Genomic DNA, 72,089 nt, shown 5'->3' with positions numbered 1-72,089 from the left:
ACATTGTGTTTGGTCTCCAATCAGGTAAGCAAAAGTTTCCTGGTTTTGGTTTGACCCATAATTAGGTAAAGCGAAGTATCTTTTGGGAGCTTCCTTATTGGAAGACCAATCTCCTCCGTCATAACCTTGATGTCATGCATATTGAAAAGAACGTGTTTGAGAACATTTTCAACACCATCATAGATGTGAAGGGGAAGACAAAGGATAACATCAAGGCTAGATTGGATTTAGCGTTGTTCTGTAACCATAAAAATATGGAGTTGATTTGTGATAGGTCATGGGTCGCAAATCGTGTTAGAGAAAAAAGCACAACTACTAATCTACAAATGGCTTAAGAGTCTGTGTTTTCCTGATGGACATGCCTTGAACATATCAAGGCTGGTTAATATGGAGGAATGCAGATTATATGGAATGAAGAGTCACGATTGCCACGTGTTTATGCAAACACTCATTCCATTAGCTTTTTATGATTTGTTGTCAAAGGAGATATGAGATGCACTCATAGAGATCAGTTATTTCTTTAGAGATATATGCTCCAGCAAGTTGAATGTTGATCACATTGAAAGGTTTGAAATGAATATCATTGAGACAATATGCAAACTTGAGATGATATTCCCTCCATCATTTTTTGACTCAATGGAGCATCAACCCGTACATTTACCGTATAAGGTAAAATTTGTAGGACCGGTCCAGTATAGATAGATGTATCCATTCAAGAGGTTAGATATTACAGTTGCAATGTAATTCATAATTAAAAGTTTTTTCATTGTTTTTTTAATTGATAATTTTTGTTTAATTCTATATATGCAATTACTTGTTCAATCTTAAAAAAAATGTTAAGAACAATGCGCATGTTGAGGCTTCAATATGTAAAGTCTATATTGTTGAGAAGATCTCAATATTTATCTCGTACTATTTTGAACCTCATTTGAGAATGAGAATCAACCGTGTTTCACGACATGATGATGATGGTGAAGTGTCTTTAAGTGGAAACTTGTCAATATTCTCCAATCATAGACGACCCACACCTAAAAATATCGTAAGAGAAAGATATTTGTCTGAAATAGAGTTCAGATAAGCACATAATTATGTTCTATTTAACTGTGATGAGTTGAGACCTTTTATTAAGTAAGTAGATGTACTACTTAAACTTTATGAAGAGTGTACTATGTATATATATTGTGATATCATAAACTCATATGATTTGGAACAATCTTGCAGGCAATATCAACGATATTTACTGTCCAATAACTCACAGCTGACCAAATCCCAAATCTTTCAATTACAAGATGAACAATTTGCCACGTGGTTTAGAACACATGTAAGTCCATCACAAACTCATTATCTCTTGCAAGGTAATTGTACGACAATATTACAAAATGTCCGTTTATTGGTTATTGTTGTATTTGATATATAAGGTTTATCAAATGAAAGGTAGTGCTGCTATTTCATTGTTTTTACTAAGCCTGGGCCCTGAAAGAAAAGTCAAGTGTTATAACGGGTATTTTATCAATGGATATGTGTTTCATATTGAAGAATATGGGCATGGAAGAAAGACATTCAACATCGGTGTTTGTATTAAGGGATCGACTTCTAGTAAGTTTGAAGTTGACTACTATGGGAAATTAGAAGAGATCGTCGAATTGCAATATCATAGCGAGCAGAATACAATGTTTTTATTCAAATGCTATTGGTATGACATAATTGACAGAGGAATCAGAGTAGATCTTCACTATAGACTCGTTGAAATCAACTCAAAAGCTAGACTCCGCAACGTAAACAATGTCTTTGTTTTCACAAAGCAATGCCAACAAGTTTATTACACATACACCCCTTCCTTTAGAAAGGACCAATCAAGAGTTGATTGGTTATCCATTTTAAAAACAAAACCCAAGGGTCGTGTTAAAGTTGTCCAGGATAAGAACGAAGACACAAGTGTGATAGATGAAGTTTTTCAAGCTAATAAGTTGGTTGAACCATATCGAGTTGCTCCTTCGATTGACTTAGAAGAAAATTTGAATTTTCATGTTTTCGATGATAGTTTTGTTGATGTTGACGCAGAGGAGTTGAATACTGTTTTGAGCTCTAGTGGAATAACAAATGTCGATGAAGATGATGATGATGATAACCACATTGAAGAGTGTGATGGAGCTGATAACAATTTAATTGACGACGAAGAGGAAAATTCTGACTAAATATGATTAGAACACGAAAATGCAAAGCCTTTTTTTATAATGTAATATTATGGATGATATTTTGGAACATAAAATATTTATTTTATAATTGTTTGTTGTTGTTATTGTGTTGTGTGGTAAGTTTGCAATTTAAGCGTTTGTGCAGGAGGATAAATAGGCAATACAAACAAAATATGCAAAAGTATGCCACAAATACCGACGTCCATACTGACGGAAACCGTTCGTCGGTATTATACCAAGAGTTGTGAAATATTTACTGCCCATGCCACAATCACCGATGTTGTTTCTGACAGAATCACCGACACTGTAAATTCCAAGGCGTGAGATTGTTAGAGTGCCAGGTTGGTCGGTGCGGATACCGAAGGACTGTAAATTCCAATACGCGTGCCCTTACAAGCCTCTTTATCGACGGACGTGCTGATGGACTTCAAAAATTCTGGAGGGATTTTTAAAATTTTAGTACAAAATTCAAAATATATCGACAGAATTTACCGACGGAAATTTAATGCCACAACCAATTAAAATATTATTCTAATTTCCGTCGATAAATCCGTCGGTAAAATTGTAGTATAAAACCCTCCCCCCCTTCATGGTTTGTTTTTTCTCCGTTCCTCATTCATCTTCTCTTCTCCTCTACGTTCCTTATTTCATTTTTATTGTTTTGATTGTAGTTTTCAACATATTAAAAGGTATGATTCTCCTTTCTTTATCTTTATATTTTTTTACTTTTTTTTTTAATTTAAGTTATGATTATTTTTGTTGTGTGTTTTTTTTTTTGTGTATTGTTTGTAGATAAAATCTTGAAATCAACACACTATTAAGGTAAACATTTTTTATACCTAAAATCTTTAGTTTTTTCTTTTTATTTGTTGAAAATGTTTTATTGTTTGTATTGCCATAATAATTGAAAATTTTGTTAAATATGAATTGTTATTGTTGAATTTACCTTTAAAATGTTAATTGAAATATAGAATTAAATTTAATTATTTTATCTTAATTTTATTATATTATTTCTTGTTATGTTTTTATTATTTCAATTAATTTTAATTGTTATTTATGAATTTGTAAAGATAGTTGAAAATATATAGATGTTAAATTTATATAGATATTAGGTTGTCTATAAGATTTTGCAATAGAGTCAATTGGCTTGTGAATATTATCAATATTTGTAGAGGTGAAAATTGTGGGTAATCTCTAATATAGAGGAGGTGCTGGCGAATGTTTTTTAAATAATTGAATTTAATTATGTAATTATTCATATAAATTTATGTATATGTGTAGACTGAAAATTTAATTTTTTTATTGTTTGTATTGTAATAATTATTTGAATATTTTGTTGAATTTTAATTGTTATTGTTGAATTTACCATGGAAATGGTAATTGGAAATGAAGAATTAAATTTAATTATTTTATCTCAATTTTATTCTATTATTGCTTGTTATGTTTTTTTTATTATTTTCATTAATTTTAATTGTCATTTATGTATTTCTATATATGTTAGGTTGTATATAAGATTTTTCAATGGAGTCAATTAGTTTGTGGTTATTGTAAATATTTGCAGGTTTGAAAACTATGGGTAATCTTCAATATAGGGGAGATGTTGCCTAAATTTTTTTAAATAATCAAATTTAATTATGTAATTATTCATATAAATTTGTGAGGATGAATAGAATGAAATCAACAACGCGTTGTCAGCAGACGGTTGCAGCTAGTTCTTCTAGCAGCGAGATGACTTATCCTTAGGTGCTGATCATGAAGAGGCACCTGCACCATCTTGTGATGCAGCTAGTTCTTCTAGCGCAGTTTTACAGCGCAGAAGCGGTGTGCCTACAGCGGGGTCAATTCACCCGCAAGTACCAGGCACAATAAAAAGATGACCTTTCAATGCCAGTTTGTTTAGGTTTTAGTTTTTTATATATACACTTATAACATAATTTATGAACAACTAATTATTATTTTATTAATTTTATTTAATTTCAGGTTCACAAATATTTAGGCTGCCTGGATAATAACATCGGCGTTTAAATCGTCGATGTAGATTCCATTATTTCAATAGAGTCAGATTCTCAAACATCCTGAGTGGAGACCTAATATCGATGCATGGTTTCGATGATTTCAGGTAGGTGTTAACTTCTAATTTCCAGCTTATTTTTAATAAATTATTTTTATAATTTTATATCTTATACTATTTTTATTTTAAATGAATTATTTATACGCAACACAAATTTGAGTGAGATAATGCGAACAACAATGTTGTGAGGAGGGTATGGAAGAATCACGCGGCAATTAGGTAACATAAAAAATAATATAATTTTTTATTTTATAATTTTATGTTCTAAATTCTAATTTGTTACTATGGAAGTAGGTTGCGTGATTTTTGGTATGGCACACAAAAAAAAGCAAAAACATATGCGAGAGATAACGGTCTAGAAGGCTGTAATGAGGTGGCTGTTTAGCGGGAATTTAAACCGCCATTCATCTCGAGGGATATATAGATGCAATATATTGAGCACGTGATGTCTAAGCGGTTCGCACAATGCTCACAGTTCGATGCCGACAACTAAAACCGACAAATTCATGGTTCGATTACCATGCATAACGGCAGCTCCGTTCCGTTCAATGCATATGTGAAGCAGATAGTAAGATTAATTTAAATGAAATACATCATTAATTAATTTGTTGTTGCTTATAAATATATTTAACTTGCAACATTTTTTTTCCTTACAGATTATGTCTCTTAGGCGTGAGCCGAGCCCAATGGAGCTGTTTTTAGAGACGTGCACGCGGAGTCAAGACCGCTAAAAGGGAGTGCAATAGTTCATGGACAACCATACTCAACACTTCATGGTATGTTCGTTCAATCATTTTATTTCGTAAGTTATTATTTTCTTGAATTGAATATGATGATTTTTTTTTTAAATTTTCAGGAGACCTATAATCGCTGGTTGAGGGAGAGATATGGGGACGATCCTTCAACCCATCCAGATTTGTGGATGGAGGTAGGATCATCTGTGGATCCGATAAAAATCAGGTCTACAGGCTCTCCAACACTACGGCTGAAAACTTGCGGGCAGCCCGTAGTGTCTTAACCGTTGGGAGCTCTCCATCAGTATCGAGCATCTAGTCTGAGGAGTTCATGGCCTTGAAACAACAATATGAACACTCTCGACGGATTATGATCAGCTCTGTCAAATGGTCATGGACATTAGATCAAGGATGGATGATGATACATGTGCAGCCTCCCTTTTTGGCCATACGGTCTCGGGAACAACCAGTCTCCTCTTCCTCCTCTAGCTCCGCCGTTATTCTAGTTTAATTTTGTTTTTGAATCACATTAAATTTGTAATGAATATTTGGATGAATATTATTTAATATTATTTTTATATTTTTAATGTTTAATACAATTTTATTTGGTTAATTAGTTTTTTTAAAATATTAATCAATATAATATTAGAAAAAAAAATTATTTATTCTAAATTATTATTTTTTAAATATTTTTAAATAAATACCAACGGCCTTACAGACAGAGCAGGTTTGTCGGTATTAGACAGAGAGTTGAAAAAAATTTATTGCCCATGCCACAATCACTGACAGATTCTATCCGTCGGTATTGTACAGAGAGTTCTGAAATATTTACTACCCATGCCACAATCACTGATGGACTGATCGTCGGTGATTTACCTGTGGAAATACAGATGGAATAAGTCCGTCGATAAAGTTCAAGTGAGAATTTTTTTTTATTGGCGAGCTCTCCCCATCTGTAAGATCATCAGTATTTGTTTTTTTTCCCGACAGAAGTAGTGATGGAAAGGGGAATTACTGACTATTAATGTTCTGATAGACGGAGTCCGTTGATGATGCTGTTGGTAAAAATATTACTGATGAATTGCATGTCTTACACTGATAGAATTAATCCGTCCGTAAAACTGTTTAATAGTGTACTGTATTAAATCGCTAATGGGAGCATTTGTTGATAGTGATTTTCGTTGCTATAGGTGTATTAGCGCGCTTCATTGCTGACAATATATATTTCCGTTTTGCTTTCTTGATCATTCATGTGTTAGGCATGCAGGCTAAGATAGGTGGAAGAGCACCGACTAAAGAGTGGATTATGCCTTAAAAAACAGATTAAAAATAAAAAAACAAGCTATTTAGAGTGGATACTTCAAATGAATGACACGAATTTAGGCATTCATGTCATGAGTAAACCCAACAAGGGAAGAAGACTTCAGGTAAAACATATCCAGTTGTAAACTGGAGGTAGTTTTCTGGATTTTGTCAGGGTTACAGAAATATTCTCAAGAGCTTTTTATCACCACGTACAGAAGGCTAAGAATAGGGAGTTATGATCATCAGACAATTATTGGATAGCTAAATTGTTCAATTCATCGAAATGATCGAATATCTTGAATGGAGGGAGGAATCAATCCAAAGAAAAAAAAACTATTATGCAGCTAATCGATCATCTAGCATGACAAACAGAAGAAAATAACATAGTTATCAATGGAAAGTCTCAACCTACCACAAAAGAAAGTTCTCATTTCTTGTGCTTTCTCAAAGAAGATTATTCCTGTCGTAATGGGTTTATTGAGAACTTCAAGGACTGCCATAACCATAAAGACTAGATCAGAATGTTCCAAGTTTTTGGTAGTTTCAAAGTTAAATAATTATTGATTTTATATCATCTACATTTAAATATTCAAATTAATATCATTTAGAATTATCAAAAATCAACAGTAGTGGAACCAGTTCAACATACATTCACTAGAATGAAGGACGAATCAAAGCATATGCTGAATTTACCAGAAATTCTCCTTTTCTTCCCATTTCTGATGGTACACGCATTGTTCTTGCGTACAAAGGCAAAAAAAATTAAAAAAGAAAGGTTGAAACTAACAATCTAATCAAAATATTCCTGCCACTTTATTGCAGCCCCCCAAGTCTTCTTTCTCGTTCGGTCTTGTAGCATATGAACATTGGGTCATATATATACATTTACTCCTTGCCTACCAAAACGTTTTCTAGCATTTTCATATTTCAGGCCATTTCTCTTTTCTAATTGGTTATCATGGTCCATGCCTTCATTGGATACTTGAATGAACGGCCTAATTAAGCAATCCAGGAGAAAATGAATTAGAACATCCTTGCACCTTTGCCACTTTTACTTTTTTGGGACAACAAAGAAAGGTAGAGGGATCTCACTTGCCCTGGAATTAACAGAATTCTCCTCTTTATGCTTGATTTCTGAATGCGTAAGTCCACCTTGGTGACCACCGTTGTTATCAACGTCATCGCTCACAACCACCACCCCACCAAAATGCACGTGGCGTATACCATCTGAAGAAGGCCTCCGGGGCTCATCATCAAACGGTGGATTCCTTGGTGACATTGCAGCACCTTCTTTGCGCGAAAATGGGGATCCTGCAGGGGATTTGCATGGTTCAGAAAGTGTATAGTCAACAGGTCTAAGGCATCGGTAAATGTAGGTCAGAAACCAAAATGCCCATGGCGCGGCGACTAGAATCATTCCTGCGATGGCATACCATGATTTTACGTTGCTTATAGGAAGGAACATGTAAAGAGCAAGAAGAGCTCCACCAGAAACAAGACATGCAGAAAATAGAGCTACGGCGACGTAAATTCTCAGATCTCCTTTCCTTTCCTCCATTGAAGACAAAATGGATGATCACCCCTTGTTTTTTCTTTCTTTCTGGTTTAGGGATGCTGTGCGGTGGATTTTGAAGGGATTGTTTTGCACTCCATCAAGGAAGAAAGGTTAAAAGCTGGGATTAATAAAGCATTGATATCAGGAAGAATTGTTCGTCTAAGATTATTATTATTATTATTTTTTGTTAATATAATGATGTATTTTTCATGACCGTTAACCAGCTATGTCTTATACTCTATAGGAGACATGTCGCTACCCAAAAGGAGGACGTGCCAACAAAAATAAAAGAAAAGGGATCAGCTTGGCAAAAGACTGGTATTATTAACAGATATAATTAATACTGTTTTTAGTTAGAAACTTGAATTTAGTGAATCAAGAAAAGCTTCAAATAAATTCATATGAACGAACAGAATGTGCTCATAACGTTCTTAAAAATCAGGTCTTTTGCTTTCTGTTCAATATTTTGTTATTACTTGTATACAACAGTACTTGAGCAGCTCTTTTACAACTAACTATGCCATATGCTATATTTTGGGATACAGTAATTGATTAGAAAACTAGACTCTGCTATACTGTACCTCGAATTAAAATTTTTCTCAAATGTAAAATAAAATTATTGAAGCATTGCTAACATATTTTCTAAAAGAATAAATTTAATTAAGAATTTGATATTTTTATTTAAAATTGAAATTCTACTGTGTGATACACACTGAATGATATTTTTATTTAAAATTAAAATGATAATATATTGGATTCACTAAGGTCATTCTAAGTTGGCATTTGAAACACACGGGGATAATTCTAAAAAAAACAAATTGAAAAGCTCAATCCCTAATAAACTCAATATTGAAGGACAAATTGATTTAATTGTGGCATCGGAATCAAGGAGTCATCACCTAGTTGTTTGGTTCAGGGTCACTAAGAGACCAGATAGATTGGTCTTAAATGAAATTTTAGGATAAAGGACTAGTTGTAGCTAAAAAAGATATTAGCACCTTTAACATACTTTACATAAAGGAAGGTGCATTGTGTAATTAATTAGATGTGGCTTAAAGGTATTGATGGGATCTTAAACGATGGTTCATCTATGGCTTAGAATAAAGATTTATTCTCATTAATCAATCTAACATTTTTGAATTCATTATGTGCTTTAATGCCCAAATAAATTCTAGTGGGAAGAATCTATGTAGGTGCTTTGACAGGATTCATCAATCATGGAAGGCAAACGAGTTTCTCACAACTTGTATGTCGTAGTAAAAAATACTTCCAAATAAAATTGGTGACCCAAAATAATTTTGGAAAATTTCAACTCAACTTCTGGTATTTAAATGTCAGCCTACTTATAGGTCCAACATTTATACTAAAATATTAACCATTAATTTTTATAAATTAAAATTTTATGAGTTATTGAAATATTGGTCAAGTTCTCATGGATTCAATAAATTGGTTATTAAATCCAAAAATACATGTGAAGATATTTTTTGAATTTTTCTATATATATATAAAATGCTAAATCATACAATATATATATATATATAAGCAAAATATGATTTCTATCTTTTGAGAGACTTAGTTAAATGCACACCAAATAAAATATATTTTTCACTACCAGAAAACCGGAGAAAAGCAACGAAATTACCGATGGAATTTTTCCATCGGTAATATATACCGACGGAAATAATTCCGTCTCACAATCGGTCGGTATATACCGACGGAATAAACCCGTCGGCAAAACTGTCGGTATATACCGACGGAATATTTCCGTCGGTATATACCGACGGTTTCGCCAACGGGTTATACAGCTCGTCTGGAAATGTGCAACGACGTGGTGACGTCAGACGATTTTATCAACAGAAATTACCGAGGGATTCAAACTAAGATAGCCGTACAGTGACGTGGCACTTTCCCTGACGGAATCACGGTGATTCCGTCAGGGATTTCGTCGGAAAAAACCATTATATGCACCCATCTGCCGACACTCTCTTCCTCTGTTTCTCCTTCTTCTTCTTTCCCATCCCACCTCTCCCCTCCCAAACTGCAGCTCCCCTCCCAAACTGTAGCCAAACACCCATCCCAATCTCTCCACTATTCTCAACACGAGCACTCAAGTTTCTTATATCTTGTACGTGGTCACAATATCCGTTTCTTGTAGATTTTATCATTTTTTTGTAAGTAAATCTATCCTTTTTAGTTTTAATATTTAATTGTGAATTTTATTGTTTTAGTATATGTATTTTGTTAGCGTTTGTACTTGTTTAATTGTTATTTGTCAAAGAAACTTGTAGTATGAATGTATAATTTTGTAGTTGTTATAATTTGTTTTAGATTTTGTCAAATTATATTTGTTTGTAAATTGTTGAAATTTTGTTTGAATTACACCGAATTAAATGTGTCGTTGTGATGAAATAAATAATTAATAGCTTGTTTAAGTGTCTTGTTTAATTGTTATCAATTATATTTCGAAGTTGTGATTTCTGTAAATTTATATATGTATAAATTTGTATGTATGAACGTTGATAGTTGATAATTGATAATGAATATTTAACATAAGTGTTGTTTTAGTTTGTTGGATAATGTCGGGGAAAACCAATATTTTTGTTATGTTTTATAGAGGTTCAATAGAAGTCATGGATGATCGTTCATGGATGTATCGGGACTCACCCCAAGGATTGCGGAGGATGGATTATTGTAACGGTGTCCAGGGTTTTATTAATTTCACAACATCTATTCCGAGGAATTTTACTGATGGCGGTATTAGGTGTCCATGCAAGAAGTGTAAAAATTTAAAGTTTCTACATCAAGATGTTGTAACAATGCATCTTCTAACCAAAGGTTTCATGGAAGATTACCTGTGTTGGTATGCTCACGGAGAACTATTTGTTCCTGATGAGAGCATGGAAGAACAGGTGGTTGGGTCAACTTCTAGTGCTAGCAACATGCATGAAGTTGGAAATGAGAACAGTAATCCTTACAGGAATATGGTTATGGATGCAATGAGAATGAGTGAAGGTAATGTCAGGGAATGTCCAATCGTAGAAGAAGAACTTAATGCAGATGTAGCAAGGTTTTTTGATCTGTTGAGAGATTCTGACGAACCATTATGGGATGGTTGCACGAACCACAGTAAATTATCAGTCGTAGCACAGGTGTTCATCATCAAGTCAAATCACGGGTTGAGTGAGGTCGGTTATGACAAGATTATTGAATGGGCGAGAAGCATTTTACCTGAAGGGAACAGGCTGAAAGAGAACTTCTATGCTGCCAAGTCCATGATGAAACCCCTCGGTTTAGGATACCAGAAAATTGATATATGCCCTAACTTCTGCATGTTATACTACCTTGAAAATGCTGAGATGACCGAGTGCATGACATGTGGGCATTCCCGTTACAAACCCAGAACTGGTAGAGGGAAGACTCTCGTGGCATATAAAAAACTTAGATACTTCCCAATCACACCTAGACTGCAGAGGTTATTCATGTCACCAAGGACTGCTGAGCACATGACATGGCACCAATCACACCATGCGGTTGATGGAGTGATGGTTCATCCTTCTAACGGTGAAGCCTGGAAACACTTTAACAGTATGCATCCTCACTTTTCAGCTGAATCAAGGAATGTGCGTCTTGGGTTGTGTACAGACGGATTCAACCCATTCGGGTCATTTGCTGCTCCTTATTCTTGTTGGCCGGTCATACTGACGGTTTATAACTTGCCATCGGGGATGTGTATGAGGCTGGAGTTCATGTTTTTATCTATGGTCATACCAGGTCCGAGCAGTCCGGGGCGGAATATAGATGTTTGTCTTCGTCCGTTGATTGATGAGTTGACGCAGTTGTGGTCCTCTGGAGCTTTGACTTATGACATCTCGAGGAAACAAAATTTTGTTATGAGAGCGGCTTTGATGTGGACTATCAATGATTTCCCAGCTTATGGAATGGTTTTTGGTTGGAGCACGCATGGAAAGTTAGCATGTCCATACTGTATGGAGAACAACAAGGCATTCACGCTAACAAACGGGGGTAAAGCTTCTTTTTTTAACTGTCACTATCGTTTCTTGCCACATAACCACAGGTACAGAAAGAACAAAAAGGATTTCTTTGTTGGCAAAGTTGAAAATGATGTTGCACCCCCGCGTCTTTCCGGTGAAGAATTGTTTGATGTTGTGTCAGAGTACGGTGAAATTGTGTTTGGTCTCCAATCAGGTAAGCAGAAGTTTCCTAGTTTTGGTTTGACCCATAATTGGGTGAAGCGAAGTATATTTTGGGAGCTTCCTTATTGGAAGACCAATCTTCTCCGTCATAACCTTGACGTCATGCACATTGAAAAGAACGTGTTTGAAAACATTTTCAACACCATCATGGATGTGAAGGGGAAGACAAAGGACAACATCAAGGCTAGATTGGATGTAGCGCTGTTCTGTAACCGTAAAAATATGGAGTTGGTTTGTGATGGGTCACGGGTCGCAAAACCAAGAGCAAGCTTCGTGCTAGAGAAAAACGCACAACTACTAGTCTACAAATGGCTTAAGAGTCTGCGTTTCCCCGATGGACATGCCTCGAACATATCAAGGCTGGTTAATACGGAGGAATGCAGATTATATGGAATGAAGAGTCATGACTGCCATGTGTTTATGCAAACACTCATCCCATTAGCTTTTCGTGATTTGTTGCCAAAGGGGATATGGGATGCACTAACGGAGATTAGTCATTTCTTCAGAGACATATGCTCCAGCAAGTTGAATGTTGATCACATTGAAAGGCTTGAAAAGAATATCGTCAAGACAATATGCAAACTTGAGATGATATTCCCTCCATCATTTTTTGACTCAATGGAGCATCTACCCGTACATTTACCGTTTTAGGTAAAATTTGGAGGACCGGTCCAGTATAGATGGATGTATCGATTCGAGAGGTTAGATATTACAGTTGCTATGACATTTATAATTAAATGTTTTTATTTTTATTTTAATGTTTTTAATTTATAATTTTTTATTAATATGCAGGTACTTGTTCAATCTTAAAAAAAAGGTTAAGAACAAGGCGCATGTTGAGGCGTCAATATGTGAGGCGTATATTGTTGAGGAGATCTCAACATTTATCTCATACTATTTCGAACCTCATTTGAGAACGAGGATAAAACGTGTTCCACGGCATGATGATGGTGGTGAAGTGCATTCAAGTGGGAACTTGTCAATATTCTCCAATCCTGGACGACCCACACCTAAAAATGCCGTGAGGGGAAGATATTTGTCTGAAATAGAGTTCAGACAAGCACACAATTATGTCCTATTTAACTGTGATGAGCTGAGATCTTTTATTAAGTAAGTATATGTTCGACTTAAACTTTGTCAAGAGTGTACTATTTATGTTTTGTGATACCATACACTCATATAATTTGGAACAACCTTGCAGGCAACATCGACGATACTTACTGTCCAATAACTCACAGCTGACTGAATCTCAGATCTTTCAATTACAAGATGAACAATTTGCCACATGGTTTAGAACACATGTAAGTCCTATCACAAACTCATTATTTAATTTTTCATTCCTTATAATATATTTAACTTTCAACCTATTTTTTCCTTACAGGCTGCGTCTCTTGGACGTGAACCGAGTCCAATAGAGCTGTTTCTAGAGACGCATATGCGGAGTCAAGACCGCCAAAAGGGGGTGCAGCAGTTCGTGGACAACCGTGCTCAGCACTTCGTGGTATGTTCGTTCATTCATTTTATTTTGTAAGTTATTATTTTCTTGAATTGCATCTTGAATTGCATTTGATGATTTTTTTACCGATGAAATTTTCAGGAGACCTATAATAGCCGGTTGAGGGAGAGATATGGGGACAATCTGTCGACCCATCCAGATTTCGATCCAGATTTGTGGGAGGCGGGATCGTCTGGTGGACCCGATAAAAATAGGTTCTACGGGCTCTCCAACACTACGGCTGATAACTTGCGTTCGACTCGTAGTGTCTCAACTGTTGGAAGCTCTCCATCAGTATCGAACACCCAGTCTGAGGAGTTCATTGCGTTGAAACAACAATATCAACAACTCCCGACGAATTATGATGAGCTCCGTCAAATAGTCATGGAGATGAGATCAAAGATGGGTGATGATACTTGTGCAGCTTCTTTTTGGCCGTATGGTCCCGGGAACAACCAGCCTCCTCCTCCTCCTCTGCCTCCTCCTCCAGCTCCGCCGCTATTCTAGTTTAATTTTGTTTTTTAAACACATTAAATTTGTAATGAATATTATTTAACATTACTTTTACATTTTTAATGTTTAATGCATTTTTATTTGTTTATTAAGGTTTTTTACAATTAATAAATTATTTTTTTATATATTTTAAATACCTACCGACGGATAATAGCCGTCGGTATTTAACAGAGAGTTGCCGAACAATTACCATCCATGCCATCATTACCGACGGCATCACCGACGGATTATATCCGTCGGTGATTAAATTCCGACGGCAATACCGACGGATAATATCCGTCGGTATTACACAGAGAGTTCCAACAAAATTACTAGCCATGCTATAATTACCGACGGAATTTCTGTCGGCAATGCCGTCGGTAATTACCGAGGGAAATTGCTGACGGAAATTCCGTCGGTAATGTTCCCGCGGGAAAAATTTTTTTGGCGCGCGCGTATCAGTCTATAAGACCGTCGGTGTTTTCGTCAGTGGGTATTTTTTTTATTTGCGACAGACTTAGCGACGGAAATGGGATTTACCGACGACTGTTATACCGACGGACGTGTTCTGTCTGCGAGTCCGTCGGAATGGTTTTCACCGACGGATTGCATTTTTTTATATATTTTAAATACCTACCGACGGATAATAGCCGTCGGTATTTAACAGAGAGTTGCCGAACAATTACCATCCATGCCATCATTACCGACGGCATCACCGACGGATTATATCCGTCGGTGATTAAATTCCGACGGCAATACCGACGGATAATATCCGTCGGTATTACACAGAGAGTTCCAACAAAATTACTAGCCATGCTATAATTACCGACGGAATTTCTGTCGGCAATGCCGTCGGTAATTACCGAGGGAAATTGCTGACGGAAATTCCGTCGGTAATGTTCCCGCGGGAAAAATTTTTTTGGCGCGCGCGTATCAGTCTATAAGACCGTCGGTGTTTTCGTCAGTGGGTATTTTTTTTATTTGCGACAGACTTAGCGACGGAAATGGGATTTACCGACGACTGTTATACCGACGGACGTGTTCTGTCTGCGAGTCCGTCGGAATGGTTTTCACCGACGGATTGCATTTCAGTCACCGACGGAATGAGTCCGTCGGTAAAACTGGATAATGTTGTAGTGTTTGTAGTTTTGAAATGAGACAATTTTTTCATAAATTTTTGAAATTTTTGAGATTTCAACGAAAAACAAGTATTTTAATATCAGATCAGCATCTTACAATGTAAATATACAGTCCCGACATTAAATAAAATTGTTGGAAAAATATGAGTAGGATCCATAAATAATTTTAAATTGGTCCTTGAATTTTTTTTAGATTTTTTAGGGATTTATTTAGGGCTTGTTTGGCAAAAAAATCATTTTTATTCAAAACAAAATTGTCAAAATAGGTTTAAGGGTGTGTTTGCCAAACAACCCCTTAAGCCAAACATTCCTCAACAAAAAAAGCAACTAACCAAACAAATTCTTAGTACTTTACCCGAAACAAAATCAATTAGGTTGCCTCAAAAACACTAGTTCAACCCTGAACTGAACTGAAAACTATGTTTTGACTTGAAACGAAAACAAAACAAACAATTAAACCAAAAACAAATCAAAACTAAAAAAAAAAACACAAAAACATATCAAACATCAAGAACATCAAGAACAAGATGAATATTCAAACCGAAACACAGTAAACACAAATCACAAACCAGAAAAATTTTCATGCAAGTTTTGTTTATAATCATGCATAGATAAAAATTCAAGCATTCATTTTCTTTGATTAACACTCAAAAGTCATGATTTAATCAAAATGTGTTTGGGTAGTCAAAAAAACCCTAGAATTTAGATGCATGAATACGGGCTATTGATGCATTATAACCCTGGATTATTTGCTAAAGATAACATGCTAACATATACGTGCCAAGACTTAACCCAAAACAACTCCAAAACAAAAGACTAAGACAAAGTTCATGCAAAGAACATAAACCTAAAATCTGGAAAATTTCTAAAAATTAAAGAACTACTGCCGAAACCTAGATTTGACTTTTTAGGCCTTTAAACACTACTTTTAGTCCTCACAAACCACATTACCAATACCAAGCATAGTTAAATACAAAGAACTAACAAATAATATCAAATCGTCAATAACATGCATGAAGTTTCAATTCCTAAAAATATCAAATCTTATCCAGCCTACGTATCTAGGCAATTTGAATTCAAAATCAATTTTCTAAACATATTTTGGTCATGAACAAGCCTTGTAAAGCTAAGATCAACAATATTGTTTCATAATGTATTAATGAAACTAAACAAAAAAAAAAAGCATTGTTTTATCAAAACTAACCTAACTAAAAAGCTTTAGTCACATTAAAAATATCAAACACACCCTAAAATAAACATCAAATCAAAGAATCAAAATCACAGCAACATAGAAAAACAAACACAACCCTTACTCTTTAAGCATTACTATATTTGCAAACATAAATGCAGATCAAATGACAACCAAAATCTCCTCAAGCATGCCACATGGACTCCATTTTTAGGTTAAAACTATACCTTTGAAGCCCTAAAACAACTATCGGTTTCTTTGCTCTCCTTTGTAAATTTTTGCTTCCACAAACTTAGTGCCCTTTCAAAACTGAATAAACCTTTATGCTAGGCTCGTAAATCCTCACAACTAGGGCGTTTTCTCAATATTCTCTCCTCCTTTTCTCTCCTTTTTTCCTTTTTCTCATTTCTGATTTTTGGGGGTTATTTATAGGTTTTGCTAGGTTTTTCATTGGATTCAATCAAAGATTGAACATGATTGATCAATCCTAACCCTCTGATTGAAATGGAAGGGTTTTGGACAAAAAACAATAGCTAGGAGCTTTGTACTAAACTAGTTTTGCAATGATGATTTTAGTTTTGGGAATTTTAGTAGTTTTACTAACCCTTGATAAAAACCTATTGAGAAATTTTTTAGTGTGACCAAATAAAAAAAATCATTGGTTTTTCCAAATGGGTGTCACAATTATGGCTAACTGGGATGACCACTTTCAAGGCCTTGTCAGAGCAACTCTGACTTCAACGTTACATTAGACCACTTAAAGTTGCTAGGGTAGAGGAGGCGCACACCTTTCATTTAGATCCAACCTTGTTCAATTGAAGGTCTGTAGCTTCATATTTATTCGTTCAAAAGTGCCAACTCGATTAGCCTCTAATTTGAGAATGCAAGGAAAGCTGATCAAAGACAAGATGTTGAAGACTTCTATAGAAGAATTGGGATGTAAACATCCAATTTCATAGGCATGAGGTTGTAGAAAGGATGTCTCACAGTTGGATGGTAGTGGTTACAGCCTCTAAGGTGGTTGAAAACGCTACATTTATTAACTTGAAGATGCCTACTCAACTAGCCAAAATTGCCAAGGAAGGAAATGAACAGTGGGTGAAGGACGCATTGTCTAAATTAAACCTTAGAAATTAATGTTTTTTAATTTGGGGTTTGGCTAATTTCAATTTGGTCCCTACTCTTCCAATTTCTTTTAATTGCACTTGCAATTGTCTCCCAACTTTTAATTGTATGCAATTACACCCTTGCCAAATTCAAATATCAACTCCAAAGTTCAGCATCTTTTACAAACAAGTCCTTGAAATTCAATTCATTTCAATTTGGCCCCTGATTTCACCAATTTCTACCCTCAAAATTATGCACCACTTACAAGTTGGTCCTTAGTCTTGGGAATTTGCAATTATGTCCTTAAATGGCAAATTTTTTTAATTTTATACATTTTAGTCCTCTAGCTTTTCCACTTGTCATCTTGGTTCTCCACCACCAATTTTAGGCAATCTTCTAGGCTTTCTTCATGTAGGACCCTTGTATATTTTATTTATTTTTTATATTTTTTATGTGTGGTAAAAAATGAGTAACACAGCACACATCACTGGATTTAATATTTTTTTATTCATGGGATTATTTTTATTTAATTATATGACAATAAAATAGACGCGTGGGACAAAGGTAGCAAAATCAGAACTAATTTTTTTAAGCTACATAATAAAAACATGTCTTTTTTAATTTAAATTAAATAGAAAATAAATAATTGATAGCAAAGAATGAAATTGTACTATAAAAGAAAAACATTAAGGGATAAAAATGCATTAAATAACAAAAAAGAATAAAACAACAAAGAGGCTAGAAGGTCAAATAAAAGGAAAAAAAGTCAAACACATGCCTAGGCCTACATGTCTGGCCCATTAATAAATGGCATGGCCCATGTGTCAAGTCTCTTGTTTTTTTTAAAAAAATTTAAAAGGATGGATTGATTTTTAAAAACAATTAAAAAGGCATAGGTTACACTTCATCAAAAAATGAGAGTAGGTTTTTTTTAGGCCAAAACCTAGATATTCAATGTATTTTTTACCCAAAATACCTTAGAGATCTTGATTACCCATTTGTAGCTTTAAAAAAGTTCAAAAACTCAAAATTAACATAAATCTCAAAAAACTCGAGTTTACATCTATAATATCAGGCAATATTGATAACAAAGGACACCCTAATAGAACTCTTTTCATCGAATATATTATATTGACACTATAATCGACCATTTTGATGGTTGAAATTAATGTCAAATCAGAGAAATCTAATAATTTTTTTTTAAACCAGGAACTGAAAAATAAAAAAAATAAAATTATGTACTAAAATTTAATCTTAAAAAAATTAAGGGATTGAAAAAAAAGATATCATTTAAAAAATTGAACTTTTCACACCAAGTTTTAAATCCACCATCTATTTTCATTGTATTTTCCACTTTGATCCTATTTTTTTAATTTTACCTCTAATTAATAAATAGAAAGCTATTGTCCTTCAATTTTGCAATTTAAAAACTCAATCGATGAGAAAAAAAACTTTGAAGACTAAAATAAAAATATTAAAACAAATATTACTCCAATCTACAATGAAAAGTCAACGGGTGTATATTAGAGTTTATTTTTTTCTACACGTAGGCAATTTTGACGAGGAAAATAAACCAAGAGATTTCCTAAGGCTGACACTATTACCTTATATTAGTTATGGCGTATATTAGTTAGGGCGTATCAAAGGTAACTTACAAATATTATAAGTTAGTTTGCAATATAAAAACATAAACAAAAAGACTCCGACATTTGTTTTTTAATAGTATACATTTTTAATTATGAACTAAAAAATAATGTTTTAGTTTTATAAAATAAATTGAAAAAATATATAAACTGATAAATAGTAGAAAGAGCTATTAGATTAAATTGAAAAATTAATGTTTATTGTAAGAAGCATAAGATAAATGAACATATACATATTCAAACTAATAAAGAGGGTAATTTTTTTAAAAAAATTATTAAATTATGTTGCAATAAAAATGGATATTTGTAAGAAAGGCAATGATTTAAATTTGCAGAAAAAATGTAATTTTTAGTTGAAATTCTCTTTTCTTATTATTTTTTTTGTTAAAAAAAACATATATATTTTTTTATTACTTATTGAATAAAAATGAAAGCAATTATAAAAAATATTATAAAAAATTCTATTGCTTTGAAAGAATTGAGTAAAAAATATATCTCTCTAATCAAAACTCTAATTTTTTATTCATGTGTTTTTTTGTTTTTTATTTATTTATGAAAACATGCCTTTGTTTAAGAAGTATTTTTAAAAAAAATTAGGAGTTATAATAATTTTAAAAGAAAGTTTAAATAAAAAATAACAATAACTTCTATATGAAACATCAAAAAATATAAAATATGAGAAAAGATTTACAATAAAAGAATAATTAATAAATATTTTATTTGCATTAAATGGTCATTAGGGAAATTTAAAAAATAAATAAGCATGAAGAAAATTGCAATTACTGATTGTCAAAATTTGTTCATTTGAGAACTCTATGTCTCCTTTTTTTTTCTAACTATCTCTCTTTTCTATACATTCAAAGACTGAAATGCAAATAAATAAACTTGCAAACCGAAACATAAAATTCCCAAAGAAGAGGGATCAAATATGAAGACAGTGAAACTTGAGGGATTGACTTGGGAAATCATTGTTCATAAACCTATGTCAACACAACTTGTAAGGTTGTAATTGAAAATAAATAAAGTTCAATGATCAAAATGAAAAGAAATTAAAATATCAGGGCTCTAGTTAATTTGCTAATGCTAATAATGTTAATGTTTATATTAATTAACAAAATCTCGTAGCTCCTCTGTAAAGGCCTTATTAATCACATACAAATTTTCCGTGTAGGGAAAAAAATTCCCTGAATGTGCTTCAATTGAATTGAGTAGTTCATTTTTCTATTTACACCTACAAGAAAGGGGAAAAAAAAAGAAGAAAAAAACAGGAGATAGAAATTCATTACTCCATTGGAAGTACTTCCGAAGTTTTTGGAAGACTTACCAATTATGTCCTGCTAGATGCTTCGCTGCTATGATGTCCAGAGAATTTTGAACTAAAAGATGGTCCTGCTGGATGATTCTTGGGAGACGACTATAGAACTTCTCGTGTGCTATGATGTCTCTTGAGAAGCTATATCTCATCTCCCCAGGCAGCAATGGAAGTGATTCAGCAGCAAGGTCCAATTGCAGGATGTGAGGAGCTCTTCTTTCTGAAATTACAGAAATTGGTCAAACACTTTGCATTGAGGGATTAATTAATAACCAGCACCTTCATACACCGAACTTAGATCTTCAACAGAAATGCAGTGGACATAATCATCCCGGCATCCAACAAAAATCCTGCCACCAATCATCACAGGTGAAGAGAAAATGTCTCCAGGGAGCTCCAACCTTGCAAATTCCTGAACTATATTTAAACCAGGTTGATTTTGCTTTCCGGAATCATCCAAGTTAATCTGAAGCAGATGTACGCGTCCAGAACTGGTACATACACAAACCAACCTGGAAAAGTGTTGCAAACAAATAAACTAATTGAATATATATATATATATATATATATATATATATGAAATTTCTTACAAATTTGTACAATTTCTTTACCTGTCTGACAAAAGGCAGGGATCAGATAGCAGCTGCAAGTGCTCGTCGACATATGCAGATGCAGTAATTGGATCTCCAACATTATACTCCCAAAGTAAATCTCCTGTTTCCTGAAAGGAACACAAGAATCAAATAAAGTATGCAAAGAAAGCGAAGTGCCGTGAATAAAATTATGATACTAAACATTGTTACTGTTTCAGTGCACGTCACTTTTTGCCTAGCTCTTTCCTTTCTCACTCCATATGCCTAAACATAGTAACTCTTTCACACTAGTATATCTGAATGTTTATGTTGTACACGGCCATACCATTTCAAACAACCTCTCTTCAACTCACCTCAATGGATTGATGCCTGTCATGACACCTTCTTGCCCAAGAGCTAATTTCTAAATTCCCTTTATATAATTAAGTCAGACTAAAGTCTAGTGAGATCGGTTTAATACTACTAGACCAAGTTTTTTAAAGATAACATGCTCATGTAATGAACTAAATTGACAACAAATTACAGCTTGGCATAAATTTCAGATTGATGCATCACTAAATAATGTACATAACCTAGTAATTACAGTTGCATTTATCAATCACTCTTGAAAATCTTAAACTTCCCACCTCCAAGTTGCTGACATTGAAAGAGAAAATGCACTGCGATGGAAGTAAAATTAAGGCTGGTTGTGCAACAGATAAATGTCATGTTGTCAAGATTTTACTTTAGCCTAAATTTAATATTTTGAGATCAAAATGATAAATTTGTGAAATTATAAAAAAGAAAGTTAAGTTCTGTAACAAAATGACATGCTGATAGGTTGTCATGACAGCACATATGAGGTATGCTACAATTTCTTTTATTAGATAAGAGAAAATTGTATTAATAGCCAAAAGGACTACAAAAGCTTGATGGAGAATAAAACATCCTCCCAAATAAGAGCATAAATGGAAATCCATAAGAGCAACCCACTCCACTGAAAACTATCATATCCTACAACAATCATCTCTAAGTGTACTGGTTTTTAAATTCCAACATTCCTCTCCAAAAGGCACACCATGGATCTGCACATGTGAGGTGTGTTGAAATGAAAATATAAATTTAAGTGCTTGGTAAATGTGCTTGTAATTTTAGCAAAAGGCTAAGGCTTTATAGATTGCAGTCAGATCTCAAAAGATGCAGGTCTTAAAATAGCAACACAAGAGTTGATCCCAGAAGCAATGTTGGAAATAACCAGCAACAAAACCATAAACTTTTCTGCAAATATTCACACTAAATACAATGTTAATACAGGATCTTACCATTTCAAATGAATAAACACGTCCATTTCTAGAGCATATCAGAACCTGTAGAAGAATGAACTTTGAAATCAGCAACATGAATTTTATAGCCAATGAGTATATGAGAATTCACAAGTCAAGGAAAGTCCTGGATTAATATATGCCATACAGATAATAGCATGAAAAAACTATTGTCATCAAAACTGATATTATTACACAAGGGAGAAGTTTAAGGTCTCTGGAACCATTAACATCAAGCAGTTCTAATTCAATGTTTACCCTGAAATGTGCATGGGCATATGAATAATATGTTAGACAAGCTTAAAAGATCAGAAACGGAAAGATAACTAGAATGCTGTTGGGGTATCCTCCTGTACCATCTAATTGTTTTACAAGTTTTCTAAATATCCACTATGAAAACATTCAAGATCATTGCATCGATTATTGAAAGAAACTTATGCCAAAAAAAAATCACAAGAAAATAAAACAAGCAGGATCTACATGACAAAACAAAACATCAGCAAACCAGATATTTAACAGAAGAGTGCAGCTACTTCTCCTGCCATTTTTTCTTTATTTTGTTTATTTAAAGAGTCAAAAAAGAAATAAAAAAATAGGTGATGGTGCTGCAGGCATCAGGTTAGGTGCTGATCTGGCTATGTTAGCAGGAAGCGAGTTTGTCGTTGTCTTTATTGGCTTCTTTATTTTGGACTTTAGTGAAGTGATGTGATTAAATATTTATGTGAAAGAACGTTATCATTCCTTTGTTCCAAGTCCATGCAGAGGTAACAAAAAGAGGCATAAAATGTTTTACTACTGAATGTTTTGTTGATAACTTTATGGCTTATGATTTCTTATTCTTTGCATGATCCTCTTCTAACCTACTCTCCTCCTAGCTCCAAGTTTCAAATAACTAAACTGCAAATTCCAAATTCCTGAACATTTAAATCCTCAAGCCTTTGATTTGTGCATCAGATACACAAGCATGAAAGCTAATGGTAGAAGTAACTTTGTTTGCTTATTCCTTACATGATAAGATGACAAAACAAATGCAAAGGAGAACAGTTGAACTTGATACAGAAACAGAAACAGGATTAACTTTTCTGAGTACAGGAATGAAGATCAATATACTGCCTATACCTGAGAAGGAAGCGCGCAAGATATACAGGCTCCAGCAAAAACAGGACCACCAGTTCCACACTGAAGCAAAATATCATTTTCAGAAACATGGATCAGTAGTCGTACCAGAAGCACAATCATCACCATTGGAGTTCAGGCAAGACCATGACAGGGAGGAGAAATATCCATGTCACATATTTTAATATACTAAATAACAAAGCAAGAAAGAAAAAAAGCTACAACTTGTTTAGTCAGGGAATATAAAACAAGACTGCAGCACTTATTAGGTTACAAATTTACCTCAATTGCGAAGTAGCTGCCTGAAAATTCAAGATGATATTCTGGCAACTTAAAAAATTTGATGGCACCCGATTTTGTGTTATAATTACAGTTGTCTAGTTCTGCTAAGTATGATTCCATATTAAAGTCTCAAAGTATTCAACTAAACAACATATGAATTAGATGTATAATTTGGGTATACTACAGAATTTCCATATATGCAAATAGGAAAATAAAAGGCCTAAAATGAAAAATCTATAATAAAAAAGTATAAAGATATGGAAATCCAAAGAGCTACACTAGTCTCAATGACTCACTGAATAATTTGGCCAGATCCTTCAATACAACACTTACTGTGCAATTATATATGTTTTTTTGCCATATTTGAGCTGTGGAAAAACAAGCAATGTGGCAACTATCTATCTCCACGGAAAAAAAGAGGACCCCACCATGGCAAAGGAAAATACACACACATTTCTTACTTCGGTTTGAGAAAAGAATATTTGTTAACATATAAATCTATCATGAGTTACATGATGATATTGAGGCTGTTTGGGGTTGCTACTGCAGCTCCTGGATGCTTCAGGTAAAAGTATGCAGGTCAGAATTTGGGGCAAATCAGGATGTACGAGTGTTGGAAAGAAAATGAATAAATCAGAGCACGCATAGAGTGATGCTGCTGAATCAACCTAATATTATAAAAAATAAAAAAAATTCGTATACTGCACAATTGAGAAAATGCCTACCCTCCAAATGATGGAGCCACAGAAATCCAATACAACAATGTTCCCGTCCACTAAACAACAAATAACTGCACCCACAGAAAAGGGAAAACAGACCAGAAGGATGATTTATGAAGTGATTAATAATAAAAAAACAAAATTACTTCGAAGAGAAATATACAAATGAACCATGCACACACCATTTCCACTTGAAGGACAAAGTGAAAGTGACCCAAAAACTGGGACCTTTAGCTCATGCTCCCATAAAGTATTGAATGGCAAAGCCTACATTTACAAAACAAAGCCAAGTAACCATTAACCTACAGAAAGCAAGCAAATAAAATTTAGTTTATAACCAGAAAAGTGCCTCATGCATGTTAAAGAAATAAAAAGGAAGACTTGTGATATGTTGAACATCCACTTATAGACATATCTCTAAGTTTCTCTTTTGAAGAAGGTGAAGTTCAGTTAAAACAGATTGGCTTCTCAGGAAGTAAAAACTAATCTAAAAGGAGAGAATTGAATTTGCACACCTTTATTGATATAGATGTCACATGGCCACTAGTAGATGCCACATAAAGAGTGTTGTGCACCTACATGAAAGCAATTCGACAATAAATCAGGTGATAGAGTAAAATGATTTCAGTAATTTCCGATACAAGTATATCATATTTTGACAATGGGAAATAAATGATCATCGGAGTGTAATGAGGCATAAGCTTTGCTTGTGATCGGGACAAGTCTTTAGATTCAATACTACCAAAAAAAAGGAAGGGAACAAGATCCCAACTTTATAGATGGTGTGTAATGAAAAAAGTTAGTCCTGTTGTTGCATAAAGTATTTCGAATCAAATTGCTATTTTTATCTTATGTAATCTGGTGCAATAAAAAATGGCTTGTGACACAAGATAGTGATGAATATGATGGCCCTCTGGGAGTTCTTCAAGTTCTAGCATATGGAAGAAAACTACTCTTAAAAACTTACAAAGAAAAAAAAAACCATAGTCAATACATACAGATTTATTTTGACATGAGATCTAGAGTTCCAAATACCTGTTCAGTAAAAAATGTAACTATAAAGAAACTGGTGAACATAAAAGTTGTAAGAAGAGAACCAAAGATGAAGACAATACCTACCAACAAAAAAGAAAGAAAGAAAAGCGAGACAGAGTAAAATGAATATAAGAATATAGTTAGCGTACTGTGCAATAAGAGAACCTGAATAAAGCCAACCATAATCAGAATGAACACAATTGCATACTATATTATGTTTCACATAGTGTCTACATGCAGAAACAAATAAGAAACACGTGACAAATAAATTTAATTCTAATATTCACCTCGTCAATTGCAGGAGACCCATATATACTCCCATCACATGAGAGCTTATAAATACAGCAATGATTTCTGTAGTCAAGCGCATATAAATTATGGTCATGAGAGCCACACCTGCAAATGTTTTGTTACACAGATCAATTCTTTGTTGAAGAATGGTGTCTTTCAAATTACTACCCATCAAATATCTTTTAACAAGAAAAATAAATTACTACAAAATCAAATCCAACTTATTTGCAGCATACAAAGCGGTGTCATGCTTTGCATTGATTCTGTTGGCCATATTTCCATGAGTTATATAAGGAGTTCAGGAACTTCAATGAAAGATTTTCAATCATTCAGAACATTTTAATAAGGTTTTACAATCGAAGACTGGAAATTCAGGATAGGAAACAAAGCATGAAAGCAGATCCTCCAGTCAGTCAACAAGTTTATGCATTATAATTAGGATGTGAGGTGCACTAAATTTTTATGAGCTGGTCCCATACCAAATTAGTGACCTGTGAGGAAAATAATTGAATTTCAAGAGAGAGGAGCATTCATTACTCTTTTATAGGAGGGTGAGGGGGCGGGGGAATAATGATATCAGCAAACACCAACTTTAGAGAAAAAGATTTTCACAAATGTCATGTTCTTTATACTTCGTTCATGAGGCTCACAACACAAGACAATCTCACCGTCCTAGGATATTCTCTCCTTTCACTTTAATTTGTCCCTACCACTAATCCTTAACTCCAGTGACAGATCTTGTGAAAGCATTCTTACCCTCAATTTATTACATAAGGAGCATTTCAAAGGCCTCTCCCTGGACCAAACATCATTCTGAAAACAAACCTTAAAGAGAAGAATCCACGTTCTTAAAACACTCTTGTCAATGCCACAATCTCCACAACCACAAACTCTACCAACCAAATATCAAATTGAATATTACTTCAAATAATGAGACACTCCATTGTATTAGAATTTATTTTTTTTTAGGTGCAGTTCAGTACAAATAATTGCTCAAGGTAACACAATCGTAGCAAACCAATTTTTAGATGATAAGATTATTCTATCTTCATATTATTCAATCCATTCCCCAAAGTTGAAAGTCATTTATTTCAGAAGGTCCTTCATTCTCCATAGAAAGCAGACTTCCAAATCTGCTGTGATTTAACCAACAGCAATGACTTACATTAATCATAGTATCAAAAGTGGGTAATCAGTGCATACAAAAGATGCTTTAACTACCAAAAATCATAATGTGCCTTGAACTAATATTTCTTTTGAATTAGTCAACAATAACCACGCTAAAATCTGATCAGACTTGAGAAATCCATGCCCACCAATCTCACATGCTCAAAAGGCAGGAGGCTACATGGAGATGTTTGATATTCTGGGATGCTCAGTATTTCAAGCCTAACTTGCACTATGAGATAGTGACATGATAGGCAGTGATATGACCTATACGACTAAAATGTATGAGAAGAAACACGGTACTCCTCATGTAGAACTAGCTGGTTTGTCAAGAATACACAGGAAAAGCACTTTAAATTGTTGATTCATTGCCAGAGATGCAAAACACAATCTCCCAACAATAAAATCAACAAAAAGATGAGAACCCAAACCATTTACCAGATTAATTGTCTGTGTATGTCCACAACTGGCTGGCACTTCACCTTCAAATGTTGAAAGAAATTAAAATCAAGAGCAAAACAAAGAAACTTTAAAATGCTATGTGATCGATAATTAAGAAAGACAACAGTAGAAATAATGTTTGAAAATTTATGAATTTCTGTTCTATGATTATTTTAAATTTTTAATATTATTTAGGAATATTAGTATTTATTTTTTAGTAGTTAAAACAACAGCTGTTTATGGAGTATCATTAAGTTGAAGAAGAAACAGCAGAAATAATTTAGAATAGAACTTCCAAAGTTTAGATGATGTGTTTAAAAGCAATTGAAAATTGTGAAATTGTAAAACATTCTGCAGTGTGTTGGCCCAATCTAATATTGAAGTTTTTATCAAATGGATACATATAATCAATCATTCAGTACTTTTCAACATGATAGTTTTACGAAGAGACTTTTTTCTAAGTCCTAGTAACCATTAATGTTTCTTTTGACATTGCTGGAAGGCCATGTTATAACACCATAGTTATACAGACTCCATGATGAGCATTTTCCAGACCATCAAAAGGTTCACCCATGTGGTATAATCTAAACGTTTAGCATTGTTTAATGCCAACCATCTCAAAAAGCTCTTAAAGTTGAAGAGAGCACAAAAAGGAAATATAACTAGACTACATGAAAAAATAAAATGAACCAAGAATGATGCCCATTAACAAAGTGGAAGGAGGGAGCAAGTAGCATGGTCATTATATCATCATACCTCACCACATGTTTGGAAAGTCCAGCAAATGCTGCCATCAAGAAAATCAAGAAAATATATTTTCCCACTGTAGCAGCCAACTACAACCTGACAAGGCATGACAAATTGAAAAGATTAAAAGAGCCCATGCAATGGAGAAGATAATGAAACAAAATCTTAAATTATACACAGTAAGAACAACCTGAGAAAAGTCGCCAACAATTGCTGCAGAACTTTCAATTCGTCCCTCTAGCTTGACTTCCCACTGGATAGAACCACTACACCAAATTATGTTATGGTATAACACTTGAGTCAGAAAAAGGACAGTTCATGTGACCACTAAATTCTTGCATAGTGCATGTAAAAAATGATGTTTTCCAGGATAACATGAACAAACTCACACACAAAGAAGGGGAGAGAGAGAGAGAGAGAGAGGATGTAAAAAATAAGAAAAAGGAAAAGAGGACACCTCACTTGAGTCAGAAAATAAAAACTTCGCACTTGAATCAGAAAAAGGACAGTTCATGCTACCACTAAACTCTTGCATCGTGCATGTACAAAAGTGATATTTCCAGGATTTCCCTCTCATAACATGAACACACTCATGCACAAAGAAGGAGAGAGAGAAGATGATGATGATATGCAAATCAGAAAGCAGCAACACCAAACATGCTAAGCATTATTGCTAATAGTTAACTTGGGAAAACATAAAAAGATCAGAGAGGTTGCAAAGCAGTGGGTCAGCTTCCATACCAAGAATACTCTAAGTTCATGGCACTCAATTGTTAGTTTCCCCTAATTTCATTGAACTTGGGGACAGGTGGAACCTACCCAATCTGAAAGAAGTACAAGTCTGGCCTTCTTAATATGTAAATATAATTGATCTATTAAAAAGTAATAATGAGACCACAAGCTCGAGCATTTATTTTGGACTTCAGAATGTATCTAAAAACCACAAGAGGAAAAACAACCTCTAGATTATTGTAATCAAAAGTAGTCTTTTCTTTTTCACTTCCATGCCTATTTATAGACTCCATGTAATGATGTAAGACTTATTAGGAGGGAAAAAAAAATGGTCACCACGTTGTTGTCCCATTGAAGTAGGGTCTCAAGAGAGAATTCAGAGACCATTCAATGTTCTTTTCTTCTTTTTTTTTCAATGAAGTTAATACTCTCCATGCTTAAATTGTAAGATAGTAGTTAGTAGAAAAAATTTTCCATAGCACTAAGCAATTTCCATTAAATTGGCAGGAAGGTGAATGTCTTATTATTCCCAACTTAATAGCACTTCAAAAAATCTAGGTACTTGAAAGAAATTTATTTTGAACATTTGAACCGCGTTTAAAAACAAGATCATGAAATTCAAAAATGTAAAAAAAATAAAATAAAATGAGTAAAAAGGACACACACACCAGAAGCTGTGTGTGGGTCAAGCATCATTTTTAAACCCAAATACTCTGTTCAAGATCGCATAACCAATCTTAGAATAAATTTGATTTTCAATCCAAGAGACCTTAAAGATCTCATTTTTGAAATCCTTATTGAAAGAAGACTGGTATCCTGGATTAGTGTTTAAGCATACCAATCTAGACCTGCATCAGGCATCAGCAACAGCCCAAACACATGTTTTCTTGTGTTAATTCAATCAAACCAATCACATTACCATAACCCTCCACAAAAACTTACTTTTAATAGACTTTAAAGCCACACAAAAAATCCCGAGTTCTTTTCACTGCTTTTATACAGCCATGATCCATTCAAAATATATCATGATATTCAAAATATGGAAATATAATGGTTTCAGTAACAGTGATGAGAATTATCACTAATACATATGATTATCATATTATTTCAGAGCCAGAAAACGGTCTTTACCTTAGGGCATTAACACAAACAAATTTGTGCGAATGAGATCCAATGAAGAGATAGACATCCTGCTGTTTAACCACAACCAGTGGTGATGCATCTACACAAGACTCCATATAAACCTTCCATAATTCATGCATACTAGAACCTTTTCCATTTCTCGGAACTTTTGCTAACCGATTGATTTGATGTGATTTTTGTGACGTGCAATTTTCATCATAGATAACCGTGTTGCACCGGCTGAATGAACATAACATTGATATTGAACTAGACAATGGTTGTCCATCACTAGGCTTAACACATGCAGAAGAAATATTAATATCCAAATCTTCCTTGAAGCGTTTAGATGCAACAGTATGATCATCATCATTTTGATGAGGGTTTTTTGACGGCTGCTTCATTGATTTGAGACCAGGAACAATAGGAGTTGTAGGATTAGGAGAATAAGCCATATCTGAAACCAAGCTATCTTTTTTTGGCTTCAATTGTGAATTAGCATCAACTCTCACTTCCATGCGGTAAGATTCCTTTTTCTCTAGAAGAGCAGCATGAAGCTTAGAGGGAGTAGGGAAGTTATAAAGCAATCTCATATTGATCCCTAGATTATAAGAAACATGTGCTGCAGAAATGGAATTACCACCCATTGCAAAGAAATCATCATCACAAGAAACTTCTTCAACCATCAAACCATCACAAAATGCCTGTAGGAACATATTCATCAAGTTTCATTATAATCATTGGGCATGATTAATAAGGTCTGAAGATAATCGAAAGTAAAAATTAGAGATGATTTGTTTACTAGTCCACTACAATAATTAGCACATCCCAAAACGTTAAAACATTATTGAATATTATTACTATCCAAAATGTTTCAAATGTCAGAATATTAAGCTTAATGGCATCTGAATGGTTCAAATGCTGCCAATGCATCCAAAAACCATGATTCTGATTCTAAAAGAGGATAGTCAGCCTTTACTAGGGTACGGGAGTTCAAGGCTGGGGACTTAGCATGTTATCAAATTCCTAAGCTAGACAATCCCTTATCGTTCTATTATGCAGGCAGTAATGCTTCTGAGGAACAAAAACGAAGAGGTCCATGGGATTAAAATTTATGCATCAACCCAATTTAGGCCTGCCTTATTTTATTGGAGAATTATTAATATTATGTAGATTTAAAGAAAAACTAAACTGAATTAAATTCTGACGGCTCCTAAAATTAAGGATAGGTTCCCAGATATTTGGTTAACAAGTAAAAGTGGTTCTCATCTGGCATAATATATATACAGATTATGGCTGAAAATTCTATCTAGTCCCAAATAGGAGTAATAGGCATTTTCCCTAAAAACAAAAAGGATGCTGGAGAAATGAGAAACTAAATGAATGGTATGTCATGATTCCATTCAACATTAAATAGTAACATATTACGAATTTTTTTAATGAAATGTACAAAGGCAGAGCTTACATATGTTACATGAATTCATTATTAGATGGTCATCTGAAAATGCCTTCAGCCAATTAGCATGATGTGTTGAAAATAGTGCCTTTTCCTACTAAGATAGTAAATGTTGTGCCAGATCATCTATTTCATCGGAACTTTTCGAAACTACACTAGATAATGAATCCAGTTTCATATAAGTGTCATGTCAGAAAAGTAAAGTTCAATGAACCTTTCAAACTGGTTATCTATTGTGGAATAGATGGAAAAGAAAGTAGGACACCCTTTTTGAGATAGAGGGAGTATTGTTTTTGTTAGAGAATAATATAAATCATATTCTGAGACCTCACCTAACAGCTTAAGCTATTGGATTGAGTTGGTTTTTTGACGTAATATCAGAGCCTTGATGACCAAGTAGTCTCAAGTTCGAATCTCACCATCCTCATTTATTTGCTAAAAATTAAGCACAAGGTAATGTGGGTTTGTGCAAGTTTCAAGCCCGTGTTAGAGAATAATATATAAATTATATCATGGGACCTCACCTAACAGCTTTGGGTAAAGTTTTAAACCCTCCGCATCAAAAAACTTTGCATTGCAGTTCATTAAGGAATATGTAATCCAAAACTACTAGATAAACAACGTACTAAATTTGGAAAATGCTGAAGCGGCCAAAGTACCATTATCTAGGAAATATTGAGATGTTGAAAGGTTAAAAATCTTAGTGCAGGTTCAGCACAAACCTTTTTGATAATTTGCAGGAGATCAGTTGTCGCATTGCCAATCTCATCTTGGACATGCAAGTTGAGAAACTTTGAACGTGCCAATAAAGCATAATCAACTTTTCCAGTGGAAGACATGGGCAACGATTCTGTGATTACAAAGCGATTAGGAACCATTGCTAATGGAACTTTGTCGACCATCCACTTTCTTATCGAAGACCTGACAAAAAAATCCTCAGATTTTTCTCTCTCTTTGAACAGCAAAATTGCATCAAGAAACAAAAGCTCCCCTGGACCTTCACGAGAAATTACAGCAGCATCAGCAACATCAGGATGTCCCCTGAGTGTATTTTCAATCTCCTCTAGAACAATGCGTTGACCATTGATTTTTACAATCCGATCTGTTCTTCCTAAGAATACCAAGTCACCATTCTGAAGCCTTTGTGCAAAATCACCAGTTCTATAATAAGCTTGGCATCCCCAGTTATCTACAGAGCTATTACAGATGTTGTCCATGTGTGGATTTGCAGAGATAAAGGATGTAACAGTGGACTCAGAATAGTAACCATTAGAAACACAGAGACCACCGACATATATCTCTCCCTTATTAGATGTATCGGATTCACAAATTAGTGCCACATCACAGTTAGAAATAGGCAAACCAATTGGAATGCTTGTTAGTGCCTCTGTCTCCAAAATCGCGGGCAACCTCTTGCAATCAAAATATGTACAGTCACCAGATACCTAAATTCCAGAGTTCATTAGCAGTATAAAACAAACTGTAATATTTATTCAGGGTGAGTACAAAACAATACTTGCAAACATACAAAACCATGAGTGATAAACCATTACAAAACCATTAATATAACCAGTGCCAGTATCCTATACAAACACAATGCATCTTATAAGTGAAAATGACCTTCAATTCCATTATTGAATGTATAAAGTATTTACCAAAAGACATGGATAATATATATGAGTGAACTTATTGATCTGGACAACAAAAAAATAAAGTGGACTCTATATTGCTTACCTCAGTAGTCCCATATAAATTCAAAATTGTGGTCCTAGGTAGTAAGGTCGAAAGCGCATCCCATAAGGATAGAGAAAAAACTTCACCACTCAATACTAGCAATTTCAATGAAGTCTGAATCTGCATGCTATGTTGCCTTTGCAAAACAGGAAGGATTGCTCTCATAAGTGAAGGGACAGCTGTAAGTCTATTTATAGAGTAGGCCTACAGCAATAATTTATATACTTATCACAAATTAAATTGGAATATAAGTAACTGTAAGACTAATAAGTACCAAAAACAAAAGAAAGAAAAAAGAAAAACAAGAAAGAAAGTTGAAGGCACATATGGAATGAACATTCAGAATGTACTACTGTACAAACTTCAAAACAGAAATTTTCATCATATAGTGAATTGTTTTACCCATAATAAACAGTCCTTGTGTTTATTCATATGGACGTAGAAATGTAAGAGTGCATGTGACTTAAACCAACACTTCAGAATCTTGACTTTCCTGATGGACATAAAAAAATACTAAAGTGCTTGCATTGCATAGATAGCTACAAGCGTTGACTGCAGATTCCCTACAAAAGATAGTGCACATTGCACTCATAAACACAACCTTTATCAGGGAATAACTAGATTGCAGCGAATACCTGGTTCAGGTGGCCCAGTACATGCACAAAAATGTGGAGCCTCGTAAGACTAAACTTACTGAAACTAGAGAAAAATAAAATAATAAAAACTTTCATAGTTTTTAGAAAAAAAAAAGTTTGAGCAGATATATAGATGATAATTGCAGGTATAAAATGACAGCCTCTTTCTAGTAGAGAAGAAAGAATGTTCTTTTATATGTCCAGGGATAGTTAAATGCAAGAAGTTGAGCATTTAAATTAAATCTAAATTCTGATTGAATCTTCATTAATTTGCAAATTTAATGGTTCCAGTTGAATCCATAGATGAAGAAAACATCCATCAATTTGAGGAAACATTTTGGAAATTACAAGGGTAGTCCAGAAGCAAAAGCAACTCTCAATTTAACAAGAAAAGGAAAACTTCCAGTGATATTTAATGAACTAGCAGAAAGACAAGTGTTAAGAATTTTAAGACGGAGAAATACTGAATGGGAAAAAAAAATATGTGCTTTAAATTTAATATGAATTTTGACTCTTAAATAAAATAAATTTTTAATGACATTACCACGCAAAAGTAACTGTAATTTAAACTGGGAAACCTCAAGAAACAAAGAAAAGACTTAAAGAAATGTTTAAAACCTTAAGAAGGTAGTGTACCTGTAGAACATTGACAAGAGAAAATGGATACTCTTTCAGCTCATGGAAAGGAGGTATAACCAGTGTACATGTAGTAAGCATAGCACTAAGAAATTCTTGCAGGTGGTCAATAAAGCTTATCGATGTTTTGAACAATAGAGCTTCCTCTCCATGTAGGGGATACAATTCTTGCATCCACCAAAAGCGATTTAAGAGGCCTTAAGAGAAATAAAACGAGATCACATCATCAAAACACATATAACTACAAAGAAAACTATGTTAAGGAAGTGATCAATTGATCAGAATGAAATCAAATAATCATTAGCATAGCTGGTAAAGTTTACCAAGTGATCTAGGATGGAATTCTTTTCACAAATGGGAGACGTTAAGCGAGAGAGGCTCCCTATTCTGAAGCCCAGAGATGGGATAGCAAAGAACTAGAAAAAGATATGAAGCTGTGGTTTACTTATTTTTTGAGACAGGGAAGTATAGAATCTCTAATGTTTGCAAAGACATGAGAAAACAAACAAAGACTGGAAGAAGCTGTTAGAGAGAGATGCAAGTTGTCCAATCATCTTCAAGCAGCAAAAAAGAAAACGTTTATCATAAATCAGCACTTTTCCCTCTTGAAGCTTTCTAAACCAAAAAAGTCCCAAATATAAAATTAAAGAAAATGTTCCCCACAATTATGCAGGTTAATGCCTCCCTAGAAGACAAATATCAAGTCAGGATATAAAGAGTACATTAATGAATGATAGCATCACAAAAATTAAATAAAATCAATCAATAAACTACATAAAAACCAATGAATTGAATAAAATAAAACCAAACTGTAAGGTCAATAGCTTTCAATGTTAAGAACTTTCAAAGTTTTCATCTCAAGCTAATGGCTACCAAGCTGCAGGTAGCCAAAGTGGAAAGATCAAGCAGCTATAGGAATAAGCTTGTGTCCTATGATTATGAATAAATGACCTAGAAAGATGATAAAGCATTTGGATCTCTTGAAAGCAATTCTTGGGGAGGAAAAACTTGAATTGCTAACATGGTTTGGCATTGCACTTAATAAGACCAAACATGCTACGGTAACATAGATATCTTCAAAATCCAACAGTAGAGTATGAACAATAATATCAAAAGAGGCCCCCCCTTTTGCAGGGTAAAATCTTCCATCTGATCCATATGCATAGCACAATGCAACCAGTGAAGCCAAATGCAGACAATAAACTGCAGCTTTTTTATATGGCAAATAACAAACTACACTAACCGCTTACCTTGTTCAGTCCCACACACGCCTTTAGGCTTCCCAGTCGATCCAGAAGTGTACATCAAATAACAGAACAATCTCTCTTTCTCATTTTCACAAGGCCAAGCTAACTCCGACGGACCACCACTACACTCGCTGTCTTCCATCGAAAAACACAAGACACGACAACCACTACGATCCACAAGCCAATCTGCTTCATTAATATCCTTATTACCGCCTTTACCAAACGACGAGCGAGAAGTAATAATAAGGGCCGCATTGGCTGAAGCAACAATTGACAATACTCTATCTCTCGGCCACGATGGATCAATAGGCAAGAACGCTTCTCCACACCTCAAAATTGAGAAAACAGAAATTATGTATTCCACTGAAGGTGGCATATATATTCCCACTATTTTTGGGTTATATGCACTCGCGGTCTCAGCTTGATTCTTGCTAGGATTGTTGCTGCCTTTACCTGAAGATATTTTAAAATAAACAAAAATTGTGAATTCTTTTTGAATTCCATGCTTAGCTATTAAATTCTCTAGTTTCTTTACTGTAAAAAAAAAATTACCTGGAGGGGATTGGGGTTTGATAAGGTGAGGATCATCAGCCCCATCAAGAATGGAGCGGAGGCGAGAGGAGAGGGAATCAACGGAGCCGAACACATCAGCGAAAGTGAAACATTGATCGCCTTCATAAATTGGAGGAGTAGTAGAAGTGATCAATTCCCTAGATATTTGAGTTTGGGGCCCACTAGAAGCAGCGGCAGGAGAAGAAGAAGAAGAAGAAGAAGATGGTGCAGCATGTATGACAGCGACTTTTGGGGGGTTTTGAGCTGCTGCTTTAAGAAAGAGGTGTGATAAGCAGCAATGCTTATGCTTCTGATGATGCTGCAGCTGCTTCTCTTGGCTTTTAGAGCTTCCACTGCAACGTCTCATTGTTTTCGTTTAGGTCCTCCAATGGAATTTCGGTTTTGAAAGTTATTTATAGCGGAGTGAAGATAGGATCTTCTAACTCGGAGTTTTTTCTTATGCCAGCACGGCACAGACTGTCAAATAAAATATTTTTCAAACTATTTATTATAGGAGTTAACTAGTAAAGTGTTTCACTCTATGTCGTGGGCAATCTTCTTCTTTTTTTTAGTATAAAAAATATTAAAAATATATAATATTTAAGTAATTAATTCAAGTAAGTTTAATAAATTCTATTAATTTAATAATATTATTAAAAAATAAAAATAAAAAAATTAAATTAGAACATTATAATTTTATAAAAAGAAAATTAAAAAAATACAAAAATAAAAAGATAAGACAAAAAAATTAGTTATTGTTAACTTTTTAAACTATAACTAGGTTATAATAGCGAAAGCACTATATATGAAACAATCATGAGGGTTAAAGTCAAAAAAAAAAAACAACATAAAAAAATTCAAAAAAATACAATAAAAATAATAAATGTTAAAATTGAAATAAAAAATAAATCAAAAGCAACATTAAATTTTAAATTTGAGAGTTAAATTGAAAAAAATAAAAACATTAACAAAAGAACAAAAATCAAAAGAACAAAGATAAAAAAAAAACACACTACAAACTTGGATTGAATGGTGTAACTAAAAATAATGAAACTTTCATAAAAAATTCAAGAAAAAAAATAAAAAATCATAAGAATAAACATCTAAACATAATAAAAAAAAATTGAATATATAGAATTCTTGAACATATTTTTTTACACTAAACAAAACTTATAGATATAAATCGAAAATTTATGCATGCATGTAATTAAATAATTGAATAACCATTGTCTAAAACAATGAAAAAAAAATTATCATCAATAAACAAAAATGAAATTGAGAAGAAAAATGAAGATTAGATATCTAATATTGCAATACCGGTAATTTACCTAGTTATATTTAATGAATTACTCTATCAAAATAAATTTGTAATAGAAAAACACATAAAATTTGTAATAGAGATTGACACACATATAAAACTTAATGAACAATAATTTAAAAAAATAATGCATGACAACATATGTGAAAACTCTTATAAAAAATCAATATTAAAAAAACTAACTTAATCTATATAAAATTTAAAAACAAATCACAGATTAATCATACCAACCTCTCTAAAAATTAAAAATACTCAATATCATTTAAAAACAATCATAATCTAATTAAAACATAAACCCAAAATTTATTTGAAAAAATATACACAAATAATGCATTATCTTAAAAACAAAACAAAAAATTATAAAAAAATTATAAAAAAGAACTAGGTCAAGCGTTATTGGGCCTAGTAAGTCAGGCCCAGTGCCTGGCCCAATAAAGCAATGGCTCATATACAGGCCTTTATTATTTAAAAACGTTTAATGGCCTCCTTAATTATTTCAAAAAAAATAATCATATGTCGTCTTCTTAACCTAGAATTTGGCTAGTGTGGTGGCTGGAAAAATAGGGTTCTTTGTTTTTTTCACCCAAAACATCATTTTCAACTCATTTTTTACCCAAAACATCTAGAAAACACCCTATAGACCTTATTAAACTAATCAATGGCCATCAAAAAGCCAATAAACCACCCCAAAATCCACCTGGAAAAAAAAAGATCTTCTCGAGCTTAGATTTGTTGTTTTAGGTGTTTTAAGGTAAACAAACACCTAAATGTAACCCCCTTATTCATATGGAACCTTCCGACATAAAAACCAACCGTTTTGGTAGCTGGAATCTTCTTCAATGACCACTCTCTCTAAACTGGAATTAGACAACTCCCTCTCTCTCCTCCCAATAGAAAAGGACTGGAAAAAAAATGAAGTTAGATATCAAAATGTATTGTCTTCAAATTCATAGGACTGATCACCTAATATCTAAAAAACATGGAGGATTAAAATGAATGTTTTAACGAAACTTTCAACCCACCCCCCATGTTACTTGCAATTTTCACTTCAATCCCTTAACTTTCTATTCAACACTCCCTCCTAAAAATATATGCAATTAGGGGCTAATTTGGGCTCAAAAGGGTCAAATTGCCCAAAATAAAAGTTCAAGGACCAAAGTGAAAATTATCAAAAAACACACTGCTCCAATTCACAGTGAATTGTGAGAGAAAGCATAGTAATTCATGTACAATAAAAGGTTAATGTCTTTTAGTTTGTTTGTAATACATGCAAGTACATGTTATATAAATATAACATATGCACAACTCTTTTTTTTCCTCCAACAAATTAATTCATCCTCTCAAAAATCAACCTTCGTGTTTTATAAATAATAATATGAACAAAAATAATTTAATAGTCATGAAAAAATGACATGACATGACATGACATGAGAAGACAAGGAAGAAAAAAAATGAATGAATAAATGATAACATCAGAAACATACCGAAGCTCCGATAAAGATATTTCTAGTACTATTAAAAAGATATTGACAAGATAAGTTTATAAATATCATAAAAAATCAACTTCAAAACTAATGATAAAATATTAGCAAATAAACATGTCATTATTTTTAGACGGCATGTGTAACTAATTATAATCAATTATTCGATGGGAAATGTTGCTCAAATATGAATTATTATATTATATTAGATATGAATTATTATATTATATTACAATTACAATAGCATTTGACATTATAATTACAATTATTAACAAAACATAGGCCGAGTGAAAAAAAACATTGGTTCATTTGTTATTTAGATTTGTTCAAGGTAATTTAGTTTTTTCATAACGTTTTACATAATTAAATTACTTGGTTATCCTTAAAAAAATAATAACTTTGGTCTATGGGCTTTTTTGATATTTCATTTTGGCATGCAGAGTCTAACTACTCCATTGCCATTGAAATTAAAAAAAAAACTATTAGGCTTGGTTTTAGGAGCTTATTAGTCATTTCACTTTGGTTTTTGAGTAATTATCATTTGGTCTTAAGGGTGATTTAGTCATTTACTTAATAAACAAATAAAAAAAGAAAAATTTGTTGGCATGTTCTATGCAAGTGACCCACCTCTTTTGTTTTCTAACAGCGCGTGTTGTGGATCACAACAGAGAAAAACCAGCTTTCTTGATGGTTTTGTTTCTGAATGGTGGGGGTTACCTTTTTAGGCAGCACGTGTGGCTTAATTCCTAACAGTTTGGCAGAATTGACTTTTTTTTCTCCTTCTTTTTGGGCTTTCGTGCTTGCCCTTGCAACATTTCACGACAAATCTTTAACTTTTGAATTAGATTATAAAATTAAGTTTGTTTTTCGATTTCATCTTCTATCAAATTTTTTCATTTTAAATTTTTTTATTTTTCTTTTGATTGTTATTTATTTTATTTGAGAAGGTTTTAGAATGGGTTGTTTTTTTTTTTTTTTTTTACAATTTCTTACTTCTTCATTTTATTTACATATCAAATATTATTCTCATTCTTTTGATTGCTATTTTTTAACCTTGGCAAGTCCTTTAAATTGATTTTTTTTATTTTATCTTTCAATAATAAATTCAGCTTCTTGATTGACCCCATGTCTAGAATTTAACAGGTTGTGAATTTGAGAGACTAACTCAAGTTTAAGAGATTTGCCTAAGTTTATTTGTTGGTTTTTTTTTCTTTTTTAAACTCATGTTTTTCAATTTCATCATTTCGCATTTGATTTAATTGGATATTGATCTTTGTAATTTTATTTCTTTTCTTTAGATATGATTTTTCATTGATTTTAAAAACATCTTGAGTCTTTTTATATTTCGTTCTTTGTTGGATTTTGCTTTTTTAAAAAAAGTTTTTTAATTAAATTAGATTAATTTCTCAATAATTATTTTAAAAAAATACATCATCCAATATGTCATCATCTTCATTTATTTTAATATTTTTAAGGCTAGAAAAAAAAATATTTGACTAGTAGTGTAGTGCAGATAAAAAAAATAGTAGTGTAACTAAAACTAATTGGCAAAATATATAGGGTGTGCACTGTGCACACTCACAAAACTATGGACCACCAAAGTTTTTTTGTCTGTGCATGAAAACTAAAGCAAGAAAAAGAAGGATACAAAAGGTCATCAAGTCACATTATGACTTCAACACCAACACGCCCCACCGTTAGATGAAGAACTCAATGATATAATTTTGACGGCACCCAAAATGGCCTTTATTGAAGCTCGAAGGAGTTAGCACGTGCCACTTTAATATAATGGGCTCCTCACACATCGGCACTTGTAAGACACGCTTAAGACACGTGTTTTTTTGCTCCCTATTCTTTTATGTCATTTCAATTAGACTGTGGTTTCACATAATTGTTTTTATTTGGTCATCAATTCCTTGATAACTCCTTAATTTAATCCCAAATTTCATCATAACTGAGGCTAATTGAGACCCAACTAGGGGAAAAAAGACATATTGCCCGTCCAAGCTTGCTTATTATAGTCGCGTTCATGACCTGGGTCGTAAATTTTACGGGTTGACTCAAGTTAACTAGAGCGATGCAATATGATATTTGTTTTAAAAAATTGTTCCCAATTCTTTTATAGCTTTTCAATTTAGTCTTTTTGATAACTTCGGGGAGAAAATAAGGGGTAAGGAAAGAATGAGACATTGTCCAACTATGTCACCTTATTGTGGTCTATGACTTAAGTTGTGAACTTTACGAATTAACCCAAGTTAATTAAGGTCGATATAATATGGAATTTTTAAAAAAGAATTATTCCCAATTGTTTTAAAACTCTTCAATTTAGTCACAAATTGCATCATACTCAATGCTAATTAAGGCTCAACTAGGAAGAAAATAAGAGATGAAAAAAGAAAAAGACATATTGGCTAATTGAGATACCTCATTGTGGTCGTGTTTATGACCCGAGTAATGAATTTCATGATTAATTCAGGTTGACTAAGGTCAATATAATATGAAATTATTTTAAAATCTCATCGTCATTTATCTTATAACTCTTTAATTTAGTATCTATTTTCATCCAACTTGAAACTAATTAAGACTTAATTAAGGCTTAATCAAGGAGGAAAAAAAAGAAAAAGGAAAAATGATAGATTGACTAGCTATATTAGCTTATTATGGTCATATACATTACTCCCGTCGTAGATTTTACTGGTTAGCCAAGGTCAACACAAATATGTCATTGTATTTTCATTTCACTCCTTAAAATTGTTTTTTATGATTTAATCCTTGGATAATTTGGTGTTTTGAAATTTACCTAAGGCGACATGAAAATATTTTGGGAGCCAAATTGATATTTGAATGAGGCAACTAGTTTTTCTCTTGGCCTACTAGGTCAAATGAGACATTGATTTTTATTTGCATTTATTGACGCATATAATGGTAAATTAATATTATCTAGCACATACATCAAGTTTTCAATTAATATTTTAAATTTTTTATGTGCAGAAAAAGTTAATGATGCACATATTTTTTATGCAATAATTGACTTCTGCTCCAACCCGCAACAAAATTTGGGCACCTAGCCTAGTTTTATATACTAAAATAAATGGGTAACTGCTTTATTATTCTCATTGTTATGTTCACCTGAACTCTCTTTTTTTCTTTCAATTTTTTTTTCAATTGCATTTTTTATGGCCTAATTAGATGAGATTAGGCTTGAAATTTTAATAAAAATACTAATTTAAAAGAAATGGAAAACCTTTTTCTGATTCAATGATCACTTGAATTTTATTTTTTTTAATTTTCAAACTTTTTCCTGCTCAATTAGATCATTTAATTCAATTGGAATAATGGTCTAATTAAAGGAAATAGGGTTTGCAATTATGGTAAAGAAAAAAAAATCTTTATTTCAAGTAGTTTAAATTCTTAACAAACCTTTATTTTAAATATAATTTCTTTTTAGTAGAAAAGTGTGATCCTAATAAAAAAATAATATCATTGTTTTGAAGAAAATTAAAACTTTTTTTTATGATGATATTAAAGATTGATTTATGGATAATTAATTATTAGCATAATATGCAGAATTATATAGTGATGTGCTCATGAATATATATATATATATAAACATTGAAGAGCTCCCTATAATTATAAGATTATATATATCTTAATACACATATTTATTTCAGGTTTTTTAACTCAATCTTTTATTAGAATAAACAAATTTGTTAGCATTTATTAACATAAATAATACTTGATTTATTTCATTAAATGCAATTACCAACTTTTCAGTTTTCAATTAAAGTTTTTCTTGATGGTAAAAAATGTTAACAACATTCGAGTCTTTTTTAGTTAAAAAAAACTACTTAACCTCATAGCATAGTACGGGGAATCAAACCATGAATATATTAAAAAAAAACCTTATGTTGCTTCGTTGTTTATATAAATTGTGAAGTGTTTAATTTTCTTTCTAGTTTTCAAACCTTTTTTTTTTCTTTCAATTAAATCCTTTTTATGACCTAATTAGATGAAATTGGGTTTGTATTATGGTACGAATACCATATTAATTTCAAAACAACAAAAGACATACTTTATTAAAAGTTACAATGTAGTTTTAAAACCTAACAAGGTTTTAGCATTTTTAACATGAATATAAGATAACCTCGTTTATAAAGTTCAGTAAAAAAAAGGGTTAATAATGTAATGCTCTTTCATTTTCATATCAGTTTCTTATATCAAACATTTGTGTCTTGACAACATTTACAAAGCACCTTTTTCATTATTTTTAGTTGATCACTGTATATGTTGGTAATAGATTGGTGATGATATGTTATGTACCTTATTCTTTATAAATGTAACATAATCTACACTTACCAACTTTTAGACTCAATTACCTAAAATTCTTGCAATATTTTATTAAATAATCGAGAATCTCATTATGACACTCACACTTCATATTTGAATTATACCAATTAAGGTATGATGGGTGTATGAGATTTGACGAGGTTGATGTAGTGTGTTTGATACTCAACAGGTAATATTAAATGATGCCACACATCAAAGGTATTGATGTAACCATATTATACAATAGTTTTACCCACATTTAACTAGTGTTTTACCTATGTTTTATGTATAAAATGTCTTGATATTCTTTGTTTTATGTTTTGAAGGCACCTTTAGATGAAAGATGCAAAAAGGAGTAAATTAGAGGTAATTGGCAGATTTATCCCTCAGTCGATGTTTTGTGCAGAGCGTGAGTTCTAAAAGTCGAAACGAAGTGATTCCAGTGGTATTAGAAAGATAACATCCATACCTTTCTAGAAATCTAAGTCAAGAAAAATAAAATAAGGAAGAGCATGGAAATCACATCCTTCAAAAGCAAAACTTGCATTCTGCCAGTGTTGACCTTTGTCCATTCAAAATTAAATATCTGGAGTTTTAGATATCCAATTGATGCAAACTTAATTGTTTTGGATTCCTGACTCAAAGGTCTATAAATGGTCCAAATTTCAGCAAAAAAAGATGTCATATGAGGGAGATATGAGTTTTCAAAGATGACAATTGAATTCTGCCAGCAAACAGGTTTCATGAAGAAACAAATCCAAATTACATCCCGAAGCATCCAAACCGACATCCAAGTTTTAATTTCAGCAATTTAGCTCCTCAAGTAAATCAATCCAGAAGGTCAAGAAAGGCAGCCACCAACCTCAAGCCACCAACCTCAAATCACCAACCACAAACCAGCTGCCAGCCACCAGCTGCCAGCCACCTTCACACTACCACCATCTCTTGATGTTTACACTTGAACTTTGATTTTTCATACTTACAATTTGTGTATAAATAGGCAGCTAAGTTTATGCTATTAAGAGAGTCAAGAGTGAGGGAGAGAGAGTGTAGTAGAACAAAAGAAAGAGGGGGTAGCAGCCATAAGAGAAGAAACACAAACTCTCCCCTCTACAAATCAAAAATCATGTATTCTTTCATCTTTAGGAGTAGTTGTTTAATAGTTATGCAAGGCTAAGCTTGTTTTCTTGGTTGCAAGGACGTAAACACCTTCAGATTTCAAGAACTGTGAGATTTATTCTTCCATTTATTTTCAGTTTGTATTATGAATGAGCATGTTTGTTTTCCTATGCATATTTTCTATGATTGTTTATCTTAATTGCTAGAGCGGACTCTAAGTTATTATTGTGAACAATCTATTGTTAAGTTTGATATCAAAACCGGAGTTGTGATATATAAACTTGTGAAGCAACGAAGCTTGATAATTGTAGCGGAACTACGTTATTAAACTTAGGGAGAACATTCGATCAAAGCAACACAAGCTGACAACTTGGTTGTTAAGATTAATGAATTTATCTAGATCTTAAGGCTGCTATTGGATTAAATCATTAGTGCAGACACTGTGATTGTTTGTTGGTTAGGGTTAGTTATACGGCGGATCCGTTAATTAACCAACATTAAGAAAAGATAAAAAATTCAGAATATAAACTGAAGTTTCATTTCAAGGATCGGTTCTGATTTCTGTAGGTGGATGTGTGCTTGTGACCAAGGTTTGTTTTCTTGATATATTTCAATTTCAATTGATTTTGTTTGTTAGTGTAATTTCTACCATAGTTTAGATCATTACAAATCAAACCCCCCTAATTACATAACGTATAGCATAAAAATCTGAACTAAACCTTCCTCGTGGGATCGACCCCTTGCTTGCTCTATACTATCTTGTGTGTTTTAAGTTAGGGTAATTAATTTGTGCGACCGCGACATCGCAACAAGTATGTCAATCTTAAATAATGTTACTCGAGAAGCAAATGATTTTGTGGGACTTCATAATACTTGAGATCATTGGATTGGATGTTAAGGTGAAAAACTTGAATGATTATGGTCAAGATTCCCTATTTAAAAACCATCTCTTGATTCGTTAGTTAATATGACACAAAAACTCATTGCTAGATTCTTGATCTCTTCTGATATTAGGCCTTACTCAATCATTTGTACCACAATCACTACATCTATAAAATGGGTTGATAAGTTACCAATTAAATATTCATACCATGAAGCCTTTACAATGTCAATGAAAATGAAGGATAACTCATTCTCATATAGAGGAGGGTATGTTTATGCAACCATTTCATATAACCTCAAAACATATTCATTAATCGACTCATTATTTATTTTCTCCATTCTTAAAAAGTCATTCATACTTAGACTTAACCAAGCTCTTTCATTTCTTTATTTTGGAGTTATCTAACCCCATGTACCAGCTAAAACAGGTCTAACTAGACTTTTATGAAACTAATGAATCATTTTTTCTCATCATGAACAACCTTAGTTATTTTACTATAGTACACTTTGAGATGGGTCTTTTGACATTGTGTTCTTGAATACATGACAAATCCAGATACTTTGAATCTTTTATAAATACCAACATCTGGCATATGACATATTTTATTAGTTGAAAAAGGTTTATACAAGTCTTCTTCTTCAATAGCCGTATTCCTTTTTATAGTTATGCTACATGCACTATTTTTCTCTTAAAATGATAACCACTCCTATTAAATTAACTTGTTAATCTGCTTCCCGAATCCTCGACAATGATCAATAAAATATCTTAGAATTATTATATTGTATTTACACTTAGCACTTTTATACCATTTTAAAATGTATTCATAAAGTGTTGATAGATGTTGATGAGAGGGAATGAAAAAGAAGATGATTTATGACATTTGTTTATGGTTTGGACCAGGTTGAAATAAAGATGAAGGAGTTTGCGGTATTTGACTTTTAGAAAAGAGTGCAAAATATCATAAGATTGAAAAGGATGCACTAGTAACAGTTTATTATGGATTTTATAGTGACATTAAGAACCTTTAATGATACTGAAGTACTTAAAGTAATAAATATCATGCCTTGATTAGTTGGGTAGGTGTTCAAATTACACTTCTAATAAGAATGAATGAGAGACTGGAGCGGAAGAATTATTGGATTATTGCTTTAATTAATGTAGAAGAGTAAAAGGAAGGCATCACTGTGGAGAGCTTTATGATAATGGTTTTCAAGGGTCTTCCATCAAGTTGTTTAGAGTGAATAATTTTCTTTAAGAATCCAGTTAGTCAAGTCTTTTCTTCCTCTAAAGAGTTAATCTTATATTGGTGATTCTACTTAGTCTGATCTTTCTTTTCATCTACAATAGCTTGGTCTGATTTAGGCTATTGAGGAATATTATACTTTCAAAAAGTTTTGCATATTATATTTTTTGTTTAAACGAAAAGGGGTTTTTTTTTTTAAAAAAAAGTTACTCTACATTAGTGTCTAAGATAATGATCCATATTAAGTCCATTTACTCTTAACACTAAGTGTGAATTAAAAAAAATGATTTTCTAAAATAGTTTTAAAAAGGAAAGGGGCTTGTCTTGAAAAAATTACTACGTCGGCCCAACGATCCTTTTTAATACGGGATGAAACCCATTGAGTCTTACAAACTTATTTCAAGGCCCAAAGTTTATGTGTTAATGGTTTTTGTTATTTTTGTTAAAAATAAAAAGGAAGATGCATTTATACTTAAGAAGTTTCAATAATGGAGTTTAAATAGAATGCAATTAAACCATAACAATGCAAAATATAGTCAAGAACATGTTAAACTTTAGATAAGATTGAGAATAAGTCTTGGCTATATACAATATAATTGAAAGATATACATATTTTAAAGACAAAAAAAAGGGGGGAATGGATATGTTTTTTAAAAGATCTACTTTGTGTGGTTTAGGGTCGAGTGACTCAAAGAAAAAAAAAACTAACATAAACTATTATGTAGAACACTAAAAGAACATCTTAAGGAACATAATTAATATTTGTTCACACTAAGTAAACATCATTACCGACAACCAAAAAACTTAAAGATTTTAGTTTTTTTAGAATAAGGTAAACATAACTAACAACCCAGATCAAAACTCAACAAAAAAACCCAGATTTTAGTTTATGCATAAAAGGTGGGTTTTAACACTGACTATTGTTTATATCAAGGCAGTAACATATGGCTTCTCATAACACATGTAAATAAAGTATTAATAATTGATGTAAACATTTCTCACATCATAACATATATTATTGCAAATCATAAAAGCTAAAACATTAAAGAAAGTATGAAATAACAAAGAATACAATCATAACATATATTATTACAAATTATAAAAGCTAAAACATTAAAGAAAGTATGAAATAACAAAGAATACAATCACAAATATAAAGAAGAGAGGTTACCCTAATTTTGAGGTGAAGATGAATCAGACTAGACTAGATTGAGGACGGGTTTATTCACCTAGGATTTCATAAACCCTAAACTTAGCATCGGGACTTGAATACTAACACTCAAGAACATACCTATAAAAACCTAAAAACCAAAATTTTTAAACTCTCAATCTCTTTCTTTACTATTGTTAGTTACTTTCTTAATCTTTCTCCTTTTCACCTCTTTATTACTCTTATTATTCAATGAGTCCCCTTTAAAACCCCAAGACCAGGTCTATATAAAGAGGAGAGAGGTGATCGATTAGGACTTGAAAAACACAAATCATGGGATCACAAGGCTCAAATTTATAAAAATTTCAATTGGGTCTTTAACCATATTTAAATAAAACCTTTAACTTTTCTGCCTTTTTAAAATAGTCTTTAGATATGAAAAACCTTCAATTGAAGTCAAATTAGCTATAAAAACATAAATTTATTCAATTAAGATCCTGATTGAATTAGTAGGACCTCCTAAATGATACCAATAATAAAATTTAGTTTTTAATCCTTTAATTCCTTCATTTACAACTAATCTTTCTTCAATTAAAAACAATGTTTTATTTAATTAAAACCTTGATAAATTTTGATGTTCTAATTTAAATAAATATTTTATGATTTTTCACTTTTATTTTGTTTTGTTTTGAATGTTTTAGGGGTAAAAAAATGGGTTATCACATTTGTTTAACCTATGTAAAGATAAATATTCATATAGAAAAATAATTGATTGTATGTAATACCACAAAGATGCATCTTAAAGAAAGGTTCTAGCCATTAAATGGAAGGGTTGGTTGACTAACTGAATGTTATAAAAAGGGTCTTTCATTACTCAGTTAACATATCTTAGGTTGAATAAGGTCTATAAAGCATAAAGAGTATAGACAATGGAAAAACTTATCGACTAATAATCATAACTAAGTATACTATTTACGAGAATTTATTGGTTTCACTAGTGTTATCTAGGTCGAAGACCATCAAAGCACCACTAATTGCTTATGCTATCCTAAAGCAATATATGTGCAAAATAAAGTGTTGTGTAGTTAATTACATTAAACCTTATCAGATTTACTTATTTTTTCAGAAATTACACTTTACATCTTTAAGTCGATAAGTTTATAACATGTTTTCACTTTGCCTTCATTATTTTAATATAATAGGGTTCTTTAGTCATTAAATTGAATACAATGATAATCTTATCAATAATGTGACATTTTTTGTTGATTTTTTTGGCATGCCAAAGTAAGGATGTAAAATATTATGAACTTATAAATTCTAGGATGTAAAGTGGAATTTCTGAAAAGATGAAGATAAAATGAAAATACGAGTAAACCTTAGACAATTTATTATAATTAACCATAAATTCATATCCAATCCAGAAAAATAAAAGAACTGGAAGATATATGAAATGCAAATACATAAGAAAAATTGTATAAACATAAATGCAAACAAAGACATCAAATCAAATAATAAACACAAAGTAATCAATTTAGGCAAACAAGAATAACAAAGATATCTCAACCATATGTCAAAGCAAAATAAGAATATTTTCATAAGAGAAACAAATAACCAATGCTAGGCCCTAAAATAAGTCTTCACTAGCCATTTTATCGTAGTGGACATCTCAACGAGCTAATTAAAAATGATACAATAAAATAAAAAATAAAAATGAAAGGTTGCTAACTAGTTTTATGGTAACTAGAAACTTAAACTGATATTTATAGATTCTAGATAAGGGCTAATTATATTAAAAGGAAGATGAAAATCACTCTAAAATATCATATATAACGTATGTTGCTTTGTGCTTATTTTTAATGATAAATGATACCTATTATGTTTACATGTTAAAAATTTACCTAATTAAAATATGTGTATTTGTTGTTGAAAATAAGAGACTATTAAGATTTAGGACAATGATTTGGGACTTGAACTCAATAATAGGAGTTGATCCTCTATTTTAAAATACAAGTATTGGATCTGAGATGATGATGATGTATACATTTGCATGTATCAACATGAACATATAATGATAAAATTCAAATAAAAATAAAATATTATTTTCACATTTTATTTTATTATTATTCTTGAAAAGGAATCGAGTATTAATTACATCTATTATTCATCAAGCAATATCCTAGCATAATTCCAAGTGACAGTTCATTATTCATAATTTGATTTATAAATAATAAAAACAATTAATACACAAGTAACTTATGAGGAAAGAACTGATGTCTTTGAAAATATTTTGAATATAATAAAATAATGTATTAATCAATTTTATTATCAACTTAGCAATATCAATTAACATTGCTCACTAATGATTTATTTATCCTAAATTGATCATGGAAAATAAAGACAATTAATATGCCAAAAAAAAATTACAAAGAAAAGACAAACCATTACAGATCAAAGAAAATGAAAATAAATTACTAACATCAATGTTTATTTACAAACCCAACTCACTTGCCCTGAATTTGACATATAAGAAGCAACATAATTAAGATTTACAATTTATGAACCGATTTTAAGTGTCGAGAAAATACAAACCATCAAAGATAAAAAAAAAATAGAGACATAAATTACCAATACTATTTTTTATACACATTCCCAACTTGCTTACCCTTAATGTGATATTTGAGGAACAACCAAATTAGGGTTTACAATTTCTAGAACAATTTTGAGTGTCGAGGAAAATAGAAGTTAAATAAAATTTAAAAAATAACAAGGGCATAAAAATAACTCGCTCACATCAAATAAACAAACAAATATTTATCACACTAAAACCAAAATGTAATGTCTTAGTTAAACCATTTTATTCTCGTCCTCCCAACCTAGTTACTGATATTGATCATCGACCTAATTCTACCTTAAGAAGTAAATCCTTAGCGGCTTTATACCCTTAGGGTCTCCATGCTATGGCCAAACCTAACACTTAAATATTTCATCACAATATGTATAAAAATCGATAACATATTAAAAACTATTTATATTAAGAAATAAAACATGTTAAAGGGCTAAAAAATAAATCCTTTGAAAGGTGTTGGAGTCGAGTGCAACACTATAGGCATGTGAGATTTACACATTGCCATTATCGAAATATGAAACCATGCTCTACGATTATTGGGGTACTTCTCATGGGAAATTAGGAGCACCTTATTCTCCTTGTCCTTTTTATGTTGGTGGTAAGATGTATTGCCATATGAAATGAGATGGGGCTGAGAGATATTTTGATTTTCTCTTTTATTTTCTTACCTCCATGCCTTTTTCATTACTACTAATGTCAAATTTATTGTGTTGTGTTCATCCATTTGTGAGAAGTGGGAGAGAGACTAGCAATGTTGCCATTACTAGTAGTGGTTATTATAGAATAGCGACAGTAAAAAGAGGCGAGGAATTAGAAGGGTTTTAATAGAGATGATGGTGGATGATTAGTGGATTGGGATAAGCAAAAGAAGGATAAAAGATTATTTCAGCTAGGAAAAAGTGGGGGTAACTCAAGTTTATTGATATGATAGTGACACCAAAAAAAAGTTAAACAACATTTAGGAGGTGAACATAAAATATTACTCTTGAGCATTCTAGATTAAATGTAGTAGGGACCATATTCTCATGTAAAGTAGTTCTTGTCATATGAAAGTGTAAATCAGGCCCTACATATGAGGGTCTAAGCATTATGGGAATGTATTGAAGAGTGTGTATAACTAAAATGTTATCTAGTAACTTTATTAAAGCAAGTAAACAAACTTAACTATCTTACTTTTCATTGATTTTATCTCACTTTAGTGGTTTTATTCAAGAAGAGACCTTTCTTTATTATTAGTGGCTCGGTCTAATATAGGCTCTAGAGAAAAATTAAACTTTTAAAATGTGATTGGTTTCTCTTTTTTTTATAAAAGAAAAAACATAACCTAACTAAATATAAATACACAAAGAGATAAGAGAAAATAATTGATTCACCCATTATGATAATACATGGAGACACCCTAAGGGATATTTCTATCCAATATATTTAAAGGTAGTTGGCTATCTAAACTGGTCTTAGAAAGATCCCTAATCTTTTGATTAATATTTATTTTATTTGAAATAATTTATAAAATTAAAATTTGTTTTCAATTTTATCTCTCATGGATATGTTTTTATCAAATCTGGTACCTATTCTTTTAATTACTACTTATTTTATTTAAAATGGTTTATATTTTTTTTAATTTCAACCTCTTTGGGTTTTCTTCCTATCAAATTTGATCCTCGATTTTTTATTGCTATTTGTTTACCTTTAATTTTTTTTAGTTTGAATTTTTTACGATTTCATCATTCAAAATTAAATTTGTCAGGGGTTGAGCTTCTTTATTGAACCCGGGTCTAGAGCTAATAGGTTGTGAGTTTGAGGTATTAATCCAGGATTCGAAGGTTCACTTGGGTTTGCTTTATTTTTTTTCTTTCCTTTTTTTAACATCATTTTTTTTTGTATCATCATCTGGTAATTTTTCTATTTCTATGGGATTTTTTAGATGTTTTGAGAGTAACACGAGTACTTGTCTTAGTTTTTTTTTCTTTGCCAGATCTAGATTTTTTCTAATTAGATAAAATTAATTTATTTCACCCTTTAACATTAAATTGGTTTGTTATCGCCACAGGTTTTTTGATTTTTGTTAGATCTTACTTTTATAAAAAGAAAATCTTTTTTTAATTAAATTAAATTAATTTATCTCATCTTTAAATATTAAATTTATTGGATATTGAGCTTATTTGCTGAGCCCATATATGAAATTTAACAAGTTGTGGCTTTGAAAAATTCACTTAGGTTTAGAAAGCTTACATGAATATGCTTGGTTATTTGTTTCTCTTCTTTTGAGTTTATTTTTTTCAGTTTCATCCTCAAAAGTTTTCTTGCTTCTTCACCCCCCACCCTGCGCTTCCTATAAGATTTTTCATTTGTTTTGAAAAAAACACAATGACTTGGAGTTTTTTTTTCCCGATCTTTGTTAAATTTAGTTTTTTTTATAAGAATTTTTGCTTATGAATTAGATTAAATCAATTAATTGAATATAAATATCAAATACTTGTTTTATGGTATTTTGTTCATTTTTGGGGTCATCATTCTAGTAATTTTTTCAATTATGAATTATAGATGTTTCTTGCTTTATATTGCATGAATATCTTTATTACATTGTAAGAAAAATATTTATGCAACATAAAACTAAAAATGAAAAATAAAGATTAGCCTGCCTAGCTCGCATCATAGGGCTGCCATCTGTCGTGGGAAACTAAAGTATGGAGTGATTAGGGTGTGGCCAACATACACAAACAGTTATCCATTTCAATAGCAACACATACTCCATGAATTGATAAAATAATTAATAATAATAATAAATAAATGATCGAAGCGCAAATTCAACTAAAAAGTAGTGTCGAGTTTTGAATGCCAGATCTCTCTCTATATTGGGGAGCTTTAATATATTAGTTACAAAAAAGAGATGAAATTGAACGCGAGGAAAAAGCTATATGTTCATCAATTTGAAATCATAGAACGTAAATCTTCCTTGTGAACATAAATCTTCCTGTAGAAATGGACTGGTAACTAAATTCAAGATGCCAACTCCATCACCATCCTCATCTTCTTCACTGATCCGTAATATATCAGCAATGGAAATCTGGTTTTGACAGAGAGAAAAACTCAGTGAAACTGACCTTCTAATTGGTTGGATCGGATCATTTGCTTCCATAATACTTTCAAGATCTTGATTAACTGGAGTCCTGGGTGTAGATCATCACTACCCTCTTGCCCAACACTCCCTTCTAAATCTTGAATCACTAAAACAGCATCATTAGTCCTATGTTGGTATTGAAGTGTTGAAGCATTAGAGCTTGGCAGATTTTCTTGGACCGGCACAGCTGCTGGTGCTTGAGCACTAGGCAAAACATTAGCGGGATCAGCAATATTGGCACGGCATAGAGGACAACTTGCATGAGATTTGAGCCATGTATCAATGCAAAGGAGATGAAATGCATGGCTACACTTTGGCAAACGCCTTAAGCTCTCGTTTTCTTGAAATTCACCAAGACAGACTGAGCAATCTGTGCCTTCAACGAAACCATCACCTTTCTTGTACTTGCAAATTGTGATAGACTTTAAAACTGCCTCATCTAGTCCACCTGGGATACCTTGCGATGCTTCATTTCTCATCTGATCTTGATTGTCATTCAATTCAGTGGTATCATTGCCATGACCTCGCCGACGACAGTACTTGGAAACGAGAGTGTGGTAAGTTACCAAGATGAAAGCACTTGCCAGGATGCCGATAAATGCTATAGTAAGAGGGGATAAATCAGTATTAGAAGCATCATCACCGAGTGACAAAGGAGGCGGAGGAGGGAAAATGATGTAACACCATTGTGGACAATAGACGCTACAAATTCCTTGTGAACAATCTTTATAGGTGCTATATGGTGACCAAGGATTTTGGTTGTCAGCAGTAGAACCCATTTTTATTTTCTTTAACCTTGATACACCTCTAAATCTGCAACAGTGTTTGGATGCTATGCTTTCATCAGAATGTTTCTGCTATATCACTTAAAAAAGAGAGAGAAAAGAGGGGGAGGAAGGGGAAAGCAAGCGGCGTTAGAAAAAGCGAGTAGCAAATGGAGGGTTAAGAAGGGACGGTAAGCAAAGTAACAGGAGATGGGAAGTTCATGTCTCTCTCTCCCCCGAGTCCTCATCTCTCTCATTGTACTTTATGAGTTTATTCTCTCCTCCTTTAATTTTTGTTTTTTGTTTTTCTGGCTTGCTTTTAGTAATGTGGTTTTTTTAATGAAAATAGTTTTTTTTATTTTTTTATATTAATATATTAAAACCATAAAAAAAACAACTTAATACTTTTTTAATGGCAGTTTTAGAAAAGAGAAAAACAAAGACACATGGGCAAGCTTAATTGGTTGGTAAAGCATAGGTGAAGTGGGACTTGCATTTCCACATATGCAAATGGACTGCTAGTATCATGCCACGTATGGGAAGGAGATTAATCACATTATTTGGTCATCTTCACTTAATTTTGGGCTCGGAGACCCTCACTCTTTTTCCAGTTCGGTGTCACATTTGGTGCCCTCATAAATACAGAGTGTATTCGTTAATGTCGACGCTTAAATTGGATGAGAAGAAGCATGTGCGGCCCTAAATTGGAAGACTCTAGGGACCTAAATTGCATGTCAAGATTTTAGAAGGTGGTAATAACAAAAATTGAAACTCGGAGGACTAGGGGTATAAATAGGGCCTTTTGGGAAAGAAAGAGATGCAAGGGAATGTGTGAATAGTGGCCAATGATTTTTCTGTGGATTTTTATATGAATTTGGAAGTCTTTGCCTCGGAGATGTAAATATGCTATGAAAGCATAACATATAAGCTTTTGTGTGTATCAGACAAGTTAAAGCTTCGTTCAATGTGTTAACGAGATCGATTTGACCATCAACATAAGGCAGTCCTTGAAATTCCCATTTTAAAATCTCTTTGGTCGGATGCCTTATACTTAATGTTGGAGATTTTATAGGTTGTAATTGTTTAGTTTATATTTAATATGTTGAATTAAATGTATACAGTATGATAACTAAATTAAATTACATCCAAGTTTTAGGAATCAAAGTAAGTATTTAACTTGCAATTGAGTTAACATAATTTCCCAGCAGGTGATAATACAGAGTTTTTTCTAATAATAATAATAATTTAGTTGTTTAGGCTGTTAGAATTTTTAGTCTCTCATCTAACAATGACCTGGTCTATCCAATCCTATCCTGACACATCATTCCATGTATTTTTTCAGGTTTCTAAAGATACACAAACTTTTCATGCATAAAACGTTTTCCATGCACACATAAATTTTTCTACGTAGAATATGCATCATTTTCAGCACCAATAACATTATTCATCACCAGTATTTCCACCAACCAATAGCACACACGACACAACAACCATGACTTAATATAATAACCAACAACTATCATAGCTGGCCAATGGCAACACATCAATTTCTCCACCAATAATACATTCTCTCTCTCTCTATAAAGAAATTTCAGGACCTTTGTGTATAAATATACCTTGCTAAGGGGGGAAATGAGGATCATATCCTTCTAGAGCTCTACTTAGCCGTTGAAAACTAGGTCTGAAAACATACATTTACATTCTAGGCCATAAAAGCCAACCAAAATTGATCATGTCTTATGAGAATCAGCAAGCAACATCACGAGACCAATTATACGTTCTAATTAGGCTAATTACAAGGGCAACATCCAAAAGAATCAAAAAGGCATTCAATGAAATAATTCATGACATTTAGGCCGAATAGGATTCGAGAATCCCTTCTAAGGTGGCGTCAAACATGAAGTTGAGTTCAGAAGAAGATCAAGCCTTAATTAATATGATCCAAGCAAGAGATGAGATTGATGAACATGTATTAGAGCTTAACTATATAACTTTATGGTAATGATCATAACTTTTAATCCGACTGTTGGGTCAGATTTAAATTTTTCTAGCAAATTTTAAAGGCCCTGTTTTGTATATGGTTAAAATGGCATAATGATTAGAAATTAGAAAGGTTTTCCGATAAGGCCTAAAAGTTACCATATGAATTGAGCTTTATTTAGTAATAATTTGGCATTTTTATTTTATTTTAAGAGTACTCTTAAACTAGTTTATATTTGACTTTTAATTTCAACTTAATATTCCAGTAGAGTTTATTTTGTTGAACTATAAATATTTTCTTTGGTTTGTAAGTTTGGGCAACTTATTGATTTTTGGAAATAATATTGGAGATTATTTTTCTTGCTCTTGGTTCTTTATTGAATTATTCATGATTATTAAAGATTCCTTCTTTATGGTGTCATAATCTTTATAACTTCAATTCTTGGTTTGTTATAATCAATTGATCAGGATATTCATCCAAGAACTATATTTTTTTGGTTCAAATAATCACTAGGTCCAGTTTTTTTCAACTTGATTTTAGCTTTCATATGTTGTGTTCATTCTTGACCATGGGTTCTAAGGTTTTTATCTTCCATGTTTGCATCATTTGGTATCAGCTTGGCACAAAAATCATGTTTTATCTATCTATCCCTCTTTAAATTTAGTTCTTTTCATGTTCTGAGTCTTGTTTTTCATTGTTAGGTTTAATTTCTCTCAAAATTATCAAATCCTAGTTTTCTTGATTTCAACTTTATTCTATCTCCTAGTTTCTTTGTGTTCTTGATTCAGCTTTAATCTAATTTCTAGTGTTTTTTTTTTGTGTTTTTGAATTTGGTTTTTATCCTGATTTTCTAGTTTTGGGTTTCATTGATTAAAAAAAAGTTATTTATTAAACTAGTATTCTACCAATATATATATGAAAAAAATATTTGTTATTTGGTTTCTATTGAAATTATTAAAAAAGAAAGAAAGAAATCACAAATCATAGTTGATTGAAATTGATTTGTTGTTAGGATTATAGAATTGAGATTGGTTTGAATTGAAATAGCCAAATTGATTTTAGTTTAATTGAATCTATATTGATTTTTAGTTTTTGAGTTCTTTTTAATTGGAAATTAGTTTGATTCTAAATTGAATTTGGGTTTTTATTGAATTCAGGTTTTGATATTAATTTGAGTTTGTTTGTTGAGTTATCATTTTTTATAGTTTCCTTATCATTTTTTTAATTATTATCATTGTGTCTTTTTGAATCCATTGGTTGAATGTTATAATCTAAAATTTCTTACTGATTTTGTTTAGCTCATTAAACAACTGAAGAGTTGAGCTAATAATGGTAAAAAGGAAAAAAAATGTGAGAATATTATTGTGAAAAGCCAAATTACAAGTGAAACACTTTTTTTTTTATTTCATATTTTCTTTAAAATATTTGTCTTTTAAAGGCAAATCATCACCTAATAAGGAAGAAGAAGAATAATTTCTTTATTTCATAGGCTATCCAACAATAATTTGAAAGGATAAATGCATTGTTTGGCAAGGTAAAGAATTAAATGGATAGACATGATGTCATGATTGTTAGTTTGCGTGAGGAGCCGTCCTAAAGGGATCCTAATGCCAAAAGAATGGAAAGATGTGCTACCATACTTGTAGATGAGTTTACCGATAAGAATGGGGATAATTATTTGAATGAACTTGCTCAAGCTTTATTCGGCTAATGAGGTAGAATTAAGTAATATGGTACATTTAGAGATAGTAGATTTTGGCATCATGGGGATTTCGGCCATAGAGTATTTAGGAGAGATATTGGGTTTCATGATGGTTTGGATAGAAATTTAAAAGTATTAAGATTAAGATTCCTGGTTTCCAATAAAGGAATAATGGAATGATCCAGAAACTTACTTGTAATGAGATAAAAAAGTGAAGTTGATTTTTTATTGTCATAACTATTCGGATAAGAAAAGGTAAAATCAGTTGTGATTGAATTTACTGATTATGCTATTATTTAGTGGAATCAACTTGTTTTAAGTAAGAGAAGGAATCACGAGGAGCCTTTTAATAATTGAGATAAGATAAAGACAATCATGAGGAGGAGATTTGTTTATAGTCACTATTATTAGGATTTCTATCAAAAATTGTTAAGCTTAACTTAATATATTTTCTAAAAGTGTAGAGGGCTACCATAAAAAGATGAAGGTGATTATGATTGGGTGAATACAAGGGAGGAAAAAGAAGCTACAATGACTAGATTATTGAATGGTTTGAACTATGAGATAACAAATGTTATAAAGTTGTGACATTATACAGAGTTAAAAGACACTGTGTATATGGCTACAAATATGAAACAATTTAAAAGAAAGGGTTATGCATGGTAAGTTTAAAATCTGAGTTTTTTTTCATCATAAAGGCTGAATTAGAAGAATAATAGGGATGCCCAAACTAAGCCAAATATAAGTAGTAAAACTAAGATAACTAATGTAAAAAAAGAAGACCATTGATATTCTAGGTAAATCTAATTCTTAATCACCTCGTAATCATGATATCAAATATTTCAGTTGTTTAGGAATAAGTCACATAACTTCTCACTATCTAAATAAAAGAGTTATGATCTTGTGTAACTATAGGGATGTGGAAACCAAAAGTGACAATGATGATTAGAAGATGTCATCACTTGAGAATGCTTGTGATTATGAGGTAAAGTATTCAATTGAGGGTGAGTCACTTGTTGTTAGAAGTGTATTAAATGTTTAAGTCAAATAGGATGATTTAAAGTAATAAAAAAAGAATATTTTTCATATAAGATGCCACATCACTAATAAAGTATGTAGTATAATTATAAATGGTGAAAGTTATGCTATTGTAGCTAGTATTTACACTTATTGAGAAGTTGAATTTGAAGATTACAACATATCATAATTCTTATAAGCTTTAGTGGTTGAATAAATATTGGGAAATGAAGGTGAATAAACATGTTTTAGTTTATTTTTTCAATTGAGAGATATAATGATAAGGTGTTTTGTGATGTTGTTAATAGGCATGCGTGTCACATACTATTGGGTAGGTTGTGGGAGTTTGATAGGAAGGTTATCCATGATGGGTTCTAGAATAGGTATTCATTTGTAAAAGTAGAAATTTCATTATCCTTGTACTGTTAACCCCAAAACGTGTGTATGAAGAACAATACGAATTAAAAAGAGAGAGTAAGGTTGAGAGGAGAGAAAAGGAAAAAGTGGCAGAAAAAAAAGAGGAGTCTAAAAGGAGAGAAAAAAAGAGGGGTCATATAAGAAGAAATGAAAAGAGAGTTTAGAGGGAAAAATAAAGTGGCATACGAGTTTTTATACAAAAGAGAGTGAGGTCAAGAATGTTTTTTTATACTAACTAGATTATGTTTATACTTTTGTATAAAAAGACATTTTTTAATACTAATAATATTGATTATTATATTCTTTGTATTGTCATTTATTTATTGTAGGAATTTATGAATGTGTTTCCTAAAGATTTTTCTAGTGATTTGTTGCCAATAAGAGGAAGAAAACATCAAATTGATCTCATATCTAGAATTGTGATTCCTAACCACCTAGCTTATTCAAGTAATTCTAAAAAGACAAATGAGCTTCAAGGGCAACTTAAAGAGCTGATGGTAAAACATAGACTTTCAATTTCTAGGCTAGATGACATAGTAGATGAATTACACGGTTCTTGTGTTTTTACGAAGATTGATTTGAAAAGTGAACATCATCATATTAGAATGAAAAAAGGTTATGAATAGAAAACTGCTTTGAAAAATAAGCATAATTTGTATTATTGGTTAGTTATGTTTTTTCATTGTATTAATACACCAAGCATATTTATTAGATTGATAAATGATGTATTGCATGCATTTATAGGCAGATTTATTGTATTTTATTTTAATGATACCTTGGTATACAACGAAAGCTTAGATGAGTATTAACCATTTGCGTTATGTGCTTGATGTTTTAAAAAATAAAAAATTATATGTCAACTTAAAGAAGCATACATTTTGCATGGATAAAGTTGTTTTTCTTGGTCACGTTAGAGAAAAAAGATATAGAAATGGTGAAGCAACTCTATGAAAGTGTTTGATAGAAAATAAAAATGAACAATGAACAATATGCATCTAAAGCTAACAAAGGGTGTAATGTTATATTCGAACCTAGTGATTGGGTTTAAGTGCATATAAGAAAGAAAAGATTTCCACCCCATATGCAATCCAAGTTGTAGTTTAAAGGGGACAGTCTATTTAAAATTCTTGAATGGGTTAAAAATGATGCATATAAGTTAGATCTTTAGGTGAGTATAATGTTAATGCTATATTCAACATTTTTTTATATCTTTTTCTTTTTATATAGGTAATGATTCAAGATCAAATACTTTCAAGGAGAGAGGGAATAATTAAAATCAACAAGCAACATCATAAGATCCATTGTATCTTTTCATTGGGCCAATTACAAGTGCAACAATAAAAAAAATTTAAAAAGACATTCAATGGACTAATTCATGACATTTATACTGATTAAGCTTTGAGAATTCCTTCTAAGGTGGTTCAAGCATAAAGTTGAGTTAAAAAAAGATCAAGTTGATCAATGTGATCCAAGTAAGAGATGGGGTTGATTAATATGTGCTAGAACTTTGCTATAAAGCTTTATATAATGGTCATAACTTTTACCAACTGTTAGCTCGAGCTACAATTTCTTCAGAAGATTTTAAAGGTCTTATTTCTTATATAGTTGAAATAATATAGCGATAAAAAACTGAAAAGACCTTTTATTATGATCTAAAAATTTCTATGTAGATTGAGCTTTATTTATTAAGAATTTGGCATTTTTGTTTTAAATTATTCTTAAACTAGTCTATATTTGGGTTTAATTTTAGCCCAATATGCTAGTAGGTTTTATTTTGTTGAACTATAAATAATTTCTTTGTTTTGTAAGTTAGGGCAACTTATTGATTTTCAAAAATAATATTGAAAATGATTTTTCTTGCTCTTAGTTCTTCATTGAATTATTCAGAACCTATCAAAGATTCCTTTTTTATGGTATCCAATCTTCATAACTTTGATTATTGGTTTGTTGTAATCAATGAATCAGAGTTTTCATTTAATAACTACATTTGTTTTTGTTCTAGTAATTATTGGGTCGAGTATTTTTCACTTGATTTTAAGATATAAGAATCGGCCATGCTATAGTCCCTAAACATTTTTTCTTCATACATTTATTTTTCTTGCATTTCCTTCCATATATACTATATTTCTCTTATACTTGTTAACTTAAACATCAGAGGGTCTCTTGTTCTAACAAGAAACTTGTTATACAAGAAAGCTTATATACTCACGATCAAGTCCAACCACACCAACAACCTAGGATGTAACCATGGAAACATTATTTCTATTTGATTTTTTTTTATTTTATTAGTGGTGTCATCTATAAAAATCAGAATAAAATGCTAGTTCCTTTCAATTCATATCAAAATTATTTTTCATTCTTAACAAAACTCCAAGACAAAGAAGAATAATTGATCTCCTCACTATAGGAACTTTAATTGCTTTTGTTCTCTGTCAACTTACTCATCAGGTGCAAGTTCTAGCTATACAAGAAATAACTTTGCACTTTTCCATTTCATCAATAAAAAATCCAACATAACTTCATTACATGCACAAGATGCATAAAGGTAACTCCATTTCCATAAAGAAACATGATAAAATGATGCGTAAAGTATGTATAATACTCCTATTTTTTTGCAAGAGTCACTCTTATTGGGAAGAGAACTCATCCATAGGTCCTAGCCATAGGCATGACTATCTCAGTCAATCCTTCTCTTACTCTTTCTCGCATGCTCTTTGATGAAAAAAGACTTTATTTTTATTATAAAGTGTTACAAACTCATCTCCTTAGGCCAATTTAAACAATTACGACATTCTTACAAATCCTAGGAAGAAAATAAAAAATTCTAAATTCACCATAAAACTCTTAACAGAAAAGAGTGATCTTATGTGTAAAAATGTCCTCGCAACTTTTTTATGGATTTATTAGAGTGTGCTATCATAACCTTGAACCTGACTTCATCTTTGGGCATCATATGACTTTTATATTAAACTAACCTCTCATTTTAGCACTAGTATTTCAGGTAAAAATAGCATGTCTCAGCTCTTTCCATCACCTAGCAAGAAGACTAAAACACCAAATTTTATCTTTAGAGATTCAAAGATAAAATGATGAACATAAAATATCTACTCGAAACAATTACCATTAAGACCCTGATCAATGGAGTTTACAACCACTCGTTATATAAACATATATATACACTCCCCAACAAGGGTTTTTCTTAATTTAAAACAGGCAATGAAGAATCATATTTGAGTAGAAGAAGCAAGTGTCACTAGATATGGACACCCTTGTTTTTAAATAACAGAATCTCCATAATGTTATCATTCTCTCACCCGAGCATAAAAGAAAAACACCAAGGAGCACATTTATGATCATCTAACATTATTCAAGCTCTTGGCCACTCCTTTCACCACCACACATGATGAGATATTGACTTCCATCGAGGAAAAATACTTTGTGCAACACCTACCTCCCATAAAAAATGATTCAAACACAAAGGGCTCTAAAAATTTTTATCGCTTTTACCATGACTATAGGCATGACACCGAGGAATGCCATACTTTGAAAAAAGAAATAGAAAGATTAAATTTCAGGGCATATCTTCAATATTTTGTAAAGAAAGCAAGACAACCAAAACAAGAAAGGAAGTAAGTTTGCATATTCCAAGATAAGTTACCTGAAATCATATAATCACTGGATTATCTTTATAAATTGTACCTCCATCTTTTGGATTTTTCAATAAAAATAGTAGTGTTTCTCTATGAGATTCTTTTTAGTGAAATCTTAATGTCTTCATTAAATTCTCCAAATCTCCTAACATATCTCCATGAAAAATCTCCACGAAAAGACCTTCATGCCTTTATACCTTCATGATCTTATCTTTATGACTTCATGAAAAATCTCCATCAAGAACTCTATTCAAAGCTCTACATCTCTATATAGTTTCTCCTTACATAATGTTTTTATGATTACAAAGCATTTTTTATTTTATAAATAAAAATTTCTTTACTAGAACTTGATAAGATCTCCTCTCTTTTATAGAAATGCTAACAAGAAATTAAAATAACTCTCTCTCTCTCTCTCTCTATGTGTGTGTGTGTGTGTAGGCTTGGCCCAAACAAATGGAATTCCATCCCAAAATCCCAGGTTAGACGACTATGATTTTTAGCCTAACACTCGATATTTATTTGATCTGTCTAACCCTACCCTGACATACCCTTCCATGCATATAGCTTTTTCTATGCACACATGATTGTTTCTATGTAGAGTAGGCACCATTTTCCACACTAAAAATAATGCTCATCACTAACATTCTATCAATAATAGGCATGGAACAACAATAATAACATGACACAATAATCAATGACCATCATGGCTAGCCAATGGCAACACGCTAATTTCTCTACCAATGATACGTTCTCTTTCTCTATAAAAAAAATTTCCAAAACTTAGGTGTATAAATACACCCAGTTACAAAGCAGAAATGAGAATTCCATCCTTGGTCAAAACTCCACTTAGCCATTGAAAACCAAACTTGGAAACATACACTAATATTCTACGCTATGAAAACAAGTCATAAAAGCCTGTCATAGCCAACCATACCATTCTAGGGTATAAAAGCCAACAAACACCATTCATGTTAGAGGTCATATATTGTTTTCTCTTCATACATACATTTCTTTTGCATTTATTTTTATAAACACTACACTGCATTTACACTTGTTAACTTAAGTATAAGAGGATCTCTTATTCCAACATGAGACTTGTTTTCCAACATTTCCAACATGAGACTTGTTTTCCAACATGAGCTGTTTTAGATTACACTTTCTTTAATAATATTTTTCCGTTAAAAATAATATTTTTTTATTTTTAAAAATTAACATATCAAAATTATTTAAAATAATTAATTTAAAATAATTTTTAATTTTTTTAATAAAAACTAGATTGAAATTCTGAAGAAAGGAGAGATGTGTGGGCTTTTGTTAATAAAAGCCAAGGGTGGGCCGTTAAGGTTATTTTCCTCGTTGTATTGTATCTTTTCATTACACTAGGATTATTAATTAAGATTAATTACTAATTCATGAATTATTAATAAGTAATCTAAAGCAGCTCATGAAATCTTTATTCAAAAATACATACACAAATCATGGATTCGTAATTTGACTTTGTTTTTATCTTTCAATTTTTTCATCATTTAATTTTTCTTTGATGTGATCCTTTGACGTTATATTATTGAAATTAAATTTTATACTTTGTTTTAATTTCATTTCTATAAATTTATCATAATTTTAAAAAAAAATCTGAGTTTGAGTTGATACTTGATTTTACAAAAAACAAATAACTTTATTGTTTGCATGAGATCAAGAATTAAAGGACTAGAATTGAAAAGGAAGAAAAATGGCAACCTATTCTTCAAAAAAAAAAGTGTTTGTGCTTTTTTAAAAAGATTTAGCGTTAAGATTTTTTTCAATTTCCTTTTTTGTCCTTTTAGTTTGATAATTATACGTTTTAGTCCAAAATTTTATTTTGTACGCATTTCAATCCTCGAGTTTGAGATGAGAGAGTTAGACGCCTAAAAATAGTGGTGGAGAAAAAGAGATCGGTTGGTCAGATTTTGTTGAAAAAATAATCAAATTTGATGTCAAAGTGTCACTATTGATAAGGGGAGTGTCATTTAAGTGTTTTCTAGCTTCTATATTGCTGGACCAAGCAAATTTGAGGGGGTTGACAGGGTTTTTTTTTAAGTTTATTTTGTGTTTTTTTAAGTTGATTTAGGTTTTTTCAATTGGGGATTTTTTTATGGTTATAAGGGTTTTTTTATGTGTTTTAATGTAAAAATTAGTTAAAATTGGGGTTTTGGGTAAAAAAATACCTAACTTGATTTTTCAACCATCACTATAGTATCTGGTAACTAGGCATGCAGACAACGTGTCAATTATTTTTTTAAAAAAAAAATATTGTCAGCCTAACTTGAAAAAAGGCCTTGACTCATGAGCCTATGCTTATTTTTAAAGGCCTAAGCATGCTAGGCTATCCTGAATATGACTTGGATCATAAGTTTGACATATTAATCTAGGTTGATCATTGTCGATCCAAGATGTCATCGTCAAAATATTAAAAAAAGATAGCATTATGAAATTTTGTTTTAAGTCAAATCGAGTTTTGACTAGTCATCCAAGCTATCTTTAGACCTATTAAGTCAATTGAATTACATGAGGTCAACTCTCATATAATTTTAATTAAACTCGGGGCCAGACAAGGAGTTGGGTTGAGCGGTCTCCGAGTTTATTGCTAGGCTAGGTTTAATAATATTGTCAAAGACTTCCACGCGACAACATGTGAATGTTTTTTTTTTCTTATGTTTTTTAATATGTGTACACCTAGATTATAAAAATGTTGTTTTTCTATAAGTTAGACTTGTTCTAAGGATAATAATAAGATGTTGCCTAAAAAACTAATTTACTGATAAAAAACTTTTGGGTATGTATTTTAATTGTTTTTTTTTTATTAAATGAATGACATAAAAAAAAATTTTGTTGAAATTAAAAATATCAATAAGAGAAGAAAAGGTTTACTATTAAAATAGTTTGCTTCAATGAAATTCAAATAATTACTTTTTTTTATAAAAAAATATTTTCATGTAATTAAATAAAATAAGTGATGGGCTCCTCGTAGCGCAAGATTGAATATCTTAATTTGTATATGTTTCTCAACTTTACTACTTAGTCCTTGGTTTATATTAACAATCTTTTGAATATTTATTGGTGCATATAATTCTCAATTTATTTTATTAAATTAATGCATCAAATTATGAATCCGTGATTAAAATTATTCTTGCTGATAGAAAAAAATTAACAACACTTATATATTTTTTTATGACTCAGTAAATCACAAACAATTATATAGTAAAAGACCAAGGGAGGGCAAACAATTGAAATCGAAATGGACCTTCTCATTTTATCATTGGTAAAGAAAATGATGGGATTGAATTCAATGTGATAGGTTAAAATGAGAAGGTTGGTATAAACTTAAGTCTTCTAATCATTGAAAGTTACACCGTTACACATTGACACATGAATGGACCTTCATTGGTTAACGTTAACAAACAATTTAATGTAATATTAATTTTTAGCTCTCCCTTGGTCTTAATTGAAATCGGAATGGACCTTCACTTGTGTCAATGCCGCAATGTACAGGGGAGGTCCCTTCATAATGAAATCTATTTACCTATAAATATAAAATATAATAGAAAGATGAACTTTCAATGTAAGTTTGTTATATTTTGAGTTGATTTATGTTTAATAATTTATGAACAAATAATATTTCATTAATTTTATTAATTTTTAGATTCATAAACATTGAGGTTTCCCGAATAATAACATTATCATTTAAATCATTGATGGAAATTCCTTTATTTCAATGAAGCCATGTTTCCAAACATCCTGAAAAGAAACCGCATGTTGATGCATGGTTTTCAAGATTTAATATTAGTATTAACTTAAAATTTTTACTATTTATTATGTTAATTTGTTTACTTTATTGAAATTATTGAAAATTTTCTTTTATAAATTTTTACTGTAATGCTAAATCTGAGTGGGATAGAGCAAATGATAATGTTGCGATAAGGATTTGGAAGAATCACGTTGCAACTAGGTAACATCGAAGTCATTATAATTTTGTTTTTCAAATATTAAAATTTCATTTGTCATTTACTCATAGATAATATGTTTGTATCATATAGGTTGCATGATTTTTGGTATAAGGCGCAAAAGAAATCTAAAACATATGCCAAATTAAAGAAAGCACTCTACCAAGCTGGAATGATGTGACAATTTAGAAGGATTTCAGGTCGTCATACATCCTGGAGACTATTTGGGTGGAATACTTTCAGCACGTAATGTCCAAGTGTTTCATAAGATGGTCAAAGTTTGGTGCGAGGAACCGAAGCCGACAAATTCATGATTTGGTTACCACGCATACCAGCGACTCCATTCGATTCGTTTTGCATGCGAACCGGATGGTAAGATTTATTTTAATTATATATATTTTTAATTTGTTATTATTTATAAATATATTTAATTGATAATATTTTTATCTTACAAGCTACAACTCTTGGACGTCAATCAAGTCTAATAGAGCTTTTTTATGGAAACGCATGTGCAAAGTGATGATCGCCAAAAAAGGATGCGACAATTTGTTGACAGCCGAACTCAACACTTTATGGTACGGTTTTCAACCATTTTTTTATTAAGTTATTATTTTCTTGAATTTTATGATTTCATTTTTTATTTGCAGGAGACATAACAAATGGTTGAAGGAGGGATATAGAGACGATCCTTCAACCCACTCAGATTTCAATTCGGATTTATGGTTGGAGGCAGGATTATCCGATGAACCCGATAGAAATTGGATATACAGACTCTCTAATACCATGGTCGAGAACTTGCGGACGACCCATAGTTTTTCAATCATTAAGTGCTCGCAATTAGTCCCGAGAACTCAGTCTCTGAAATTTGCGGTCTTGTTGGATCAAGGAGTACAAGAACATACGACCCATCTCAATAAAAAAAATATATGAATGACTTTTTGTGGATTATAAAGAACTCCGTTGAATGGTCATAGATATTAAATCACAGATGAGTGGTAAATGTGCACCATCTTATTAGCCCCACGGTCTAGGGGATGACCAACCTCCTTCTTCAGCGTCGCCTTTGTTCTAATTTCATTGTGTTTGAATGTATAAATTTGAAATAAATATTTGGTTTTTATATTAAGATAATTGATTTTTAAATACTTAAATTTTATGCAAATTTATTTTTTTAATTATTTTCTATTTCTGTTCAATAGATTTTTTTAAAAAATATATATATATTTAAATTATTACTAATATGGTTACCAACGAACTTATTCCATTGGTATATTTTAGAGAGTTGGAAAAGAATTACTGCAAATACCACTACAATTGTTAAATCACCAAAGAAATTATTTCATCGGTATATTTCAAAGAGTTGAAAAAAATTACTACAAATATCACTATAACTGTTAAATCATTGATTGAATACGCCCGTCGGATTATTCTAGAGAGTTGGATATGAATTACTGCATATATCACTGCAACTCACCGACAGAATTACTGATAAATCAAGAAAAACAGATAATTTTTTTTTGACATGCATGGTCCGTTTATAAAGCTATTGGTAATTGTTTTTATTAAAGATGAACTTATTGGCAAACCAAAAACTAAATTGGATAGTGAACTGTGATATCGTGATTTCAATTAAAGGGAGTCATTCATTTTATGATTTTTTTATATATTTATTCATAATTAGTTAGTGTTATAAATTTAATTTTAATTATAAATCTAGTATAAAGACTTTTTTTGAATTCGCAATAAATCTTTTTCATGATAATTTGTTATTTGAAAATAGTTATAGTTTTAATGTATTTTCTTATTTTTTTAATTGGAAAAATCATTTTGATTTTGAACAACTGAACCCCGTTTTCAATTGAAAAAGAAAATTAGGAAAGAAAAAAAATTAAAATAGAAAAGGAAAATAATTTTCGATCTGTTAATAAACACACACCCTTGGTATTTCGGTTATAGGGTTTGTATTTTTCTTTGATACCTTTTTATATATTTATTAAGAGCATAGGCTAGTATGAGAATATAACTCTTACCCTGTTGATTACACATAGAACGAAAGAACTGTACAGGAAGTAAATACACAGGCAAGACAAAACATTCCTGCTCTTCTGCCATTCCCTAGCAAGACAAAACATTCTTTGATTCCTTGAAGCATTCAGCTGATCACAATTCCTCATAACTGCAAATGTAAAATGGAGTTTTCATCCTGCAGGGAAACTATGCTTTAAAATCAACCAAGCATCTAATTGGACAACCTTACAAAGCATGTCATTAATGCTTATAAACACGCTAGTAGCTGCCACTCATCCTGGGCAATATATGCAGTCCAGCTACTTGCTGTCCCTGCGGTGGCTCCACCACCCAAAACCGTGCAGGCCTCGCCATCACATCCACCACAACAATCGTCTCCCCATTCGCGCAAACCACGCAAACTCTCCCTCTTCCTGCGGCGATCTGCTCAGCGAGTTTAAGCTCTGGCAATTCAATGACCTTCTTCCAACAATCATTTTTACAATCATACTCACTCAAAGCTCCTGTTACTTCATTCACTACATAGATAGCATCTTCATTCATTGTAGCTGCTGGTCCATTCCATCCAGCTAGCATCCCTCTAGGCATATCATTCCATTGGTTTTCTTCTACATCATAAACCAAACCTTCTTTCGGTGCATTGCCTTTAACGTTGACCATGTAAAGCTTGCCTTTGTATCCTATTGCCCCAATAGGTTCCCTGCTAACCTACCATCTTTCAGTGGTGCCATGTTTTCCCATCTCCAATGGTTACCTTGTTGCCTGAAGTCCCATTGTTCCATTGATCTAGCTACTTCTCCACTGTACCGTGGACCAACCCCACTTGCCACATAAACCCTTCCATGCACAGAACCAGTGGCACACCAACGCCGAGGGCTAGTGAACAGAGGACCAAAGAACCACTTGTTAGACTCTGGATGGAAGACTAATGGCCTAGACAGTGCTGGGACAAACTGGTGAGTGGTGCCAGATATAAGAACAAGGTGGTTAGAGACTGTTAGGGATTGTACTGAGAGCTTTCTTGATAAAAACGATGGGTGGCGGTGGAGGAGGTGGAGTGGGGGATCTTTTGGAATACTAGTGACTGATCGCCATAATGATGATATAGGGTCAAATGACATGAGCTCAATTGAACTGATTCTATCCACTTGATTGTCTTTTGTGGTAGGACACGATGATGATGCAGAGAGAAAGGCGTAAAGGGAGAAGAATGGGGCGAATAATGAAGAATAGAGAAGTCGCCGCCATGCATGGGATACAGAGAAAAGAATGGAAGGTGGGAGAGAAGTGAGACAGTTTTGAGAAAGGTGGTCGGGTAGGCCTGGCAACAACGTTTCATTGAGAGTGTCAGGGAGCTCATTCTTCCTGGTTTTCTTATAATTCGGGAAGGATTTCATGGAAGAAAAATTGTTTTAAAGTTAAGAAACGAAGAAGAGGGGGATTTTATATAAATATATCTCGTAACAGAGGAGTTGATGTACTTTCTTTTTCACCAAGAATTTCTCTAGCTGAACCGTTTATATGAACATTTATTGTTTGGCTTTCTTTTGGCGCAAAAGTGAGATTAGGTTAGTCATAGATAAAATAATATTTTAATTTGTTTAAAAAAAATGAAACTTCTCAGTCAAATACAATATTTTTTTATTTAAAAAACTAAAAAAATTACTTTTTTTTTTAGTTTTCAAACTTTATACTAGTTATAATATTGATGTATTTATAGTTTTTTAAAAGGTTATTCATAGTTTTTCGATACAAATGTTTCAAAAAAAATTTTCAAATGAAAAAACATGAACGAAACATTTGTTTTCTTTTATATAAAAGTACTTCCTAGCAATTCAAAAGATTAAAATTAATTTTTTATATTTAATTAGTCTCATAAATTTAATTTTTGATAAATCTAATATGAAGATGTTTAATTTGAGTTGAAAATATAATTTTTGCATTAAATCTTTTTAATCTCGATGAAATAAAATTAATACTCTACAACACAAATATAAAATATTAAGATGACTGTTATAAATTATGATTTTGTTTTTTTTTTTTTTTGAAAAATAGTTATAATCTTGATGTATTTATTATTTTTGTTTTCAAAAAATAAACAAGTTTAATTTTGGATATTTTTCTTGAGAAATTTTCTCTCAAGGAAAAACCATACAATATGAAATTTATTTATTTTGGCTAACTTTATAGAGATAAATGCATGGGTTCTATGATCCATGCCTTTAATCATAAAACAAGCGTTGTCACCTTCTTGGTTTCTCTCTTCCTCGTTATAATATGGCCCTTCCATGTTCTCATATATGTCCTTTTCTTGAGTCTAGTCCGAGCATCCTCTGACCCGAGGCTGAATAACACAAGTAGTGATAATGTGGTGGCGAACTCCAAAGCCAAATTTTATAATTATGAAAGAAAACGTACGCCTCTGGACATGGAATCACACGAAAGATGTTGAGTGCTTCACCTTGTGATATTGCAGCAAGTTAAAACAGCTGATGGGTGCAGATTGAGTAGGAGTAGGAGTTGCAAATTGCAACCTAATGCTTGACCATTTTCTCATTGTCACTTTCTTCTCCAGGAACCACTCCACTACTGGCACTAGGTAACAAAAAGTAAAGAAGAAAATGTAAAGTTAATTTAGCACGGTTGTAGCTCCATACAGTGTTCGTTCATTTAATAATCAATACATGTGTCACAGGTCTAGGTGTGAGGGCGTGCTGGTAAAACACTGATGGGATCTTGACGGCATGTATGGATAGTAACAATACCCGTGGGCAGAGGTAAATTAGATAGCAGTGCATACATAATAGGTGTGTATGAGCAACGAAATTAAACTCGACACGACTTTAAACTTGGATGGTGAGTTGTGCAAGATGTACGTAAACTTGCATATGTAATAGTTTAGGAAACCCTTTGAGAAACACCTTAGTTTATATGCCAAACATGGGTTGAATTATGAGATAGGTTGAGTCTAGATGGGGATTAGACTGCCACATAGGGATCCAGATTTTGGTGAAAATTTAACGTTATGG

At 32.1% G+C, this 72,089-nt stretch overlaps 2 protein-coding genes and 2 pseudogenes across 8 annotated transcripts; all 4 read right to left on the bottom strand.

Moving 5' to 3' along the window:
* Positions 1-7,356: 7,356 nt before the first annotated feature.
* Positions 7,357-7,863, bottom strand: LOC133668392 (uncharacterized). The gene has a single exon (XM_062088199.1). The coding sequence runs from the start codon at positions 7,861-7,863 to the stop codon at positions 7,357-7,359; it is 507 nt and encodes a 168-aa protein (XP_061944183.1).
* Positions 7,864-20,212: 12,349 nt separating this feature from the next.
* On the bottom strand, positions 20,213-36,664 carry LOC133668493 (putative acyl-activating enzyme 19). Of its 7 annotated transcripts, none has more exons than XM_062088378.1 (17): positions 36,255-36,657; positions 35,706-36,155; positions 34,456-34,652; positions 33,185-33,388; positions 32,173-32,895; positions 30,007-30,698; positions 28,334-28,409; positions 28,153-28,239; positions 27,394-27,437; positions 25,785-25,893; positions 24,978-25,037; positions 24,645-24,729; positions 24,469-24,533; positions 23,465-23,524; positions 22,346-22,390; positions 21,063-21,172; positions 20,213-20,963 (listed from the first exon to the last, which is right to left on the bottom strand). In XM_062088378.1, exons 1-17 carry the CDS (start codon positions 36,619-36,621, stop codon positions 20,717-20,719), a joined length of 3,621 nt encoding a protein of 1,206 aa, XP_061944362.1. In that variant the 5' UTR covers positions 36,622-36,657; the 3' UTR covers positions 20,213-20,716. The 7 variants fall into 7 exon arrangements, 4 of the variants coding, with proteins under 4 accessions (XP_061944362.1, XP_061944363.1, XP_061944364.1 ...); XM_062088379.1 differs by having other exon boundaries at positions 20,213-20,942; XM_062088380.1 differs by lacking the exon at positions 33,185-33,388 and having other exon boundaries at positions 36,255-36,656.
* Positions 36,665-53,194: 16,530 nt separating this feature from the next.
* LOC133706175 (RING-H2 finger protein ATL52-like) lies at positions 53,195-54,516 on the bottom strand (annotated as a pseudogene).
* Positions 54,517-69,044: 14,528 nt separating this feature from the next.
* LOC133668837 (F-box/kelch-repeat protein SKIP25-like) lies at positions 69,045-70,510 on the bottom strand (annotated as a pseudogene).
* Between the last annotated feature and the right edge of the window lie 1,579 nt (positions 70,511-72,089).

This window comes from Populus nigra, chromosome 11 (genome assembly GCF_951802175.1).
Source record: "Populus nigra chromosome 11, ddPopNigr1.1, whole genome shotgun sequence".
Taxonomy (NCBI): Eukaryota; Viridiplantae; Streptophyta; class Magnoliopsida; order Malpighiales; family Salicaceae; genus Populus; species Populus nigra.
The sequence above is the reverse complement of the archived record's forward strand: the minus strand, read 5'-3'. Positions and strand labels throughout refer to the sequence as shown.

Coding starts and splice junctions, on each gene's coding strand:
- LOC133668493 (XM_062088378.1), bottom strand. CDS start 36,621: ATGAGACGTTGCAGTGGAAGCTCTAAAAGCCAAGAGAAGCAGCTGCAG. Junction 36,156..36,254: donor CAAACCCCAATCCCCTCCAG/GTAATTTTTTTT, acceptor AAATATCTTCAG/GTAAAGGCAGCAACAATCCT. Junction 23,525..24,468: donor GTGGCTCCATCATTTGGAGG/GTAGGCATTTTC, acceptor ATTTTGCTTCAG/TGTGGAACTGGTGGTCCTGT.
- LOC133668392 (XM_062088199.1), bottom strand. CDS start 7,863: ATGGAGGAAAGGAAAGGAGATCTGAGAATTTACGTCGCCGTAGCTCTA.